At 42.0% G+C, this 72,089-nt stretch overlaps 2 pseudogenes; both read left to right on the top strand.

Moving 5' to 3' along the window:
• Window positions 1-37,996: 37,996 nt before the first annotated feature.
• On the top strand, window positions 37,997-40,377 carry LOC148014831 (histidinol-phosphate aminotransferase, chloroplastic pseudogene; annotated as a pseudogene).
• Window positions 40,378-47,581: 7,204 nt separating this feature from the next.
• LOC148014830 (histidinol-phosphate aminotransferase, chloroplastic pseudogene) lies at window positions 47,582-48,634 on the top strand (annotated as a pseudogene).
• The last annotated feature ends 23,455 nt before the right edge of the window (window positions 48,635-72,089 follow it).

Here is a 72,089-nt window from a genome sequence, read left to right as displayed (position 1 = left end):
CAAAAGGACTTCATAGCCTTGTCCTCCATCCCTCAAGCTTTCAATGGAATGGTGGAACGACACCTGGATCCCCAAGAGGAGCACCAAGGAAAAGGGGATTCTACTGCAAGAAAATCTATCTTGTAACATCAACAAGCTTTTATTTCATTCTTTTGATGACCAAAACAAAGAAAATAGCAAATCTTCACGTAGCATCATAGTAGATATCTCCCACGGATTTGATAGAATCAACCATAATCTTCAACATCTTCATAGAATCCTTCAATAAAACAATGAATATAAAAGAATACACCATTTTTTAATCAAAATAAATCACATAGTATTCATCTTCAATGTCTTCATAGTTTTCTCTCAATGTCTCATATACAGATACACTATTTTGATAGAATCGGCTATCTTTGGCTCTCTCTCTCTCTCTTTCTCAATAGTACATCATCTCCTCACTACAATACTCTAATAATGACTCTCAATAATCCTTCCTAGGTCGTGGATGCACCTCCCAAGAGGTATGTCTGGTGTGAAGAGGCACTAGAGCCACTACAGTGTCTCTTCATAGATCACTACTGTCATTGTCACTTCAGCCTTCTCTTCAGTCTTCAGTAGTTGCTTCTTCCATTTGTTTTAGCTCTTTTGAACTTAGATTCATCCTTTCCAAAAGTTAGAAAAATTTTCCAAAGTCACACATATATTCTAAAGAACACTTACAGAAGATCTACAAAACAAAACAGAACAAGAACAGAGCAGAGACAGAACATATACAATGGCTCTACAGAAGGTTTACAGAGGGTTACAGAAGGTCATCAGAGAACATCAAATCCTCATAACTCATACTAAAACCATTATAAACTATCAAAAACTATTCAATAATCTTCCAAAATATTTCAACCTTCATCAATCATCAATCCATGCTTCATACAGAAGAAAATCAGAACAAAACAGAAGCTATACATAAGGTATCATAACTAATTAGAACCTTAATAGAACCTATCAGAATATCACAGAGCTTCATATTTCTACTAAGAATCATCATGAGCTTCCAAAACATAATCAATATTATCCAAAACACTCTCAAAAACCTCCATTAATAATCATACATCACTCTAAATCCATCAAAAATCATTCATGCAGACCTCAAAAACAACAAAAATCAATAAAAAAATTAGTCTTTTTCCACTCTTAACATATCCCCACACTTAGAAAGGATGCATCCTCACGACCTAAGGAAAAGAATAATATAAGTTCACTAAAGAGCTCAATTTAATCTTATGTAGTATCTTCAATAATCACTCCACCACGACCCCAACTTATCACCTGTATCTGATAGAAAACAATACTACTAAAGGAAAACTTCGTTATTCATTAACACATCTGATAATCAATAAAAATGAGGACAAATTTGTAAAGGATATAAGAGGTTCTTTAGCTTTCCATCATAGGCTTGACATCCACCATCACTATCAATAGTTGAAAAGAGAGCTCTCAAAAAAATTATTCAACCAGCACAAACTCATCACATACAAATTAATACAACACACACACAAAACACAACCATCTGAATGACACCTCCAAAAAGAGAGATATATATCATTAAGAATCGTCCAAAATACATTGCAAAGACATCAATGAAGGTGATCCATTTTGAAGGCTTGGTGATTACGAAACTAATCCATGGATAAGGGCTCATCCACAAATGTCTTGGGAGGATTTTGAAAGAACTGAAGGCAGTACATCCTTTCTAGCAAAACAAGGTATCTGCTAGGTAGACAAAGAGCATGAAAATATAGGACATCCAACTGTTGGGAATCAATGTTCACATTGACATTCATACAAAGCTTTGGAATGGCATTTTGATTGTTATGGGAATGCCTATGCATATATACTAGATACCAAGCAAAATGAGCTGTCAATCTCACTAAAGGATCTAGAGATTGTGAATATTGGTGAGAAAAATGGAGGTAGTTTTGGTATGCTTGACTAGTACTTGTTGAGTCCCCTGGAATTAATGGCCAATTAATCTTTGGTCCCATGAGAGAATCATTTGAGCTCCATCCTCTTCTTCTCGAAATCTGCTGATCAAATCCTTCTGCCCACTAACCAACTGAGGGGGTTGAGAAATAAAAGTGGCAGGAAATGAAAGTGGAATAAGTAAAAGGGGATGAAGAGATGAGTAGAAAAATTTATAAAATGAGGAATAAGTTAAAGAAGGAGTGGTTGAAAATTTAAGCGAATCAATTAGGAAAGCTGTCAATTGATAAGCTGGAAAAGTAGAAGGTATATGGATAGATGGAGAAGGGTATGGCAGAGAAGGGGAAAATACTCGATCTTCTATGAAAGAACAATAGGTAAATATTGGAATTTGAGGAAAACCCTGAGGTTGGAAAAGGAGAGGTAAGATAGCTGCTGAGTTGGATTTATAAAGGGAAAAATAAGCATCATAGAGATGGGCCATTTGTTGATAGTATAATAGACTAGGAACAGAGGGACCTAAAACAGATCATCCATGGTAGGCATCAAAGAAGGATGAATCAAATGGATGGTTCTTGAAAATATAAGCTAGGAGATCCACCCTCATTTGGTTAGTGCTCTACACATAAGTAGAAGTTGTATTCTAGCGTTGGTTCAGGACTATAGAATCAATCATTGAATACCATGAAGTATCAGGGCAAGTAGCCACTTTAGAAGAATAGCACTGGAACATGTCATCTATCCTCAACTCCAAATAGTTGACATATAAGGCAACTTATAAGACCACATCCCCCACATACCAAGCCAGATCTACATCATTTGAAATTAACAAATCACCTCGTAGATACATACAAGACAACAACATGGTATCCATCGTCATAGAATCTTCAAAGACTATACAGACAACTTTTGTCAGCAAATCAGAAGACCAAGCCCCACTCCAAGCATCCTCTAGAAGAGGGAGATCCATCGTTGAAAGCTTCATATAGAAGGCCAACTTCTGCAAACTGATAGTGGAAAAAAAAGGAATGGTACGGAGGAACATACTCCTGAAAGTGCTCAAATGTAAACCATAACAAATCCATCTCGGACTACAATCTTTCCACTTTATCTTGAAACAACAGATATAATGTGGCCTTTCTTTGGAGAACTGCTAGGTCCTGCTGAGATATAGAAGGAATCGTAGGAACATTGGGACTTAGAGGAATGGACTGTAATTGTGCCAGCTGGTCTTGCAACTGCTTAATCTGGGAAGCTTGGGATTCCAATGTATTATGAGCAGTCTGCAAAGATGACAGTTTCATATCTAAAAGAGTCTTAAACTCTTGAGCTTCTTTGGACATTTTCTCTTTCTCCTCTGAAACTCTAGTTACCTCTAACTGAGCTTCTGCTAACTAAATTTTCAAAGAAGATATTTCTTCTCTCTGGATCTCAATCATTTGTATCTTTTGGCCCATCTACTTAAACAGATCGGCAAGAGTGTCTTTAGCAGAGGCCAACTCTGTGCTTGCCTTATGTAATTGGTCTTTGGATTGCATCAATTCTTCATAGAAAGAAGCATTTAACTATTGAACACAAGCTGTCACTGAGAGTTCAATAGAACTCTGGATGTCATTACAAAGGAAAGGAATGGCATCCCCTGACACTAAACTGTTCAGCAAAGGAACTGATATGTCCAAAGAACCCTCTCGATGTGCTTGAATAAGTTGTTGCATGTGAGGTAGGCAGGGAGGTCACTTCTAGAGGTAGCAGGAATTGTTACTGAAGGAATGACTGGGGGAGTTTTCTTTGCTACACGCTTCAAGCACTTCTGCTGAATAACCAATGGAGGAGGGGAATCAAGATCCTCTATGTCAATAGGCTTTGAATCCTCTGAAGGTGGAGGGGGAGGAACTGAATCAGATGGAGGAGGGGGTAGCACATCCTTCTCAAGGCCTGAATATGTCAAGAAAGCATATAAATAGGAACCATAAGTGACATTTGTAACATTCCCTCTGGTCACTTTAACAAAATGTTGGTCCATATTCGTAAGCAGATAAGTACTCCAATCAATAGCAACCCCTTTTAACACCATTCTAGAAGCTGTGAAGAGCTCCTTGGACAAATAGTGGGATGGTGTCTTGGCAGGCATGAACCTTTCTTGGAGAAATTGGCAGACTAGCTTCTAGAGAGGATCAGTGATCATTGAAAAAGACACTCCTGAAGTGTTAATCACCTTCTTGACATCGAGGACCTCTTTGATCTGCTTCTGTAACAGCTTGAAAATCTCATCATTGGAGAATAATTGTCTGGTTGTAACAAAGGGTTCTCCTTTGTAGGGAAGAGACAAAGCCTTCCCTAACCCTCTAGGTGTCAATACCATGGAAGTACCATGAACCAAGCCTGATTTCTTACTGTATGACGCAAGAAACTCATCACATAGGGCTGGATCGTCTGGAATCAGAGGGAGTGAAGCAGTGACGAAAGTTGCAAGGCGTGCTTTTGCTATAGGCTCAAAAGTCAATAGGGAAGAATAATCCCTATTGATCAATGGGACATACTGAATAGGAGGAGGAGCTTGAGGCGCCATTCAGATGAAATACACATACACCAAAAAACACAGAGAATGCCTGCAAAATAACAAAATAGCGATAAAAAAAACACATACATAGACGTAACTAACCAATTGACTACCCCAAGCAACCCACATCCTAGAAAAAATTCGACATGATCTCTGCACATATGCGATCGAAAGCTTCATGCTATGTAACAAGCAGTCACCCAAGACCCCGTATCAGGCAAAAAAGAAAAGAAAACTACAAACTGCACCTGTAATCGTATCACACAAGCAAACCATTAGACCTTAAAAAGCTAATAAGGACCTAACCATAACTTTGATAAAAAATATTAGCCTAAAGGACTGGACATGCCCATCCCACAAAGCGTGTTTATTAAAAAGGGAAAAAAGTGCACTGAGAGGAATGACTTTAATGAAGGGTTCATTTTAATAAATTATTAACAATGGTTGAAATTTTATTAGGTTATAAACCTTAATAATAAAATGGTGGTTCCTTCTTAAAATTTTAATTACAAATTATTAGGGTGAAGTAGTGCTTAAACGAAACGTGGACTTCGATACCCAGACTAGGGTCTCTAAATAAATATTCATTCATTAGAAATTAATGGTGATGTGGAGCAACTTTTTGCCAATGCGTGCTTTTTTGTGACGGCTGGTTTATTTTTTATTAAAAATTAAGGTGCTTTTGAGGTGCACGTAGCGCATGCAAAGTGAATGGTGGGTTGATTTTAAGTTATTAGAAAAATGTGTGTTTAGCGCGAGCGCACGTGCCATGGTGGTGTTTAGGATTTATTTTAAGAATTAATCATGAATTTTGGGATAGCGAAAAATAAAAATAGGAAGAAAAAAAGAAAAATACCTGAAAGTGGATATATGTATATGTAATGAAATGGAATACGCATGTCTCAATCCCAAGATAATGAAAATGAGTCCCAAAAATAAAATGCCAATAACTGAAAAGTTTTGATAGAATAAGCTTTTCAACAACAAAACTAATATATTATAAAAATGTTAATAAAGTTGGTGTGTTTTGATTGTGTGATTTGGTGAATTTTCAGTTTTTTATGATTGGTGGTGTTGTTTTTTCTTTTTTCTTTTTGTTTAATGATTAAAATGGGATATAGGACACATGAACATGTTGCGAAGTGTAATGGTTGGATTTCAACAATCCAACAAGTTTCAACAATGTGTCCATGATTTTTCAGCTTATTTTTGGAATTTAAAATGAAATTTCATGAGGTGAGGTATTAAAATTAGGGTGGTGGCTTCAAATAATACTTTGACCATTTATGGAAGCATTTTCAATTGAAAAATTATTGGCAAAAGGGGCAAGGTGTTTATGAAATTTTTTGAACTTTTTCTGGAAGTATTCTTGAATTTTTACTAATTTTTAATGAAATTTTCTCATTTTGCATGTATTTTTGAAAGAATTTTGAAGTTTTGAATTTTTTGCAATTTATTTTCTTAAATTCTCACTTTGGAAAATAGTGCAAATGATTTCAGCAATGTTGAAATTTTTTAAGGAATTTATTCTGCAATTTATTTGGATTTTAAATGAATTTTAATGAATTTTTGAAGTTTTTGTTTTTTGTGTTATTTTTTTAATGTGTTTTTAGGGGTTTTTGGGTTTTGAAATTAAAAGTCGGTACCCAAGCTGTGTGTGAACAGTTGATAATGACTGCATGTGAACGGTTGATTGCAACATACCACTGCACAGACAAGTCCAAGCGTGCGTCCTCGCATGTGAACACCTGCTAGCCACACGCGTACGCGCACCCGCGCTGCGTGTGAACAGGTGAGGTAGAGGGGAAACGGGCAGGAACAGGGGCTAACACGGGGGGAAACTATGGTTAGGGGAGGGTAGTGAATTAGGTGAGTTAAGGAAATTAAGTTAAGTTAATTAGGTTAGGATGGTATTTAAGTTAATTAAGGCAGGTAGGTTAATTAGGTGGATTAAGTGAACTACGCTAATTAGGTGAACTAGGTTGAGTAAGTTAGGTAAGTTAATTAAGTTGATTAAGTTAGGGGGAGTAAGTTGATTAAGTGAGGGTGATTAATGTGATTAAGAAAGTTAAGTAAGTTGATTAAGAAAATTAATAAATTTAATTAACCAAAGAAGCAAACAAGGAGGAAGAGGGGGAAAACGGCGGCCCGTGGCGGCGGGGGAGGAGGAGAAAGGAGGTCATGGCGGCCCGTGGCGACGGGGCCGCGCGAGGCAAGTGATGAGAGAGGGGAGAGGCTTGGGGGGAGAGCCCTCATCACGGTGAGTGAGGAGAGAGAACCCACAGGTGGAAGAAGCAGCCGCAGGAGACGGGAGAGAAAATCTAAGCGTAAGCTAGTTCTGTTGGTCGGAATATCTTCTTGGCCTCTTCTTGAATTTCGTGGAGGCAGCCCTACTGCACAAAAGATCATTGATACTGGCAACGGGCTGGGGCGTCGTTACGGACTGCCGAGGTCTCTGCTTAGGGTTGAGCACCTTGGAAGGAGAGAGATGAGGCCGGATGGTGGTAGCTGGGCTGTTCTGCATGGGCGAGATGCGGGTCGGGAGCTTCAGATGCTTGAGTTGGAAATTCTTGAACGAGGAAAGCTTGGCACGGTCCGCGACGATGGCAGTTGCGAATTGCGGCATGAATGCCGAATTTGGAAATGGGACCACCGGGCAGGACTCATGGAGTGGTGATTTGATCCTGGGAGGAAGCAGGTCGAGGCGAGGAGGGGGAGGTTGCAAGTCCAGGCAACGACAGGTAAGTCATTTTGTTTGCTGTTTTTTTTTTCTTTTGTTGTTCATTTTTTTTTCGGTTTTTTTCTTTTTTTTTTCTCGTTTTTAACTTTCGTTTTTTTTAATGATTAGGGATTTTTTGTTTTTTTGTTTTTTTGGTCTTTTTTTTGTTCTTGTGTTTTTGTTTTTGTGTTTGTGTTGTTTTTTTCTTGGTTAGTTAGTTAGTTTGTGTGTTTTTTTTTTTTCATTTTCTTTTTTTTTGAAAATTTATTATGGTTGTTAAAAATAAGCGCACCCCCGTCCCGCGCGCATGCGTGCGGCCGGAGTAAAAAATTTGCATCGACGGGATCAGCCGAGGCGGGACAATGACAGGCCAGTTACAGAGGCCACGGGGGCGTCCCTCTCAAGGCGCTTAAAACCAAAAACAGGCGCGTTCACGTGCGACATGAGAGATGTGACCACACGGCAAAAAGGAAGAAAAATTAATAAAACCCAAATCGCACATTGGATCAAAAAACCGTAAAAAGAAAAAATGTGCTGGGAGACGAGGGGAAGATGATAGAAAAATATGACACGGGTTCCGGGGCATAATCAGGGTGTTCACATGGGAGAAACTCAAAAAATAGACCTAAATACACAAACATATGTTAATATCGGAAAATCCGCTCAGTGAAACGAAGTGCAAAAAAAGGAAAAATGTGCAGAGTAATAGGCCCAACAACGCTATCACAGCAAAGCACAGTTCGGATCAAGATAGGATGCGTTCACATGGGAAAAACCCCAAAAACAGACTCGAAAATGGACTAAAAATTTAATATGAGAAGAACCAATTGTTGGAACTAAGTGCGATTGTTAACCCCAAGTCGAGATGGCGCAAAAAGGAAGGAAAAAGCAGAAAAAAACACGAAAAAAGAGCAAAGACATGCAAGTGATCTCCAAAGCTAAGTCGGGGCAAAAAGCGCAATTTTAAATGAAAGGCACCTCAAAAAACTTGAAAAGCTCTTGTAAAAGAGCGCTAGGCTCCCTCCTATGCCAATTGTAAAATATTACATGGGTGTAGGCTAGAGGCATAAGGCTAGAAGAGGGAAATGGAAAAAGGACCTTGCCACAATGGCCGATCATGTAAAAAAGAGATGGGTGCCCATGGGATTTAAGGGTTTGTATATATAAAGTTCAAAAAGTGAATGGAAGCTCATTCTTGTGTGTGGCCAAAAGTAGCTCTCCTCTTCTTCTTCTTCATCTTCTTGTTCTTGCTTGCTTGAGCTTGTACTTGAGAGAGGGAGTGTGAGAGTGTTGAGGGAGTGAGTGTGAGGGTGAGGGACCATGGGGTGAAGAAGCTCTCCATCTTCTCCTCTCTTCTTCTCTTCTCTTCTCTTCTCTTATCTTGCTCATGGCGATGGAGCTTGGAGCTTAGAGTGGGAGGATCGAGCTTGCGTGAATCTTGCACTTGGATCGTGGAGCTATCAGAGTGTGTGGGAGAGGAGGCAACTTGATCGGCATGAAGGTAAGCTCACTACACTCATAGGATCGACGATGCGTCGGCTAGGTGAGAGATAGCCATTAGAGATTGCTTGAAACGCTTGAAGCAATAAGCGGTCTGTGGGTCTTGGCGGTTGAGCATGAGCGCCCGCTACATTTTGGTTCCATTGCTGGGACCAACGGATTCAAGCTTGAGCACTTGCGCGCCTCATATCGAGCATCGAAGTGAGGGATTCATCCCCGAAACAGAGCTTGAGATAGGTAGGAAGTTGGGGTGTTTTTGATCTTCAAAACAAGTAAGTATTTTGGGATATTTTATTTGTTTGATGATTGGGAAACATGGAGAAATTATTTCAGTTTTTTGCTTTCGATTCTTGTTGCATTTGGCGTAGGTTAGGATTAGGAAATCGCACCGGAGAAGGGTAGGGTTTATTGTTGCAAAACAGGGCAAAACAGGGCAAAAATCATGAAAAAAATGGTAGAAAGCTTGCTTGTGATGCCTAAGATCCACAACTGAGTGATTGGGGGCATCAACACCATACCCGGGAAGGGGTATAAGAGCCAAGAGGCCAAGGGAGAGCTCATTTGTAACCATTTCAGTGAGAGAGAGAGAGAGAGAGAGAGAGAGAGAGAGAGAGAGAGCTATCGCACAATTCGATCCGATCGCACCATCGACAAGCCTACCGCTCTATTCAGGTATATAAATCCCTCCCCCTATCCCCCTAGATAGGATCTGGAGGTTTATGCTTGCTATGATTGATTAAATCACAAGAATCGAGCAAAATTGACCCTCGTTGTCGTCGTCGTGCCGCGTTCGGCCAGTCTGAGCGGTCACTTCTGGGCCGAGTCCTAGAATTGGCCCTCGGTCCTCTTTCGTTTGGCCCACTGGGCCCGAAATCCTAATCGGCCCTTGGCTCGGTCCGAGCCATAGCATTGCCTCGGCCCGTCCGAGTGACCTCGTCCGAATTGACCATTTGGCCCATCCAAGCCAACCTGTCCGAGCGACTTTGTCCGAGTCTACCCTGTCCGAGTCACGAATTCGGCCCTCGACCCATGTACCTCGGCCCATCCGAGTGACCCACTCAAACCGTGCAATTCGGACCAGCTGGGCCGAGTGTAAATTTTTATCAAATTATCAGAAATTTGACCTGACCCGGCTAGAGCTTGTCGGCAACGCAAACTGTCGAAAGTCCTTCTGATGCTCAGAATTGATTCTGGCACATGGAATAGACGAAATTGTAGGGAGCAGCCGCTTAGCAGCTTGAAGTAGGCAGCAGAAAGACCTAGAGACCTAGACGCAAAGCGCTGAGCAGATAAAACATGATTGGCCAAAAACAAACGAGGCAACATATTAGAAAAACCCTAAACCGTGTCAAGGCGGCCAGAAAATTGACCAAAAAGCCTATCAGGCCCAAAACCAAGCAAGAGTGCGTAAGACGCTTCGAGATTGTTTGCTGCACTCACCTTGAATTTCCGCACTTGAATGCAGTTAAGAAAATTGAAAGCCTGATTGAGCACAAGTGCACGAGAAGCGACATGCACACTGAGTGACCATAAATTGATGATTGTATTCAATAACTGAAGGAACTCACTCAGATAAACCACTCAAGGAACCCATCGGTAAGAGAGGACCCAAGACATAGACAAATCATCAACGCGCAAAGTAGGACCAAGCAGGTGGTATCAACGACGTGGATTTGACAAATCTACTCAACCTAATCGACAGCTTGGTGGAGCACGACAAGATGACTATGGCAGAAGGAGGCTCAGACCATAGGTCTAATGAGGAACTCGACTTGAACATCTTCCCGGAGGCTATTCAGCAGGCTGGTCAGCAACTACGATGCACACGCCCGGTATGAGCACCGCGGCAGGACGACATACGATATCATCGCAGACCTAGAGGAAGAGAGAAAACTAGCCCACAAGGCTTTACAAAGCATAGTCAAATACAATAGGAACCAATAGGCTAGGAGCCAAAGGCAAAGCATGGAGTTGCGTGAGAGAGGTACAATGAGTGCTGAACTTAGCAGGTAGAAACTGAATAGATCATGAGAGAGCCCTAGAAGGAGACTTAACTTTGAGCGAGCTTCTCATGAAGCGACTGCTAGATAATACGATAGCAGAGCAAAGTGTCGCGGCACTAGCGACATCGCTACTCGTAGGATTAGGAGCGAACCAAGGCTCAAAGAGCCAGTCTAAAATCCCTATTTTTTCCAAGCAACTCGAAAAATACCAACCCCACGACAATCCGTACAGCTTTGTAGACCAGTTTGAGCAAGTCTGCGAAGCCAACGGCCTCAACGACCTGACTCAACGCTCTCAAGCGTTCGGGCTCTGCTTAGGTGACAAGGGAAGGACTTGGTATACAAGCCTAGATGCCACAGAATGAGCCAACTTCAGTGGCCTCAAGGATCTCTTCATTAAGAGATTTACCGAGCTTGGATACTCCGATAATCTGCTAGTATGCTTGATGAACGTCAACTAGAAAGAGAAGGAGGACATTCGCCACTACGTAACCCACGTGAGGAGTCTCTTCAAGAGAATCCCTATGGGCGAGCGACGGACTGAAAGGCCAGTTTCCACTATATTCATCAATGAAATTAGAGATGAGGAGTTATATAAGGCTTTGGTAGGCTTTTCGAGCTTGTAGCAAGACGCGCTAGCTAGAGTGTTTGAGGAAGCCATCAGAGTCGATGATCAGCTAAAAGAGCGGAGCTCCAGGAGCTCGAACCTAGAAGAGACCAACTCGCAAAGCTCAAAGAGAGCGTCAGCCTCTAGTGAGCGATCAGTTTCATCATCCCAAGATAAGGGGAAGGCCACCAAGACGATTGGCTGATGTAAAGATGGAGTTAGCCAAGTTGCAAGACATGATGAGATGACCAATACACCTACACGTCCAATGCGTGTATTGTGGCGGAAACCACTTGCCAGTCGAGTGTCAAGACACTAGGTCAAGACCTTGTGCTAACTGTGGTAGGTTCGGTCATGATGTCGCACATTTTAGATTACCAAGAAGACTTCCGTACTTGCAACCCTACGTCCAGCCTCACCTAGCGAACAAGCCGTAGCCATTCTTCAGAAGGGAGCCCCATTGGCCCTTCTTGCGCTTAATGACATTAAGCCAACTGTTTCTGGGATGGACATAAACCCTACTAGCATACCCATACCACCTGGTCCTTACGTGACCCATCCACCGAGCGATGCTCCAGTCCACTACGTGGAAGAACCAAATGAGGAAGAAACTTACATATGCCCTTACGTCTCGCATGACGATGAGGGCAACGCTATCCTTATGGATTACCTTCCCGTGCCGGTGATGGCGTTAGGAAGAGGATGAGGTAGAGGCCTAGGAGAGCAGACGCAGGATCCAATCACCTGTTGGACTTGTGGTCACCCAGGTCATGTCTCATCACGCTGCCCTAAAAGGGAGCAGCAAAACAGAGACAAGGCTGATCAAAGGTGTGCTGAGTGTGGGATCACTCATCTCTTTATTGATTGCCCAAAGTGAAATCCGTCTTCTAACTCAACCAATGTACCATCTATCCCATTGGGGCTGTTTGGTATCGAGAACCTCGATGGGGAGGCTACACCTATCCCATTGCGGGTCATGACCCATGCCCAGACAAAGCAAGCCGGCATATCACTGCCAAGACCTAGCAACCTTGATGCAGCTTCGATAAGAAGAGGTTGGAAGCTAAAATCGCACTAAAAACGAAGAGTGCTACAACTCTGCCTGCTGGAAAGAAGGTCTCTGATGCAGAGGCAGAGATTTCAGCCCCTAAGATGGCCAAAAAGGGAAGTGCTAAGGTAGAGGAATACTGACATCCGAAGCGACAGTTAGAGGCCATAGAAAAAGTGAAGGAATGGGTGAAGGAGGCTTGAGAGCATCTAAAAGACGCTGAGCCCATCATAGAGGACGAGATCGATGATCTCTCCAGCAGAAGCACACCAATCTCACCCCCTCAACCAAGGTTGGGAGAAGCAACTGCACCACAAGCAGTGCCATTAAGGCCAAGCCTTCTTGATGCTATAGGGCCACAGATCAGTCATGGCCATTGGCCAAGACAATCCAGGTTAGGAGAAAGAAAAGCACCCAACGATCTCTTGACCACATTGGTGACTACCCCTGTAACACTTAGCCTGGGAGATCTGCTTAGGCAGCATCCCATCCTATGGCAAGATCTTAAGCAGTGGGTTGAAGGGCCACGAGAGTAGGTCATGGTAGACCCTCAAGGCCATGATGCAGAGACGCAAATACCGAGTTTGACATTGCACTCTATGCCTAAATCCTTACACGTCAATGCCTTCTGGGAAGGTTCCGAGATGCATGCGGTCTTATTAGTTCTAGCCCTAGGTGATACAACGAGAAAGGGAATCATGGACATGGGAGCTGGGGTAAGTGTGCTTAGCCACGCGGTGCTTCAGACTTGGGAAAACCCGCCTATTGAAACTGCTAGGTTTAATGTCACATTAGCAAACGGTATGAGAGTCAAGCCATTCGGGGGGCTTAAGAATTGGCCAGTGAAGATCGCAGGTGTCCAATTCTCTGTGGATTTTATAGTCATGAAGAGAGTGGACTACGATATCCTATTAGGCCGACCCTGGATGTGCAACGCTAGAGTCATCGAAGATTGGGGTAACGGCTTGATCTTCCTTGGCAATAGAACTGATGCCGTGAGAATAGAGATGGACACTTGGAAGACCTCACCAGTCAACTTAGATGCCATCTCTGCTATGCTCAAGGGTAACATCCAGGTCAAGTAGTCCTATGGCCCTTGACCAAGTATATCCCATGCCCAGAGGACGAGTGGGATTGGATGCATGTCCTTGCTACAATCGACCTGCCGTTCTCAGATCATGAGGCTTATGAGAAAGCCATCAAAACAATCGGCAAGTCTAACGACACACCCTCCATACCAGTTTGCATGATGGCAGGATCCCTTTGTGGGAAACCTAAGCCTGTCAACTTCCAAGTCCCAACCAACAAAAGGGAACTCTAGGAGATACTGGAATACTTAACGGACAAGCTGGCTGGCAATCCAGCTGTAAACTTCAAACCACTCCAGGACCTCTTAGATGAATCCAAGTGGCAATGGACCAGAGTGCATGACTTAAACCTCATGTATAACTGGGCCCTAGTTCCTGACCAACGACAAGAGATATACCAAGCCCTACGAGATGACGAGCAATCTGGCAAAGAGGATTCTAATGACGAATACGAAGATTGCGACATGGGTACGTTGTCATCTTCTTCGTCATGGGTATAATTGTATTCTTCTTCATCGTCTTCGTATTCGTCTTCGTATTCTTTGTATTCTTCATCGTCTTCGTATTCTTTCTTGTCCTCAGAAGAGCTTAAGGGGGTAGACCCAAGTGTTGTGACTCACAACATACCCATGACACCAGACGCAACGCCAGTCAAGCAGCGACCGTATCTTGTGAATCCAAAACATGCTCATGCTGTCAAAGAGGAGATTAATAAGCTGATGAGAGTGGGATTCATTTACGAAATTGAACACACAGACTGGGTATCACCCATAGTCATCGTGATGAAGAAGAATGGAAAAATTTGAGTGTGCGTCAATTACAAGAAGGTAAATGCTGCTACTAAGAGGGATAACTATCCATTTCCGTACACCGAGCACATGCTAGAGAGAGTGGCAGGCAAGGAAGCCTACAGTTTTTTAGACGACTTCTCAGGGTACAACTAGGTGCAAGTGCATCCTCTGTGGACGGGCACAAGACTACCTTCACCACTGAGTGGGGCGTCTTTGCTTACATAGTCATGCCCTTCGGATTTGACTAATGCCCTTGCCACCTTCTAACACCTCATGTGCACCATCTTTAAAGACATGCTTCGCAAGGAGTTGGAAGTCTTTGTCGATGATCTCTGTGAACACTTAGACAAACTCTGCACAGTCTTGGAGCGATGTCGCTTATATCGTCTCTCCTTGAACCCCTTAAAGTGCCAGTTTTCTGTAAAGCATGGATGCATCTTAGGACATGTGGTGATGAAGAACGGCATTGCCACTGACTTCTCGAAAGTCAAGGTTATTGTTGACCTTCCACCCCCAATCAACTACAAGGGAGTTCACTGCTTTCTAGGCCATACGGGGTACTATTCAAGGCTGATCTAACGCCATATTGGGCGGATGACATAGTCAAAGTGCTTGAACACAGACTGCGAGATCGACTGATAGAAAAAGCCCAACTTAGGAGATTAATCCTTAAGATCCAGCCCTATCAGCTGATTGCAGGACAACTCTATAGACTGAGGCAAGAAGGATTGCTGCGCAGATGCGTATGCAAACATGAGATGCATGATGCACTCTCAGAGGCATACAACGGCATTACTGGAGGGCACTTAAGCGGAGATGCGACACTACGAAAAGTGTTGCCATCTCAATTGTGGTGGCCCCATGATTTTTTGTGATGCAGCACGATTTGTCAAGCATTGTGACGAGTGCCAAGAACGGACAAAAGTCCCGATTCTCAAGGATCAGATGGAGTTGACCCCAGTTATTGCATGACAATCCTTCAAAAAATGGGGAATTGACTTCATAGGACCCATCAGTCATGCGGCACAGTATTCACAGGCCAAGTATATCATTGTGGCCATGGACTACCTCATGAAATGGGCAGAGGCAAGAGCCACATGAAAAAATGATGCTAGGACGACTGCCAAGCTCTTATAGGAGCACGTGATCTTGCGATTCGGCTGCCCCATCAATTGGTCAGTGACCAAGGCACGCACTTCATCAACGAAGTGATAGCACATCTCCTGTCCACCTTTCTCATCATCCATCACAAATCCTCACCATATTACCCTCAGACAAATGGTCAGGCAGAATCCATGAATAAGATTCTTGTCAATGTCCTGACCAAGGTGGTCTCAGCCTCATGCAACGACTGGGACAACAAGCTGATGGCAGCTTTGTGGGCTTACCACACAGCTTATAAACGGCTGTTGGTCAAAGCCCCTTCAGGCTGACCTATGGAATTGAAGCGGTTCTACCATTAGAGTTCTTTGTTCCTAGCCTGAGAATAGCACTTCAAGAACGATGGGAAGGGAAGGAGGCATGACACAACGCCTGGTTGAACTTGAATGCCTCTCAGAGACTCGCCTTCTAGCCACCCATGCGCTTATATGTGAGAAGGCCGCAAGAGTTGGTTTGACAAGCATGTCAAGCAGCACGACTTTGAATAGGGCGAATTAGTGCTCCTCTACTCAGTTAAGGGGCATAAGCAAAAAATGAAATTTAGAGGTCTTGGACCTTTCAAAGTTCGTACGATCAGCAGCATAGGCAATGTTGAGCTTGAGACCCTAGACGGTGAGGGCATAGGCTTCTTCAATGGCAGTCGTGTCAAGACGTACTACCCTCCCACCCATCCTTTGCACGAGCTCCCGATGTTAGAACTGCCTGTCAAGTTACAAGTGGCCACAATCACTAAGATTGATGATGAGGATGAGGAAGCCGTAGAGCCCGCATAACTCCATATCACGGTCACTGCAAAATAAACATGTGATTTCAACGCTTTGATCGATGAGGGAGCAGACTTCAATGTCTTAACTCACGATCATTGGACTCAACTTGGCAGACCACCACTTCAACCCACTAATGCGAAATAAAGCCCATATAGGGCCCATTCCTACGCACTTCTTGGCAAGTGCAGAGCCGCTGTTTCTATCGAGTTTGAGACTGTCCCAATGATTTTTTACGTGTTGCCAAATGCTAAAAACGCAGGCAGGAGTTGCTACTGGGGCAAACTCTCAAAAAGAAAACTCATTACAATGTTGATTATGAGTTGCAGTGCATCCACTTCGCAATAGGCAACGTTCGCATTGTCACAACTTTTAGCAAGGGCTGCGGGACCCTATCACTGTCTGCAATGCCACCGGTAGAAATATCCATAACCAAGTCTAAGGAGGGGATAGTCTGCGGCGGCTGCCACCTCCCAGATTTCATGAATCACAGCCCACCATAGCAAAACCTAAGGCCCAACAGCCTAGATCTCAATGGCAGCCTAAGCAGCCATAACCGCCTCCTAGGAGTCGGTGCTCCTATCCTCATAAAACCAAAAACTCTAAACCTAGGAGGCCAAGATGAAATCACAGAAAGCGCCACATAATCAAGCAAAGATGGGTCCCTAAATCCCTCTTGCATGTGCAAGGCTACTACGTGGGCAACACCTGGCTGTGGATCCCTAAGGCCTACACAGCCAAAGATACTACTCGTACACTGCCCTCAAGCTTGATCAACCCAAGTCCCATAAACCCTCCAAACCACAGCCATCCAACTCATCCACGCCTAAACCCAAGAGAGCCACACATGCCTATCGGCCCAAACAATAGACTCTGTCACAAGAGTCATCACCTGACCAAGTCAATCTAACTTCCCAAATCCAACCTGAATGCAGCAATCCATCCATCGTGGCTGCTCCTAATCCACCCATAATCCAAGCAGCCCAACCACAGACTCAAGAACACTCCCAACCGCAATCCTTCATTGTCACAGGCTCTAGTTCTAGCAAACCTCGACCACCCGTCGGCCTTACATCCTCCTATGAACACAAATCCTTTTTAGCGCTGGCCACCGACCTCACTGAGGACATCGAGGATGATGTGGTGGAATGCATTAAACGACTAGACACCACCTTCATGTTGCTAGCACTAAGCTACGACTGCTTGGACTTAGGACTATTGGAGGAACCCTTTGCAACTAAAGTTAAAACGATGCCATGCTCTTGGGAGACCTTTGAATTCGCATTCGCAAAAGCTTCTCGCTCCGTTGTTGAATTGCTCAATAGCCAGATCTCCAAGGAGCAAGCCATCAAACAGTGCCTCATCACGTCATATGATCAGCGAACCACTTCTGCTATCACTGATCAAGAAATCACAGCGTTATCAAAGCTCACTGATACTGACTCCCTATTCTTGAGGCATTGGTACACTCTTAGGCTACAATGGGAAGTTGAAGGGTGCCGCACAATGATCAATGCTGAGCAGTGCCGTGCTATCAAAACAGCAGAATACGACCCCACATATGTCGCACCAACCTCATATAGAGTGTTAACCACTCTTCGGGGCCGACCCATGGAAGAACACATCAAAGGACACCCCTACCTCGACCGCTTGTTGACTAAGGAAGAGTTACACATTGCTAGCCATGTCAACTCTGGTGACTTCTTAACAGATGTTCTCACATACATTACGCAAGTGGGGATTCGACCCTTTGATCTGGACTGTGAAGCTAACTTAGAATATAACCCCTAGTTCTATGATTGGCTCCTTCACAAGTAACTCCTACACCACCATGCCGAACACCCTTGCCCTTTTGACCCTAAATCCTAGGAAGGGATTCTTCTCAAGCTAGAAGGGGAGGGGGTAAGGTGAATCAAATCAGGCCAATCAAATCAAAATTAGTGAAACACATAAACATATATTATGAAAAACGAATGGGGTAGGAAAAAGAGGCATGGAAACTTTAAAGTAAAGGGCAAAAAGTCAAAGTCTGAAAAGGAAAATCTACATTGGTTCTTAATGAATTCATTCAAAAAGCATAAAGTTTTTCTTTTTCAGCAATCAGCAAATTACTATGTGGAAAGCACTAATGAAAATTACGGTTTATGATAGGAATGAAAAATGTTGCAACAAGACCGTGCCCACCGGCTTCCATTCACGGAAGAGGAGAGAGCGCAATACAGCATCACCCTAGAGAGCCACGCCTACAACCAACTAAAATTTAGAACTATTCACAACATAGAAGGATTGGTGGCCAAGGAAGAGGTGGCCAGGAGAGTCGTTGAAAACTGCAACTTCACCAAGTACTTGGAAAGATTCGCACAAGAACCCGACCACACAAGGTGCGTGGAATTTCTCAGGTCTTACGACCCCGAAAACGAATGCGGCACCGTCACGATAGGAAGGGGACAAAATGCCAAGCAAGTGTTGGTTCGCTTAACCCCTGCCTTGGTGGAAAAGGCGCTGGGAATAAAACCGAAAATAGAAAAGAAGCAGAAGAGAAACGTGTACGCCATGTTGGGATGAGAAAGGAGGATGTGCTGACAAATGACGGCATCAACATTCAAGATATCCCTGATGCAGAAACCAGATTGCAGGAAAAATTGGTACACGCGCTCTTTTCCAGCCAGCACTACAACACATTGATGCACCAAATCAGTGTGCCGGTAGGTACTGGAGAATGTGGCAGCTCATATCCTGCATGAAGTCAATGGGAACGACTATGTGCGCAAAACCATAGACCACGCGGCTAAAGCACTGGTTTTGGGAAGTACGCCAGCAGGTGGAGAGTCTCCAGTCTCCAAGGCCACAGAAAGGAATAAGGCCTCGTCCAAGGCCTCATTTATCGGCTACGGAAGCATTTTGACTGTGCTCATCCAGGAGGCAGTAAAGGAGACACAGAATGCAGAAGAAGGGGAAGGAGAAACATCGGATAGGTCGCTCCCTCACCAGGACAAATAAGGGTCCACCGACAAAACCAAGATTGAGGAAGAAGGAGAAGAACAGAAAAGTAAGAAGACGACGAAGAAACCCAAGAAGAAAACAGCACAAAGGAAGAAAAATGATGACGAAGGCCGCAAGAAGGGGAAAGAGGACTTGGAAAGAGCCAAAAAAGAATCCCTTAAGGAGGCCAAGGAGAGGGAGAAGAAGAAGAAACAGGAAGAAGAAAAGGAAAATGAGGAATTACAGAAGGCAAAGAAGGTGTCAAAACAGGAGGCTGAGGAGAGAAAAAAGAAGGAAAAGGAAGAAAAAGACAAAAAGGAGGAAGAACGCCGAAAAATAGAAGTGGAAATGCAAAGAAAAGCCATGGAGGAAGACGAGGAACTAAGAAGAAAGGAGGAAGAAGACTTGGCTGAGGCTACACGCTGGTCTATTGAACAACAAAGCAGGGCAGATGAATCGGGGAATCTGAGCCCGCAAAGAGAAGAAGGGCCTAGTTCTAGCACATAGGCGCCAGAAATCGTGCCACCCGTTGTCATTGAGGGCAAGGGAAAAGCCCCAATTCACTCGATTTCTCCCCTCATGGTGCCTCCCACTGAACCAAACACCATCACCCCTAGCATCCCAACCAGTGCCGATGTTTTGAATTTCATGGCATGGATGCAATACTTCATTAACAAAGAAATGGCCCAGGGACAAAGCACCGAAACTATAGCCACGAGGCAAAAGAGGCCAACCACTGATGCAGAATCAAGGCAAGACCCTAAATGGCAGAAGGTGGAAGCCTCGACGTCACCAATCCACACAACGATGATGCCATAAGCTAACTACAACGAGTACGTCGCCGAGCTACTCTCCCAATTGGAGAAAGCTAAGGAGGAACGAAAGATAGCTGTGGCTAAGTTGGCGACGACTGAAAAGGAGTCAGTAGCTTCCTTCCAACTCGACAAAACTAGAATGATAGCCATGCAGCAAAGGGAGATCTCGGATCTCAAGCAAGAAGTGAAGGCTAAGGACGATAGGGAAGAGCACTGGAGGCAGCTACTAGACAATGAAACACAGGAACTTATGAAAATGTAGAGAGAACACAAGCTCCTAATCATGCAGTATGAGGAGCCATTACAAAACTGCCAAAGTCGAAGTGCTTATGGTTGAGTTCAATGCCATGGACGAGGAAAGAAAACAGAACATGGAGTAGCAGAGCAGAACGAGATCGAGTCCTTGACTGATTAGCTAAACTCCAAAAAAGAAGAGCAGGAGAAACTGGTCAGAGAACGGCAAGACCAAGAACAAAGGCTCATGACCCTGGCTCGAAGGCAAGGAGAGAGCCTAGAAGAGATGAACAAGAGAGCAGAGGAGTGGGCCACGCAGAATGAAAGAAGGGTGATGACACTGGAACGGCGCCTTGCTCTGGTGGAAAAAGAGAAGATCGTCGCAGAGAGCAAGGCAGAAGCCGCCCAGGTGGCCTTCGGTGCCCAACAAAAGGCCTTCCTCAACACAATCATGGACACCACCCGCCCAGAGGAGGGAGAATCGTTGGAGGTGGTACAAAAGAAGCTTAACATTGCACGCATAGCCCGGCATGCAAGACTGCAGATGCCACCCCAACCTGTGGAGGTTAGACTGAGCCTGGAAGAGAAAAGAAAATACGTATTGCTGGCCGGCCTAACCCCCCAGGAAATAAATGCCATAGGATTTGAAGAGGGAGCACAACAAGGAGACTGGAAGGGGGAGGAAGTACTTACCACCACGTAAAGCATGATTAGTGCACCTAGGGGTTCTCAAGTTAGGCGTGCCCGGTGGCTTTGGTCGGCCGACTCCACTCCTAACCCCCTAGCCCTTTTGCTCCCCTACTTCATGCTTAGGGCACATCAAGGGCAGGACATACCTAGGGAGGTAATACTCACCTATGGTTGGACCTTTCACCCTAAGCCACTTGCATCGCATCTCCCTTGGCACAAATGGGATCCTCAAGTGTGGGACATCACCCAGGCTTGCCTGCGGTTAGACCCACCTCCCCATTCCACTAGCACGAGCACAATGGACTAACACAATGAGGTAGGCAATCCCCTTAGGAACAACACTGCACCTTCTCCTTTCAAGCATCACAAAAAGCAACAAACCACCAACTTCGGAGGCCCCCGTCAACCCCACAATATCCATTTGGCTTCTCCGAAAAAAATCATTTCACAGCTTCCACAAGCACCTGAGTCTCCAAGTGGCCCTCACCTTTACACCACTTGGCCAATTGCCTGCCAACCTACAACAACACAGAAGTGCCATGGGACTGGCACTGGTCTAGGAGGGGGGTAATGTTAACCCCAAGTTGAGATGGCAGAAAAAAGAAGGAAAAAGCAAAAAAAAATGTGGAAAAAGAGAAAAGACACACAAGCGACCTCCAAAGCTAAGCTGGAGCAAAAAGCGCAATTTTAAATGAAAGACGCCTCAAAAAACTTGGAAAACTCTTGTAAAAGAGTGCCAGGCTCCCTCCTATGCCAATTGTAAAATATTAGACGAGTGTAGGCTAGAGGCATAAGGCTAGAAGAGGGAAATGGAAAAAGGACCTTGCCACAATGGGCCAGTCATGTAAAAAAGGGATGGGTGCCCATGGGATTTTAGGATTTGTATATATAAAGTTCAAAAAGTGAATGGAAGCTCATTCTTGTGTGTGGCCAAAAGTAGCTCTTCTCTTCTTCTTCTTCTTCTTCTTCTTCTTGTTCTTGCTTGCTTGAGCTTATGCTTGAGAGAGGGAGTGTAAGAGTGTGAGGGAGTGAGTGTGTGAGGGTGAGGGACCGTGGGATGGAGAAGCTCTCCATCTTCTCCTCTCTTCTTCTCTTCTCTTCTCTTCTCTTCTATTCTCTTCTCTTCTCTTCTCTTCTCTTATCTTATCTTACTCGCGGCGATGGAGCTTAGAGCTTGGAGCGGGAGGATCGAGCTTGTGTGAAGCTTGCACTTGGATGGTGGAGCTACCGGAGTGTGTGGGAGAGGAGGCAACTCGATCGGTATGAAGGTAAGCTCACTACACTCATAGGATCGACGGCGCGTCGGCTAGGTGAGAGATAGCCATTAGAGCTCGCTTGAAATGCTTGAAGCAATAAGCAGTCCGTGGGTCTTGGTGGTTGAGTGTGAGCATCCACTACACCGATAAACAAAAAAAATGTCAGAGGGAAAGGGATTCACAAGGTTAGTGCATCAAAACTCAGTTTGGGGGGAATGAGGAAGGGTTCACATGGGAAAAAACACAAAAAAGACACCTGAAAACACTTGGAAAAATTAAAAACTAAAAATCTAGTAGTTTGAAGAGGGGAAAGGAAAAAAGAGAAAGTGGGAGAAAGGCTGGTGGGACATGGTTGTCAAATGAAACTCGAATTTTGGTAAAAATAGAGCAGGTTCACATGGAAAAATGTGAAAAATAGGCACGAAAAGGGCTCAAAAACTCGTAAAAATTAATAGTGGACCAACCCTGCATCGGAAGGATAGGGTATAAAAAGGAAAAATATGAGGGGGAATGGGAAGGGCATGGCTAGTACATCAGATCTGTTGAGATATCGAGCTCCACTCGTGATACGCCAGGGTGACCGTTGTATATTTATGTCACCGACTTGTCAGTTGCAGACGCGGTTGGTACACCGCCCATGAATAATAGCTACATGATAGCTATCCTTATCTACTCTAGTTCGTGGCTCAGTTAGTATGCCACCTTAGTTAGTTGAGTTTGGTTTGAGACCCATATATAGGGTTCTTCTATTTCTTTGTACTTGAGTTCTTTTGGCTTACACAACTAAGAAGAGGAAAACTGTTTTCAGCCTCCACCCTTGTGTGTCTTCCCCCATTGTGCAAGCAAGAAAGCTTCAAGCGAGACTCCTTCCTTCTCTCCCACAATCTTGACATGGTATCAGAGCCTTGTTCGTGGTAAGGAGCTCAAGAAAGCAAGCCAAGCTCGCGGTGTTCTGGTAAGAGGAGCAGTGTTGCTTTCATTTTCTGTTTTGGGAGCAGATCTCTGCAGGTAGCACAGCCGGAAAGTACAGGAGTGCATTGTCTCAGGTTGAGACGCCCTTCGCGGTGAAGCAACAGGGCGGTATATGCTACGGGTGAGGGCTTTAGCCCTCGGCGACCTTGTTTTTTTGATTTGAGGCCATTTCGGGGCCTGTTTTGCAGACGGAAGTTTTCTGCACGCACTCAGGAAAAGGCTCAGTTTTATGCTGTGCGACCACTGTTCTACAGGTCGGTGAAAAGTTACTGTAGAAATTGCATCGTATGCTTGTGCGCAGAGACATTGGGAGTTTCAGAATCATCCTTGGTTCCTGTTTATGCAAAATCGTCACTAGGAAGTGACTGTGTGGTCAAATACCACTTTCGCCAGTTTTGCAGATTTGCCCTTGTGAGGGTGAAGCTGTGTTTTTTGCAGTAACAGAATTTCTTGCAGTATTCTGTAATGGCATCTGATTCTCTTTCACAGATTGTCACTGAAAAGCTTGACAAGAACAACTTCCAGGCATGGAAGTTTAGAATGACGAATTTCCTTATGGGAAAAGGATATTGGGAATTTGTTGCAGGAAATGAAGAAGAACCAGTTCTTCCTGATGTTCCCAATCAACAACAAATGCAGGCATTTAAAACATGGCATGAGAGAGCCAGGAAAGTTATGTATTGGCTGTCTATCAGTATTTCAGACTCTATGATTGTGCATATTCAGGATGCAAGTACGCCAAAGGAGGCATGGGATACTTTGTCAAAAATGTATAGCACAAATACGCAAGCCAGGAAAATGCAGCTCAAGCAAGAGTTGCATAATGTGCAAAGAGAAAGTATGAGCATCAACGACTACCACATGAAGGTGAAGAAGATTGCAGATGCACTTGCTTCCATTGGGTCGCCAGTGGAAGATGATGATTTAGTTTCCGTGACCTTGAATGGTCTAGGAAAGGATTATGCACAGTTTCGGACATCCATTTCAGTTCGTGAAAGATTTCCTGATTTTGAGGAGTTGATTGCTCTTCTAATTTCTGAGGAACAGAGAAATGGTGGTGCATCTTCTTCAGGAGGAACTTCAAAAGAAGCTGTCTTCTACTCAAATGCTGGAAGAGGTAGAGGCAGAGGTAGAGGAGGCCGATTTGGAGGCCGTGGTAGAAATCAGAATATGCAGCAAACACAAGAAAACCAGTCCTATGGAGGAGGACGTGGTAACTCTAGAGGCAGGGGGAGCCAAAGAGGTCGTGGTGGATGGCAAAGAGGCCAAAATGCAAACAGTAATGTTGAATGCTACTATTGTGGTAAAATGGGTCATATGGCTAAAGACTGCTATAAAAAGCAGAATGACATCATGAATGGAAAACTGCAACAAGGGAATTATGCATCTTCTAGCAGACAGGGTGATGACAGAAATGAGCATTTGTTCATGGTGCAGCACATGAACAATTCTGTGACAAGTGCAGAAGAAAGCAATGGTGTATGGTACGTTGACTCAGGTGCATCAAACCACATGACAGGTCATGCAGAATGGATGGAGGATGCAAGGAAAATGGAAAAACCAGGATTTGTGGAGACTGGTGATGATACTGCACATCCGATTGTGCAGATTGGAAAAATTCCTTTGTCTATGCAGGATGGGAAAAAGAAATACCTGTCCGATGTATTTCATGTCCCGAATATCACCAAGAATCTAGTTTCAGTTGGTCAAATGGTTGAACAGGGCTTGCAGGTCAGATTTAATCCTCATGGATGCTTTGTTGAGGATATGAAAAATAAAGGTCGCTTGATAGCAAAAGGAAAGAAGAAGGGCAGAATGTTTACATTGGATGCAGACATGTCTGAATTGAGTGCAGCAATGTTTGCACATGGGACCGGTGTAGTTGCAGATATTGATATCTGGCATAAACGCATTGGTCATGTTAATGTACAGCGACTTAAATCAATGCAGGCCCAAAATATTGTTGCAGGATTGCCCAAATTCAAGGTTGCAGAAATGCATAAGGTATGTGAAGCCTGTCAGTTTGGAAAACAGGCAAGGAAACCATTTCCTAGACATGTTCAAGAGAGTGAGAAGCCATTGGAATTAATTCACTCTGATGTGTGGACAACTAAAGCTGCATCTCTTGGAGGCTGTCATTATTTTGTCAGTTTTATTGATGACTATAGCAGAAAAATTTGGGTGTATTTTATGAAAAAGAAAAGTGAAGTTTTTGGGCATTTCAAAACTCTTAAAGCTATGGTTGAAAAAGAAACAGGCTTGCAGATAAAATGCCTAAGGTCAGATGGAGGGGGAGAGTACCTCTCAAATGAGTTTGCAAAGTTCCTGCAGGAGCATGGCATAAAGCAGCAATATTCATGCAGTTATACCCCACAACAAAATGGAATTGCAGAAAGGAAAAACAGGCATATTGGAGAGGTATCTCGTGCCATGCTCAATGAAAAAGACTTGCCAGATTTTTATTGGGCTGAAGCAGTTGCTACAGCAGTCTACATAATGAACAGGACTCCCACTGCAGCAATACATGGAATGACTCCAGAGGAGAGGTATACTGGTAGGAAACCAGATATTTCTCATTTGAAAATTTTTGGTTGCATTGCCTATGTACATGTGCCAGATGAGCTGAGATCCAAGTTGGATCCAAAAGCTGAGAAGTGCATCTTTATTGGTTACTCTCTGCAGCAAAAAGGGTATAGATGCTATAACCCTTCTACTCGTAAGTTTACAGTGAGCAGAGATGTTGTTTTTGATGAGATGAGTAGCTGGTATAAACCAGTAAATGTGATTGATGATGAAGATGCACAAAATGGTAATGCTACACAGAATTCACAGCAGCAGTCACAAAATATTAGTGGACCTGGAGCGTCCTCTAGCAGTGGTTCACATTCTTCGCCATGGACAGGCAGATTGAGATCAGGAGAATCTTCTCAAAGCAATGCAGATAGTGGTATGCAGGTATCACGAAAAGGAAAAGAGAAGGTTGATCAGCCCATGTTTGATGTGAATGCAGGTCACTCTTATGTGGATGGTGAATCCAGTGGCTCAGAACAGAGCATTGATGATGAGTTGGGTATTCCTTCTATTGTTACACCTGGAGTAAGGAAGACCAGGGATGTTTTGAGAGCACCTAGGAGTGAACCTACTTTGCGCAGGTCTACAAGAGCTAGGTATCCTGTGGATAGGCTGAAATATGATGGATTTACAGCCATTCACTATGCATATATGGTCAAAGTGATACAGGAACCAGAACCCACATCTTTTGAGCAAGCCATGGGAAAAGAAAAATGGGAGAAAGCCATGGATGAAGAAATGGATGCCTTGGAAGCAAATGCTACATGGGAGTTAGTACCTTTGCCTAAAGGTAAGAATGCAATTGGCTGTAAGTGGGTTTATAAGGTGAAGCACAATGCTGATGGTTCTGTGAACAGATACAAGGCAAGATTAGTAGTCAAGGGGTATGCACAAACATATGGCATTGACTATGAAGAAACATTTAGTCCGGTTGCAAGGATGGCAACCGTAAGAGCAGTCATTGCTATGGCTGCATCAAAGGGATGGTCTTTACATCAGATGGATGTAAAGAATGCCTTCTTGCATGGTGATTTGCAAGAAGAGGTCTATATGGAGCAGCCACCAGGTTATGTGCATGCTTTTCATCCTGAGTTTGTTTGCAGGTTGAAGAAAGCCTTGTATGGCTTGAAGCAAGCACCTAGAGCATGGTCTGACAAGATAGGACAGTATCTTGTCACTATTGTCTTTCAGATTTCCAAGGCAGATTTCTCACTTTATGTGAGAAAAACAGAGAAAGGTATTATGCTGCTTGTCATTTATGTTGATGATTTGATTATGACAGGTGACAGTGATGAAGATATCCTTCATGTGAAAATGCTATTGAAGCAGAAGTTTGAGATGAAGGATTTGGGAGAGCTGCGTTATTTCTTGGGCATTGAGGTGATTAGATCACCAAGTGGGATACAGCTCTTGCAGAGGCAGTATGGATTGGACATGCTGTCCAAATATGGGATGACAGGCTGTAAGCCTATTTCAGTTCCTTTGGAGCAAAATGTGAAGCTGAGCACAGATGCAGGTGAGCTTCTAGAAGACCCTACTATGTACAGACGCATAGTAGGAAGTTTGATTTATATGACTATTACCAGGCCAGATTTGAGCTATGCTGTTGGATTGGTAAGTCAGTTTATGCAGGCTCCAAGGAAACCACATTTGGATGCGGCTAGACGCATACTCAGGTATGTGAAGTCCACATTGCAGTATGGACTATTTTATGAGACTGGGGTTCAAATACAGTTGCATGGATACACTGATGCTGATTGGGCTGGTAGTATTTCTGATAGACGATCTACCAGTGGATATGTGTTCTCTTTTGGGAGTGCTGCAGTCACTTGGAGCAGCAAGAAACAGCCTACAGTTGCCTTGTCGAGCACAGAGGCTGAGTACAGGGGTGCAGCAATGGCTGCATGTGAGGTAGCTTGGTTGCATAAGCTACTTTATGATATGCATCAGTCTACAGATGGGCCAGTTGTCATTTATTGTGACAACATGAGTAGTATACACTTGGCAAATAACCCAGTCTATCATGCTAGAACAAAGCACATTGAGGTGCATTATCACTATGTGCGAGAGAGGGTTTTACTAGGTCTTATTGATCTAGTTTATGTCAGCACAGAGGATCAGGTAGCTGACATATTCACGAAGGCATTGGGCGCAGAGAAGCTGCGCAAGTTCAGAGACCTGCTTGGTGTGCAGGAATTGGGATTGAGCTCGAGGGGGAGTGTTGAGATATCGAGCTCCACTCGTGATACGCCAGGGTGACCGTTGTATATTTATGTCACCGACTTGTCAGTTGCAGACGCGGTTGGTACACCGCCCATGAATAATAGCTACATGATAGCTATCCTTATCTACTCTAGTTCGTGGCTCAGTTAGTATGCCACCTTAGTTAGTTGAGTTTGGTTTGAGACCCATATATAGGGTTCTTCTATTTCTTTGTACTTGAGTTCTTTTGGCTTACACAACTAAGAAGAGGAAAACTGTTTTCAGCCTCCACCCTTGTGTGTCTTCCCCCATTGTGCAAGCAAGAAAGCTTCAAGCGAGACTCCTTCCTTCTCTCCCACAATCTTGACAAGATCAGTGTTCCGATGCAATAAAGAGACGTTTACATGGAAAACCGTCCAATTTATGAAAATTGCTTCAAAAATTAATAACTTTAGAACCATCTATCCGAACAGGGGTTGGTAAAAAAGAAAAATGGGCAGTTTGAAGGGATGAACAGGGTTGTAAGGCTGGATGTGAGTCTCAGTGAACGTAGGATGCATTCACATGGAAAATTTGCAAAATAAAGGAGAAAGGCGAACAGACAAGAAACAACCCTGGGGACAGGGTGATATAGAACGGAGGAGTGGGGAAGGGATCCCATTAGAGCATAAAAAATGAATTTCACATTTGGAGGTGGATAGATATATTTCCATGATGAGATGCAGAACTAATGCGCAAGGACGCATCCCCACACTTAAGACCTTACCAGAAAGGGTAAACCGAACGTCAAGGTCCTAGTACCATACATCAGACCAACCACGAATGTCCCCACACTTAAGACATGACCGTCACTGAGAAACAGAAGGTGTAGGGTTAGAAAAACTTGGCCCATATTGCCGAGGAGTAATGTTGACTATCGAGGTTGCGTCTTGTATCGTTGTCGGTTGCAGGAGGTACCAAGGTGTCTTCACATCACACGTCCTTCGTGGCAGCAACCATGCGGCAGCACCCAAGGAGGTAGCTGGTTGAAGGAATCATAAGAAATTCGTTGATGACAAGGGATATTGCACTCAACTCACGATCACTCAAATGGAATGAAAGAACAATCACTCGCCCTATTACTAACATCACTCGAGTGAATAATGATGAAACCCAGAGCTCACACCCGGTTTAGGAATCGACAAGGGAATGGTGCAAAGAGAGTATGCCAGGGTGCATAGTTAATGGTGTGGGAGTGCGTCAAACCTGTCTGGCATAGGTGCAAGCAAGAAGGCTAGGGAGCCTTGCAGTGTAGTGTACAGAACTGAGTGACATGTCCTGTGCTGATAGGAGAGACCCATGCCGTGGGTGCATAGGGAAACGAAAATGTACCTGACTCCAATGGTCGTAACGTCCCTCAATCCTCACCTCTCAATAATTGATTGAAGAAACACTAGTCACACTCAGCCCACCCTCTGTCTCACACTCAGTTGAAAGATACAGAGGGCAGCCCATTCCTGAAACCCATTGATGTAATCCTCACTGTCACTTGTGCAGAGGTTGTATGCCTTGTGCGCATTTGATGGTGCAACAGTGCATCCTGACCGGTGCCGACATACAGTGCAAGAAGGAAGGCCAAGGAGCCTTATGGTGCAGTGCACAAGAATATATCGTGCGTTGTGCATTGAGAGACCCATCCCATGCATGCAACACTCCGTTCACACATCCCACCTCATTTGATTTGAAGGGAAAGACTGGTCACTCACCCCACCCTCTATCTCATACTCACTGATAGATACAAAGGGCAGTCCATACTCACATCCCCATCCTGTTAGGATGAGAGCTTACATCACTCAAGGGGTTGGTGATGAAGATCATGTTGGTTGTTGTTATCATCAGGATCTTGAAGATGAGGTGTACCCAGGGAGGCAGCCAACAAGTCTTGCACTTGAATGATTTGTAAGAAAGATCGTATGTTAAAAAGGATAGACAGACTGATATTGCAGAGACTGCGTACCAAGGGAGGTGGCTTCAAATTACTTGGTGAAAAGGTTCTACTGGTGAGTCAGCTATCTTGAACTATGGGGTGTTACCACCTTTTCCACAGTCAGCTTCCCGTCCAAGGGTGTTTCTACCTTTTCTTGGAACGAGGCTTGTTATGATAGGGAATTGTTTCCTTTTCTCCCATAACAGTTTTGTCTGTTTTTTTTGTGTTTTTTTTCTTTTCGTTAAGAAAGAGAATGGTAGAAATACCATGTATCAGGACCCACCTCGCCACCGTTGTTGGATCAGACGAGAAGAGAACAAGGTCGGGTTGAGAGGTATCTGTGAGGGGCTAGCAAAATGAGACCACCTCATGAGGAGAATCATAAGGGCTATTAGAAGCACGAAGAGAAAGATAGTGCGACACCCAAAAGAGAGAGGGTAGGTTGATTGTGATTGTCAAGATCCCCAGGGAGGGAAGTACTTCTTCAAACGATAGCCGTTGATCAGGAAAGGATCATTAGAGGCATCAACGGTCTGCACCACCTGAACAAAGCCATTAGGATTGATAGCAAGTACCTAATATGGGCCCATCCACCATTGTTGAAGATTGCTAGGAAACTTGCCAAATGTTGAATCATAGGCTAGGACAAGATCACCTTCTTTGAACTCCTTGTGCTTGATGAAACTATCATGATAGGCCTTGTGTCCCTCTTGAGTGGTTTCCATACACTGTAGAGTTATCTGTTGTATCTCATCCAAACATTCGAAGTGCAGGAGGCGGAATTGCAGTGACTCATCATCTCCCAAGCGTTCTTTAACTACCACTCGCAAGAGGGCAATTGCACTTCAATAAGGAAGATGGCTTTTGTAACATACACTAGTTGGAAAGGGATATGTCTTGTAGCTGCCTTATGGAAGGTTCTGTATGTCCAAAGGGCCTCTATAAGTCTATTATCCTAGTCGCGACGATATGTGGCAATCATTCTCGTCAGAATCGAGCAAAGGATGCGATTGGTGACTTCAACTTGGCCATTAACTCTAGGATAATAGGAAGTGGACTTGCGATGGGGCAGATCTTATACAGCTCTATCAGCTTCTCCATGATTTTGTTAAGGAAATGAGTACCTCTGTCACTTACCAGCTCGAGGGGACTACCAAAACGGGTGATAATATTCTCGTACATGAACAGGGCTGCGCTGTTACCATCGTCCCGCTTCAGAGCTTTAGCTTCACACCACGTTGTGACATAATCTGTACATACTAAGATGTATTTGTTCTGCCTCTGTCTGGTGGGTGGATCAATGGGACCCAAAAATCAATTCCTCACTTCTCGAACGGCTTTAGGGGAAGAATGGGTTGTAGTGGCATGGCACTTGTTTTGGTGGATTTTCCCATTCGTTGACAAGCATCACATCTCTTGCAGTAGTCATATGCATCCTTGTGGAGGGTCGGCCAACACCAGTATCCTACTAACAGAGCCTTCCTAGCTGTCGCTTCTCCTGCAAAGTGTCCACCACATGGTTCATCATGGCATGCTTTCAATACTATGCCGATTTCATCCCCTACAACACATCTTTCTAGCACTTCATCTTTGCCTCTCTTATATAGTGCACCACCTAGCAAGGTGTAAGGGGCTGATTCTAACAGAAGCTTCTTCCTCTCATGGCTTGAGATGCCAGGAGGATACTGTTGAGTTGCTACAAGGTTGGCTATGTCTACATACCAGGGAGTAACTGTTTCAACTAGAAACAAGGAAGCATCAGGAAGGTCTGGATCATCTTGTTCCTCTTTTGTAGTTTTTGAGGGATTCGTGCGGCTAGGACATGGGAACAGCCGGGCTTAGTGACCACTTCAAAATCAAACTCCTGGAGTAGGAGCAACCATCTCATCAGTCATCCTTTAACATTTGCTTTGTTCATCAGGAAGAACAGGGCTTCATGATCCACGTAGAACTTAAAATGCATTGACAGTAGATAGTGTCTAAACTTCTCTAGTGCAAACACCATTACCAAGCACTCAAGCTCTATCACTGTGTAGTTCCGTTCCCTATCAGTGACCTTCCGGCTTGCATAATATATTGGCTAATCTAATTTAGAGGGACCCTTTTTGACATAGGACAGCACCTAACCCTTCAACTGATGCATATGTGTGCACATGGAACTCCTTCATCCAGTCAGGAAATTGTAAGATAGATGCTTTGATAAGGCATTGTTTTAGGGTATTAAAGGCTTCTTCATAGTCATCAGTTCAGAAAATCTGCATCTTTCCTTAGGAGCTTGTGTAGAGGGGCTGCCTTGGTTGCAAATTGTGCAATAAATCTTTTGTAGTAGCCCACATGGCCAAGAAATCCTCTCAATTGCTTGAGGTTTGTTGGTGCTTTCAAGGCAACAATCTTCTCAATCTTCATCGGGGTCTGTTGCAATCCCTTGTGTAGAGACAATATGGCCCAAAAGAACTCCTGAGGAGATGCCAAAGACAAATTTGTTGGGGTTGAGAGAAATCCCATACTCTCGGCATCTGTCAAAACATTGCTCTAGATGTCCCAAGTGCTCATGGATCAAACTATAGACACAAAAGTCATCAAGATACACCTCAAGGAAATCATGAAGATGATTCAGGAAGGCATCCATCATTACTCGTTGGAAGGTGGTAGGAGCATTACAGAGCCCAAACAACATCACTCTATAGGCACAAGTCCCCCATTCTGTGGTGAAGGTTGTTTTGGATTGGTCTTCTTCTGCGATTTGGACTTAGTTATATCCGCTGAATCCATCCAAGAGGGAATAGAGCTCATGGCTTGCCACTGTGTCCAAAAATTGGTCTGTAAAAGGGATAGGGAAATGATCCTTCTTTGTCTTCGAATTGAGCTTTCGAAAGTCCACACATATTCGAAGTTTCGCGTTCTTCTTGGGTACAACCACAATGGGCGAAGCTCATTCATTGTTAGCCACGAGATAAATGAACTTAGCTTCAAGAAGTTTCAATAATTCAACCTTCACCAGAGTAGAATAATTAGGATTCATACGCCTTTGTCTTTGCCTTACAGGTTTGGCATCGTGCTCTAGGTCAATGTGATGTTGGCATACTGTGGGATCCATCTCCTTTAGATCTTTATATGACCAAGAAAACACATCTATCTTTGAGTAAGTCTCGCAAGACCACCAGTTCTTCTTCTAGAAGACTGAGGCCCACTTTCAGGTAACGTTCAATATCGTCAATATCCAAGAATATTACTTATCTTTCACCTTTCACTTCACATATAAATGTCCCACGGATTGCTTCTGGATAGAGGTCTTGACTCTTTCCAGGAGTAGTCTCATCGTCTGATGTTCCACTAGAACGAGTGTCCTCCTTCTGAATAGATGACTCATTTGTCTGTTGAGATTGCTAGAAGGGTATCACAGCTTTGTTTGTGTCTATGTGAGTGGTGATTTCTTTTGGACTTAGGGATTCATCTTCAGAGGATGCGTCTACGAATGTCACATAACATGGACCTTCTAGAAGCTGAGGATTTGATGGCTTTGGCTTCTGTTGGCAGGGGACATCATCATCATCTTTTCTCTGGACTGAACAGTCAGGGCGACAAGAGCCACTGATGAACCTAATTTTTATGCCTTTAATCCATTGCTTATGCAAATTCTGCATACTTTGTGGTCCACTAGTCAACCAAAATGGAACCATGGTTATTCCATCCAACACCCTGAGATCTTTGGCCTCTGAGGTCTCTATAGGGACATCAACAAGATTGTCCGCTATCAAAGGATCTTCTTCATCTGCACTTTCATATCTTGCTTCATTTTCTTCCTCATCATTTTCATTCTCTTCCTCTGGGGGTTCTGTCTCTGCTTCTGTAGAGGCTCTGTAGGAGAAGAACTCATCTTTTGTCTCTGCATCTCCTTCTGCTTCTGTCTCTGTTATTATTTCTGTTACTGTCTGTATTACTCTCTGTTACTGTCTCTGTGACTGACATGTAGCAGGGAGAACAGTACATCCATGCTTCTATTTCATTGTCAGATGTGATTTCAGAAGTCAATTCAAGTTGAGATAGGAGGTATTCTCCCATGGACAAGGACTTTTCTTCCATTGGCAATTGGCTTACAGTGTCCACTATTAGGAACTATGCCTCTGTTTTCTTGGGAAATATTTGTTTAACATCCTCTTCATCTCCTGATATACCATCTGTTACCTCGTTGGAGGAGTCAGTTATGACTTCAATGGATGTGGATCCATTGCCATTTTGCGATCCATACAACTTCAACACCACTTTGTTTGGTCCGTTGCCTAGGGTTAGGGTTCCTTTGAACCAGTCCATTCTGGCTCTCGCTTCAAAAAGCCAAGGTCTTTCCAACAGCAAAGGTTATGAGGTCCCATAAGAATTTTGTTTGATCACCAAATATATCAGCCAATAGTCTCTTCCTGCAAGGGTTGTTTTTACATATGGGAGGATGCCCAATGGTTTAATTCTTCTTTGGTCTACCAATCTGATAAGCCTCTATGTAGGTTGAATTCCTTGCAACCCTAAGTCCTTCATTGTCACATCTGTCATTATGTTTACTGATGAGCCTCCATCAATCACTGCATCTGAGATAAAGCATCCTTCAATCCATACACTAATCTCTGAGCCACATATACTTCCTTTACAGGCTCCAGGGCCTTATTGGTCTTGGTCACTGTTGAAGGAACAATCCTTAATCCACATCTTCTTGTCAAGATGCTTTTAAATTTCTTTCGACACAACTGGGAGATAGCATCAGCAACTACCAAAATGTTAGATTCGGTTTAAAGGTGTCTAGGTCTTTGGCCAAGTCATAATCTTTGATAGGATCTACGGTCTTCTCCAGCTAGCCTGCTGGGGAATGGGGCTACACCCATTTTCATCTTTCCTTTTTCTTCTAACAATGGCAGCATCGGCACTTCCTCTATTTCTGGAGGTGCTTTTGTATCATCTATCTCCTGGACCTCTGGTCTTGTTTCTGACACTGTCTATGTAGCTCTTTGTGGCATTGCAATGCTCTGTACTGCACTGTTATGTCCTGTACTGCTCTGTCCCTCTATTGGTAGGTTGAACTTCATAGTCTTGGCAGGGGAGTTATTTTCATTCTGAACAACTGGTTCCTTCTTCTTGGCACGCATGACAGTGGCAACTTCCAACTCTACCAAATTGGAGGTAGACTCTTGTACCTTCTGTTAGCTATCAGTGCCATTGGCCTTGACAGGGCTTGGACTTGGACAGTCCTTTGTAGCGTGGCCTTCTCCTTTGCATCGGCTGCATAAGGATTTGTAATCCATAGATCATCTAGGGTTTGGACAATTCAAGGAAATATGACCCTTTTCTCCACACCTATAACATTCCACTTCTGATATCTGACCACCGCCAGACAGTCGTCCTTTGTAACTTTGAGAGGGAAACCTCCTTGGACCAAAATTAGGACCAAACTCCCTAGGCTTTTGTCCAATATCCTGTGTTGTCATTTTGGATTCTAGCAAGTTGAATCTTGCATTTTCATCTTTCTGTCTTCGTTCGTGCATCTCTTTCAGAGAGAAAATATCCTCTGTATGATTCTTTTGCAAACAATAGGAACAGAAGGCTCCAGGAATGGTTGGTTTTGGGGTATATTCAGTGGCTCCCCTCTTGATGATACTTTCCGCACCATGTATTAGAGTGCATGACATCTCTCCCAACTCCCGTAGGGGTGGACATATTGGCTGTATTCACCGTCAGCGTCTGTAGCTGCTCTGTAATCATATCCATAAGCTCTTTCTTGATACTTGCAACTGAGTTGGATAAGTTGTCCTCTAGATTTTCACCTCCTGAAGTACTTATAGTAGGGTTTTAGGAAGCTTCTGTAATTACTACATACACTGGTTGGGTTGATTGAGAAGGTCCTCTATTCTGGTTCTAGTTCAGAGCTCCTATTGAGACTTGGGATTGTTGATTCCAATTCGTAGGGCTCCATGTTATTGAGTTGCCATTGGAGGAATTGTTTGAGGCCACTGTTGTTGTGGTTGAATCATCATTTCAGGCACTATCGTTTGAGGCTACCATAGTGAATTAGGTGCATTATACTACGGCACTGTTTGCATTTGGGGATATGGGTAGCGAATTGTCCCCAGGATTGCATTTGGTGGGTATACCATTCCTAGCATGGGAGGAGGTAAGACTCCTCTTCCTGGAGTCATTGACAACCTTGCTTCAACTTCATCATACAATCTTGCACCTTCCACTGCAGCTTGCAGATTGACTGGTCTTCTCAATTCCACGAACTTGCAAACTTCTGGTTGTAGGCCTCTAAGGAACACTCCTTCCTGGATACCTTTGTCCAAATGATGGTTAGCCCATCTCTTCAGGATGGATTCCATTCACAAGACATAAGCTTCTACTCTTTCTCCAGAGGACTAACTTAGGTTCATGAACTCTTCTCTCATCCGCTCTTCAAAACCTTCATGCCTTTAGTGAGGAAGGCCAACTTCAGGTCCCTCCATGTGCCAAAAGTTCTTGCTGCTTGTTTCTCATACCACTGAAACGCCGCACCCTTGAAAGTGGCAAGGAATATTGCTTACCAATGCTCACGGGTTCTGACATTGTTAGCCACACATGCTACCATAAATTCTGCTACATGGAGATCGGGGTCTTCATTGTACTCTCTCTTAAAAACTGGCAATGGGACTACATTTGCTGGCCTGTCATCAATATTTCCAGGACGAATCTGACTGGGAAGGGGTCCTTGAGTCACCATGGAGACTTTTGTAAAGAGTTCGTTTAGGGCATCAAAGGAGGCTTCTGCTGCGAGCTTGTTCTGAGCTTTGATTTTTGCCTTCTCTCTTCTCATGTACCTCTGGACTCGTTCTAACGCTTGCCTCTTGATTGTGTCATTCATGAGGGGCTTGGCTCCAACCAGTTGGTCAGTACTCAATAGAATAGTATCAGAGAGGGCTTCAGTCTCTAGGGGATTCTCTAGCCAACACTCTTCTACTTCCTTCTTTTCAACATCTTTGAATTCCGCTTTCAAACCATTACAAAGGGGGAGATATTCCGTTCTGAAAGTATCAAAACTCATTCTTCTTAGGACCGTTGTTGTGCCATTATAATAATGCCAGCTTCTGAGGGTTTCCACATTGTATGTTGTGAAAAACACTCTGTCTACCAACTTCCAATGGGTTGCTAATTGGACAAACAAAAGATTGTGAGTGCACCAAGCATCCCACGCATCTTGCTATTGAGCATCCACGAACAAATTCCAACTCTTTTCCTTCTTGTTTTCGTGAACCTCCATAGACCAAAATGACTCCTGAAGCTTCTTCACAATCTCCCACTTGACGATGTCTGGAAACTTCTCAATGAATACCAAATCTTCCATGGATAGTCCTTCTCTCTGCTTCTGTCCTTCAGCTTGTTCCCAAACAATTTTCCACCAAGATGCAAGTTTCTGTTGCCTCAATAGGAAGAGGAAATAGTCCACCAGGTAGAGCTTGCATCATAATGGTAATATGTTTTCGCCATTGTGGGATAAACTTCTTGTGGAAAGTGGCTTTGATAATAAGAATCTCCAACTCTTCAGTGGAAGAAGGAACTTTGCAAACATCCATTGAATTCTTCTCCTTGGCAATGCCATTGCCTTCATTTTCAACCTCTTTTGATGCTTGTTGATGGCAAGCTTCCCCGGGCTGCGCACCAAAAATGTGGAGCCCCAAGAGAAACACCAAGGAAAAGGTGATTCTACTGCAAAAAAATCTATCTTGTAACATCAACAAGCTTTTATTTCATTCTTTTGATGACCAAAATAAAGAAAACAATAGATCTTCACGTAGCATCATAGTAGATATCTCCCATGGATTTGATAGAATCAACCATAATCTTCAACATCTTTATAGAATCCTTTAATAGAACAATGAACATAAAAGTATACACCATTTTTGAATGGACATCAATCACATAGTATTCATCTTCAATGTCTTTATAGTTTTCTCTCAGTCTCTCATATACAGATACACTGTTTTGATAGAATTGGCTATCTTTGGCTCTCTCTCTCTCTCTTTCTCAATAGTACATCATCTCCTCAATACAATACTCTAATAATGACTCTCGATAATCCTTCTTAGGTCATGGATGCACCTCCCGAGAGGTATGCCTGATGTGAAGAAGCACCAGAGCCACTATAGTGTCTCTTCATAGCTCACAACTGTCACTATTACTTCAGTCTTCTCTTTAGTCTTCAACAGTTGATTCTTCCATTTGTTTTAGCTCTTTTGAACTTAGATTCATCCTTTCCAAAAGTTAGAAAACTTTTCCAAAGTCACACATATATTCTAGAGAACACTTACAAAAGATCTACAGAACAGAACAGAACAGGAACAAAGCAGATACAAAGCAGAGACAGAACAGATACAGTGGCTCTATAGAAGGTTTACAGAGGGTTATAGAAGGTCATCAGAGAACATCAAATCCTCATAACTCATACTAAAACCATTCTAAACTATAAAAAAATATTCAATAAGCTTCGAAAATATTTCAACCTTCATCAATCATCAATCCATGCTTCATACAGAAGAAAATCAGAAGAACAAAACAGAAGCTATACAGAAGGTATCAGAACCAATCAGAACCTCAACAGAACCTATGAGAGTATCACAGAGCTTCATATTTCCACTAAGAATCATCATGCGCTTCCAAAACATAATCAATATCATCCAAAACACTCTCAAACACTTCCATTAACAATCATACATCACTCTAAATCCATCAAAAATAAATCATTCAGACCTCAAAAACAACAAAAATCGGTATAAAATTGAGTCTTTTTCCACTCTCAACAACACCATATGCTTCATTTCTGTCCAGGAGCACAGTAGTAGGCAACAGCGTTGTCGTGCTGCTGCGCATCCGAGTCGTATACACCTCCATTTCTTTTGTTGTGCATTTGTGTTATTTTCTGCATGTGATTCATTTTGTGTGAGATGCATTACGATAATCCACATCTAATGTATATATTCCGTTAGTGTGTGTATGATTTTGTTTGGATGCATGATGTGTGTGTGTGTTAGAAAAATATGAAAAATTGATGCCAAAGGACATTATCAAGCTGATAATTTCAATGATAATCTCTAAGAAAAGTGCAGGGAATTGTGGAATCAAAGGAAGGTTTGTGGAAGCGATCATCTAAGTTCAAAAGTTCCCATGACATAGAGTTGAAGGAAGTCTCTCAAAAGCTGCTTAAGTGAGCAAAGCACTAGTGAAGCACCGAGGGAGTATTTTGCCACCCAATTCTCAAGGCCGAAGTGGAAGTTTATGTGCAGATCACTCATCGTAAAGCTGACTGTCAAAGGGGCAATGCATGACTCCAAAGATAATACTCAAGGTCAAAATCAATGTTGGTGCATAGATCTCGTAAGGGTGTAAAGAAACTATCTTGTCAAAGAGGAGGTTTTTTTTTATCCCCGCTCAACTAAAAGAGGAGAAGGGGAGACTAATTGGTTTAAAAACCATTTTTGGAGGGAAAAAGCATCCTCTGTAAAAAAGCAAGGGGTTTTTTTTGGAAAGACGAGTTCATCCAGGGAGAAAAGAGAGGGTTCTCGGGCGCCTTTGTGGGGGATCTCTCCCTGAAGGGATTGAACAGAATGACTCGACAAAGAAGACAATGTGTACTCTGATCCACACAGAAGAGAACGGAAGGAAACGACATGCTGAAGATGATGATAAGGAAGATACGCTAAATACAGAGACATAAGAAAGCCCCACGTAGCTCCAGCACTCCCATACTGGAATGGTTATTCTCGATTTCCCCAACAACAAACGTCGCAGTTTCCTATCTGGAGATTTGTTAACAGCTGCGGCTCAAAATTTGTACATGTACTGGTTGTGTTGGACGAAGCATACATTGAGTTTTCTGGAGAGCCTTCACGAATTACCTGGGTAAAGGAGCATGAAAATCTTATTGTGCTTCGCACTTTCAGCAAACGTGCAGGCTTGTAGGTCTGTGTGTTGGTTATGGTGGCTTCCCGTTGAGCATTATCAATTACTTGTGGAGAGCCAAGCAGGCATATAATGTCTCTGTACTGCTGAGTTGGTTGCATGTGCTGATTTAAGCAATCCAGACTACCTCAAGAATGTGAAAGAGGCTCTAGTTGCTGAAAGAGAGCGGTTATTTAAGATGCTTCAGACTTTTCCTGTTTTCACACCTTATCCAAGTCATGCAAACTTCATCCTCTGTGGAGTTAAAGGTGGTCGTAGTGCAGGACAATTGAAGGCGGATCTTGCTAAGGAGGGTGTAATGGTACGCCACTATGATAAAAAAGAGCTTAAGGGATTTATTCGTATATCAGTGGGAAAGCCAGAACATACAGACGGATTAATGAGAGCTCTTAGAAAGGTACTGCAATGAATGTGCCTCCAGACTGCTTTCAAGGTTTACTGGAACTACAACTGTGAAGTTTGTAATACAGCAAGTCCTCAAGGTTGTGCTAATGAATCAAAATCGGAGTCATGATCAGCTAAAGGATAACTGTTGATATTCCTGGCAATTGTTGGGAAACTAAAGTTTGTTAGCTGTTCTAGCAAACTAGGATGGAAACATTTGTACTCTGATGCATTTTACTCATGTTAAAACATTTTATCAACAAATAGTTCTCTGCACTGAAGGACATGCTTGAGTGGATTATTATTTAATGCCCATTGTTCTGTTCAATTTAGCTGTCATCATACACCTGAATGTAAACAGTTTATGAGATACTTCAGATTTTTTTGAACATGAACTTCATGTAACTCACTTGACAAGGAATATAGTGAACTTTGGCATCAAAAATTCAATTTCTTCTTGTTAGTCTCTTCACTTGTTGCAACTTGAACCCCGTGTTCAGCAGCCCTTACAGGAAATCTACGACATTTCTGGTGAACCCGACGTGAAAGTGATGCGTCACTTTTCAGCAAGATGGGAGACTCGCAAGAAGAGATGACAGATGACAATGTCATGAAGAACCTGTTTCAGTCATTTACCACTTATATGCAGCAGCAAGCTCACGTGAAGCGTGATAGTGATGCCATGGATGCCTTGAAATCTGTCCACCAGGAGATGAAGCAGTTCAATGGCCAACAAGTGTCAACTTACCTGCATTTGTATGAAGAAAAGATGAAGTTTTTTGGGGTTTCTCAAGATGTTTGGAGCCGCTACTTCTTGCGGATCGTGGTGCGTGCTCTTGAAGTCCGAATTTCACAAAATCAAGAAACAAATGCAGGTTGGGCTGAGTTTAAGAAGGCATTAAAAGATGAATATTTCCTGGAAGATACAGGTCTTATGAACCGCAGGAATTTCTTAGCATGGGTTTCTATGCCTAATAAGGGACTTTCAGTTACCGCCCTTCTGCGAGAGTTTGAGAGCCGCTATGATCAGTTGGATGGAACTGAGCAGCAAGCTTTGGAGATGTAGAAAGTGGAATTATTTTTACAAGCTGCTGATGCTGATTTACAGGAAAAGTTGGATGATCTTTTGGAATATCAAGCTACTGATTTAGGTTTAAAGACCGAGTGGAGACATGTCATTGATGCTGTGAATGCTCTTGTTAAGAAGCAGCGTAGGAGAGTACGATTGCATCGTAATACAGGATCAATTTCTGAAAAATCCTTGGAGACTTCTTCTTCTACCCCTGCTGCAAGTTCTATGCCTAAGCCTACTCCTCCTGTTGTAAATCCACTAGTTCCTGCTACTCCAGTGCCCTTATCTGTAGATGATGTTATTAAAGGCTTGGCAGATTTGACGATTGAAGTAGTCAAAGTTGAAGTTGGTAAGTTAAAGGAGCAACTTATGTCAGTACCAGCTGTAGCACCTGCTCCAACGACTGATTTTCCAGCTGGTCAAAGAAAAGGGAGACGATGTATTTGGTGCGATAGTACAAAGCACCAACACTGCAGAGATTGTGATGCTTTTCAGGAAGCGCGAAAGAAGAATGTAGTGTTCTGGGGACAAGATGGGAAGATATGGCTGACTGAGACTGGTGCTCCTCTTGACACGAACTTTGGTAAGGGAGGCATGAAGAAGCTTGTTGATGATATGGCTACGCGATCAGCTTATGTGAGTGTTAGAGGAGATGCTTCAGCTTATGGAGTCCAACTTGAGCAAAAATCAGATGGAGACTCTACTTTATGGTCCTCTGCCTTGGAGATAGCGAGAAGAGGGAAAGTTCAGGCATCTACTATGACTTGTGTGGGCTCCAGCATCCGATGAGAAACGGGATAGGATTCTCTTGTTGATAGGTATTCTATTTTTGTTTATATGGCTAAAACACAGGGTTTAGATGCCATGGTTGAGGAAAAGAGAAGAAGAGATGAGGAGGGTCCGAGCACCTCCAAAAAAACTAGAGGGGGTGACTTTGTTTCACCACCTGTTATTACAGCTCCACCTATGTCAAGTTCTCCAACTCAATCAGGTCCTGAACAACCTATGGGAGACAAGCAGATGAAAGAGAAGAGGCAACCGAGAAAGGAGCCACGATTCAAGATCTTGTCAGACCTTGATATGCATACGGATATGAGTAAGATTTTTCATGAAAGAATTTTGAATAGTGAAGTCACTTTTACTGTTGGAGAAGCTCTTGGGATTGCTAGAAGAGAAATACAGGATCAGATGCAGGATCTTTTGCGGAGGAAACGACATGCGATGGAAGGACCTGTTTTACAGGGATTATGGCATGGAGCTCTTGGGGAAGAGCATGATGATGCAGTGATGGTTGAGAATGATTTTGTCAATCCGCAATTGGAGAAAATAGTTCAGCCTATGCAGTATGAAGATGATGATACCCCTATTCTCATTCCTCGCAGCCATTTTTCACGCAGTCATTGGGCTAGAGCAACCACTGAGACGGTGGTAAGGATTGGAGAGAAACAGATTCCTTTGGTCGCTTTAGTTGATCATGGTTCCAAGATTAATCTTATTGCTCGAGGTGTTTATAAGAGTGGCAAGTGGCCTATGGATGCAGAGTATGGCTGGCGCATGAGAGTCGCCAATAATACTTCTGGTGATATGTATGTTGCTTGTCCGAGCATCAGAATTTCTATTGGTAATGTTGAAGAGGATTATCATTGCTTTGTTCACGATTCTTGCTCTTATCCGATTATTCTTGGACAGCCTTTCATTATAGAAGTAAGAATGGAGACAAAAGTGATGGATGACGGCTCAGCTTATGCACGGATACGCAGTAAGGATGGTATGCGAGCTGTTCAGTTTATGACTGTTGGGGTAAATCATCCGAGAAACATGGACTCCTTGCGTGAGGTACCACTACCTACGAAGGAGTTGGATTTTCATTAGGTACCACTGTCTTGCGAGATGCCAGTGGTACGGAGCGGAGAAAAGAGGAGATCTCGCCTCCTGGCAGCCAGTTTTTCTCCAATAATTTTGTTGGTTTTTCTTTAGATAGTTCAGTGAGTTATCAGAAAATTTCATATTTTCCTAGAGCTGCCAGGAAGTACATTGGTCGTAAGGAGAAAGAGTTGAAGATTGCAAGTATTTTGCAAGCAGAAGAGCATGTAGATGGATTGTATGAAGGGATGTCTTATGCAGATACATTGTTTGAGATGGGATCAATGCTAAAAACTGATGTATGTAAGGGTTCAAAGATCATATCTGTGCAAACCTTGGATATGTTTCAGGAAATTTCTGATTTTATGCTGAAAACAGAGTTAGAGGCTGAGAAAACTCAGCAAACTGAATTTATGGCTAATCTTGATCAGCTTACAGAGTTGCAGAGGGCTGAAACCTTTCAGCCAACAGAGTTAAATGCTGGAAAAATTCAGCATATGGAGTATGAGGCTGCACCCATGCAATCCATAGAGCCGAGGGTTGAATCCATTCAGCCAACAGAGTTGAATGCTGAAAAATTTCAACATACAGAGTTTCAGGCTGCACCCATGCAGTCCATAGAGCAAAGGGCTGAAATCTTTCAGCCAACAGAGTTGAGAGTTGCTGAAAATTTGCAGAAATTGCGGCAAAGAAAAGAGTGCTTAACTCATGCCAAGGTTGACACGAAGTATAAAACAGTTGATAAGAAGGTTAAGCCGGTTGCAGGGCCGCTTCCTCCTGATAGTGATGAGCAGATAGAAAAAGCTATGAAGCAGCCTACGTTGAGAGATCCTGCAAATATTGGACATAAATTTACAGTTGAAATTCTTGCAGAATTGAAGATTGGAAATGATGATTTCTTGCTTCCAGTGGAAAAAGAATGTTTTAGAGAGATGCTTGGATGTCATGGTAAGGCATTTGCTTTCTTTCCTCATGAAATTGGCTGCATTAGTCTCGAATTGGTTGCACCTATGGTCATCTTCACTGTTCCTCATGTACCATGGAATATACGTCCTATACCTGTGCCTAAAGCACACTTGCCAAAGATGATAGAGTTGTTGAATGAGAAGATTAAGATGAGGATTTTGGAACCCTCTTCTGCACCCTATTCTAATAGGTGGTTTACTGTACCAAAGAAGAATGGTACTTTGAGATTTATTCAGGATCTGCAGCCCTGAACAAAGTGACAATCAGGAATGTGGGAACAGGTCCAGTTATGGATAAATTTGCTGAGGCTTTTGTAGGACGAGCCATCTATTCTCTAGGTGACTTGTATTCTGGTTATGTGATCAGTTTCAGCTTGCCTTGGAAAGCAGGGATATTACTACTATGCGGACACCTATTGGTCTTGTGAGGATGTGTATCTTGCCTCAAGGTGCCACCAACTCAGTTGCTCATATGATGAATGCTATGCATAGAGTTCTACAAGACTATATTCCACAGTATACCATGCCTTTCCTAGATGATGTGCCTATTAAAGGTTGTGCAGAAGAAGAAAAGAATGAAAGTCTTGATTTACGAGGATGTAGACAATTTGTGGCTGAACATTTGGTTGCTTGTGAGCAAATATTGACACGATTAGAGGAGGTAAACTTGACTCTTTCAGGGCTGAAATCTGTCTTTGGTGTTAATGAAGTTATCATAGTTGGGCATATGGTTGGATATTATGGCAGGAAGCCTTCACTTGCAAAGGTGGATGCCATAAGCAGGATTGCAAAGTATTGCTCGACTACTTCAGAGGTGCGGAGATTTGTAGAAGCTTGTGTATTTTACATGATTTGGATTCCTCATTTTTCTCACATAGCAGATGTTCTCTATCAGCTGCTTCGAAAGGGGCAGGAATTTCATTGGGATGAGAAGCATTCGAAAGCCATGCGTAAACTCAAGAAGCTGTTGCAATCAGCTCCTACTCTTCGCAAGGCGGATTATCAGTGTGGACGGCCAATCATGTTGACAGTTGATACTAGCCCTATTGGCATAGGTTGGGCGGTGGGACAGGATGATGCTGATGGAAATAGATATGCAATCCGCTTTGGAGCTAAAGTTCTTAATGAGCGGCAGAGGAGATATCCGCAGATTAAAAGAGAGTTGTGGGGAGTAGTCACTGCACTGAAGTGTGATAAAGGGTATTTTATTGGAGCTTCAGTTGTTGTGGAAACAGATTGTTTGCCTTTGCTTGGCATGATTACTAGCTGTTTGACTCCAGATATAGCGATGCTTCGGTGGATTGCCTATATCAAATCATTGAATCCAGAATTTCGACACATAGCAGGGAAAGATAATCCAGTTGCTGACATGCTATCTAGAGCGAGATATGAGGATGAGGAGTCAATGCTTGCAGAAGATGATGAGACAAAGTTTGCAGCTTCTGTCCTTGTTCATGATTGTCATGTATCTACTGTTGAGGCCTTTATTGAAGAACTTTATATTGATGAGTGGCTGCAAATTGGACAATATCTAAGTTCATTGACTCAAAGAGCTGATTGGACAGATGATGAAATCAAGAAAATCAGAAGGAAGGCTTATGGGTATTTCTTGAAAGATGGTTTTCTTTGGAAGCATCCAAAGAAGAGAGGCGGCTTGCCCTTGAGAGTAGTTTGTGATGTAGCGATGCAGATACAGATTATGCGAGAGTTTCATGAGAGCTCATGGGCTGGACATAGAGGTGTGTGGGCTACCTATGAGAAAATCAAAGACAGATACTGGTGGAAAGGGATGTATAAAGATATTTCTCACTTTGTGGAGACTTGCAGGGACTGCCATCTTTACTCTTTAGTCAGGCATCCTGATGAGTTGCATCCGACCTATCCACTATGTATGCATTATAAGTGGGTGGTAGACTTGGTTACTTTGCCAGTGGGACTTTGGCAGATGAGATATCTTGTCTTGGCTAGGGAGGGTCTTACAAACTATGTTGAAGGCAGATCTTTGCAGACAAAGACCACCACTACAGTATGTAAATTCTTGTTGGAAGAAATATTTTGCAGGTATGGATGTATAGGCAAGATTACAGCTGATCGTGGAGAGCTAGATGCAGATGAAGCTAGAGAACTTTTCTCACGGCTTGGGATTAAATTGGCTCGTACTACTGCCTATAATCCAGAGGGAAATGGCAAGAGTGAAAGAGGACATCCGCCGATAGTTAAAGCATTGGCAAAAGCTTGTAGAGGTCGGATTGGGGATTGGCCAAGATTACTACCTTTTGCATTGTGGGCTGATCGCTCTACACATAGCGTGACTACTGGATACATGCCTGCAGAGTTGATGTATGGGCAAAAACCTGTCATGCCTACAGAAATTTGTGCTCTCACTTGGAGTGTTCTTCCGTGGCATGAGAATTTATCAAGGGAGGAGCTTCTAGCTCTTCGGATTCGTCAACTAGAGAGAAGAACAGAAGATGTGCTGCTAGCAGTTGAACATTTGAAGCCAGCTCGACTCAGAAACAAGGACAGGTTTGATTTGAGGCATCGCTTGAGGCCTAGAGCCATAAAAGAAGGAGATTGGGTTCTAGTCTACGACAGTAGTCTAGAGAATCAGCATAGTAGCATGAGAAAAATGGTTCAAAGATGGTTTGGACCGTATGAGGTGAAACAGGTTTTTGACAATGGTACCTATGAGTTGGCTGAATTAGATGGAACAGTATTGAGGGTGCCCATTGCTGGAAAACGAGTCAAGATTTTCAAGAGAAGAGAAGATGAAGAATATTCACTTGAAGCATTTACAGAAGAAGAGTAGGTAGAAGAAAGTCAAGCAGAAGAAGCAGAGAATATGGATGATGAAGCTGATGGAGAAACAGGTCTACTAGAAACTGAAGAAGGACTCGACCTGTTTGTGGACTTGAATTATCCTGGATAGTTGGCTCATCCGGAGGATGCGCAGGTTTAGAGGGGGTGGATGTCGTGCTGCTGCGCATCCGAGCCGTATACACCTCCATTTCTTTTGTTGTGCATTTGTGTTATTTTCTGTGTGTGATTCATTGTGTGTGAGATGCATTACGATAATCCACATCCAATGTATATATTCCGTTAGTGTGTGCCTATGATTTTGTTTGGATGCATGATGTGTGTGTGTTAGAAAAATATGAAAAACTGATGCCAAAGGACATTATCAAGCTGATAATTTCAATGATGATCTCTAAGAAAAGTGCAGGGAATTGTGGAATCAAAGGAAGGTTTGTGGAAGCGATCATCTAAGTTCAAAAGTTCCCATGACATAGAGTTGAAGGAAGTCTCTCAAAAGCTGCTTAAGCGAGCAAAGCACTAGTGAAGCACCGAGGGAGTATTTTGCCACCCAATTCTCAAGGCCGAAGTGGAAGTTTATGCGCAGATCACTCATCGTAAAGCTGACTATCAAAGGGGCAATGCATGACTCCAAAGATAATCCTCAAGGTCAAAATCAATGTTGGTGCATAGATCTCGTAAGGGTGTAAAGAAACTATCTTGTCAAAGAGGAGGTTTTTTTTTATCCCCGCTCAACTAAAAGAGGAGAAGGGGAGACTAATTTGGTTTAAAAACCGTTTTTGGAGGGAAAAAGCATCCTCTGTAAAAAGGCAAGGGGTTTTTTTTGGAAAGACGAGTTCATCCAGGAAGAAAAGAGAGGGTTCTCGGGCGCCTTTGTGGGGGATCTCTCCGTAAAGGGATTGAACAAAATGACTCGACAAAGAAGACAATGTGTACTCTGATTCACACAGAAGAGAACGGAAGGAAACGACATGCTGAAGATGATGATAAGGAAGATAAGCTAAATATAGAGACATAAGAAAGCCCACGTAGCTCCAGCACTCCCATACTGGAATGGTTATTCTCGATTTCCCCAACAACAAACATCGCAATTTCCTGTCTGGAGATTTGTTAACAGCTGCGGCTCAAAATTTGTACCTGTACTGGTGGTGTTGGACGAAGCATACATTGAGTTTTCTGGAGAGCCTTCATGAATTACCTGGGTAAAGGAGCATGAAAATCTTATTGTGCTTCGCACTTTCAGCAAACGTGCAGGCTTGGCAGGCCTGCGTGTTGGTTATGGTGGCTTCTCGTTGAGCATTATCAATTACTTGTGGAGAGCCAAGCAGCCATATAATGTCTCTGTAGCTGCTGAGTCGGTTGCATGCGCTGCTTTAAGCAATCCAGACTACCTCAAGAATGTGAAAGAGGCTCTAGTTGCTGAAAGAGAGCAGTTATTTAAGCTGCTTCAGACTTTTCCTGTTTCCACACCTTATCCAAGTCATGCAAACTTCATCCTCTGTGGAGTTAAAGGTGGTCGCAGTGCAGGACAATTGAAGGTGAATCTTGCTAAGGAGGGTGTAATGGTACGCCACTATGATAAAAAAGAGCTTAAGGGATTTATTCGTATATCAGTGGGAAAGCCAGAACATACAGACGGATTAATGAGAGCTCTTAGAAAGGTATTGCAATGAATGTGCCTCCAGACTGCTTTCAAGGTTTACTGGAACTACAACTGTGAAGTTTGTAATACAGCAAGTCCTCAAGGTTGTGCTAATGAATCAAAATCGGAGTCATGATCAGCTGAAGGATAACTGTTGATATTCCTGGCAATTGCTGGGAAACTAAAGTTTGTTAGCTGTTCTAGCAAACTAGGATGGAAACATTTGTACTCTGATGCATTTTACTCATGTTAAAACATTTTATCAACAAATAGTTCTCTGCACTGAAGGACATGCTTGACTGGATTATTATCTAATGCCCATTGTTCTGTTCAATTTAGCTGTCATCATACACCTGAATGTAAACAGTTTATGAGATACTTCAGATTTTTTTGAACATGAACTTCATGTAACTCACTTGACAAGGAATATAGTGAACTTTGGCATCAAAAATTCAATTTCTTCTTGTTAGTCTCTTCACTTGTTGCAACTTGAACCCCGTGTTCAGCAGCCCTTACACGAAATCTACGACAGCGTGAATTGCGCTTGCTGTATATTCTTGCCTATTTCTTGCTAAAGATGAGCTATGGAGCTCAAATTGCTTATGATTCATGCTCTATAGCACTTGACAAGTGATCTCCTTCAAGCTTTGGTAAAATTTCTCTCTATTGTGGACTCTTCTCTCTCCCATGGAACCCTGTTATTGACAGTTTTGGTTCTTATCAAGATCATGGAATTTTTAGTCAATTTCACTTCTTGAAGACTCTACACAAAGGATAGTACCCACATTGTATGGATTTTCCACCATTGTGGAAGAATGGATTGGATCCTTGAAGGATTCATGGAAGGGGAAGCAAATGTCATTTGAAGGAAGGGAATTATTGGATTCTCTTTCAAATTTTGAAGTTTCTTTGAAGCCTACTTCATACAATGAAGAGTAATCAGTATCTTCAACTCAAGTGGCATCTCTATTGAAGACTTCTTCATCAAATTTTGGGTCCAATGGTAATGGGAGCACTCTTCATGAAGATTCTTGATCAACAAGCTATATATTAGCATTGGAAAGCTAAGATGGGGATTTATTGGATTAATAGAAGCTGAATTCAAGCTCTATTTGCTAAATCCAAGTTCTATTTGTGGGAGATTCCTTCATCAACAACAACATTCTTCTCCTACCAACTTGAGAGATACTCTAATCATTTTTAATCTCTATTTAAATTCTCTTGCTCAGCTAAGTCCAATTGAGGAAAGAGGGATTAAAATGATAAAGAATCCAATCCATTCTATCAAATGCATTTCATGGGAAATCCATAGAGCTATTTTAGTGATTGCTCATTGCATAATCACTCTCATTCACTGAAATAGTCACTTCCAAGTGCCTAAATTCTCATTTCATTTACCTAACCCTCATATTGAATAGTTTTCTCTTTTGTTCATTGACATAAGTAAAATTTTACCCAATGGTAAGTGGAATAAGAATTGTTAAGCAGTGAGTCACTGCTAAGATTATCCCTTACCTATCCCCATTTCAATTTTAGCCTATTCCATTCAACTTCTTGCATATCATAAAAGGGGCAATCAAATTCTTTTCATTCCATGCAATTCATGCTGATTTTTAGAGCCTAGCATTGAACTGCTATGTATATACCCACGAGGAAAAGTTGATGCCGGGTGAGTTGGTAGGACAAAAGAGAGGTGACCCTCCCCTACTGACAAGGGCCTTGAAGAGGAGCATAAACCGACTTGAGAGGGAAATTTGCACACCCCTCAAGTCTCGGATCCCACACATTTAAATTTCTTATCCTCACCTCTCAACTCTCATAAAAAAGATATAACATACTACGCTCCTCCCATCCAATTCTCACAATCACTCTAGAAAATGATGGTACTCAAGATGTTGACCAGATATGAACAACCCATCTCAGAATTGATAGCATCCTTCACACGACCCTCAAACTCTCCCAACCACCTTACACGCTCAACTAGAGGTTCCTAAATTTGTGATGAACATCCCAAATATCATGCGTACAAGAAATGCACATGCTCAATGATATGTGCTCTCTCATGTGCGCGTGCATTCAAAAGTTACTGCATATAGCTGCAGCGGACCTCATGCTATGCAAGTGCTCAATGATGGTGCAAAAAACGTGCTTCATTTCAACCCATGGCATGGAAGTATTTGATAAGAACAGGAGATGACCCTGAGTGCAGTGCATCAACAAGTGCAACGTGAAGTGCTCATGAACCCATAATCCATGTGATGTGCAAGAGTCTTCAACTAAAAAACAAACCTTGTTCCACAATATTCGATCCCTACTAGCAAACTCCAACTTCAACCTATCCAAAAAAATACCAAGCTCGACCAAGGCTTTCAAGTTTCACACTCAACAAATCAAACAAAATGATAGAAACAAATCCTAAGCTAGATAAACACAAAAAATCCAATTACAAAACAACAAAACAAACAGTCACGCAAACAACTAAGCAAGCGAAAATCAAGCCTAAATACAATTTGACTAGGGCCTTTCAGTTTTCAAAAAAACACTTGACAACGAGTTTTATGACCCAATGGATGGCTTTCCTTTTGATCCGAGTAGTCATTATATGGATGATTCTTGGACTGATTTACATCCCTTGCTCTTTTCCATATCAAATGACGCATGGAGTGGTTCAAGAGGAGACAATACCCTACACCTCAAAGGCCAAATCAATGGAAGGATCGCTTAGATACTCATTGATACAGGCAGCACACATAGCTTTATTAATTCCAAATCACTCAATGGGTTTAAATTGAGTACATATGATATGCCTTCTTCCCTAAAGATCCCCTAAAGATCCAAGTGGCAAATGTAGACTTTGAAAATAATAATCAATGCTGCCCAAATGTTCCTGTTACTCTATCTCCATTGTGCACTACATCAGTGAGTCTGATTGCATTAGAAATGGGTCCCATTGACATTATGTCAAGAATCACATGGTGGGGGGATTTGCTTGAGGTGTTGCATCAAACACACACTATATACACAAGAGGAAGCTCACTCAAGAATACACAAGAAGAGAGATGGAGGCCAAAATGTTTTTTTGCTGATTTTTTCTTCCTCTTCACCCACTATACAATACACATAAAGTATAGATAAGATACAACATAAAGGAACGTGACCTTCTAAGTCAAATAGTGCATAACCGACTACACTAATCGACTAGCGTTATATCTTTGCCAGCTGTAGGTAGGTGTAACAAACTAAATATAATAAGTCATAAGTCAATGGCCATGTGAGTATCATAATGATCACCAACGTGCTAAGTGTAGATGTGCGGACTCATCTAGCCAGGCAGTCCATCATCAATGTCTGCCTGTGTTGAGCTTGCCATCTCAACACTCCCCCTCAAGCTCAATTCTATCTCTGCAACTCCAAGTAAGCTTCATAACTTTCGAAGCTTCTCTACACCCAATGCCTTTGTGAAAATGTTATCTATCTAATCCTGGGTGCTGACATATACCAAGTCAATCTCTCCTGTAAGTACCTTCTCTCTCACAAAGTGGTAGTGCATCTCAATGTGTTTTGTCCTAGCATGGAACACTAGATTCCTAGCTAGCTGTATGCTGCTCATGTTGTCACAATGAATGAAAAATAGACCATCTCCTTGCATATCCAAATCACCTAATAGCTTTTGCAGCTATACCACCTCACATGCTGCCATAGTAGCACCTCCATACTCAGCTTTTGTACTCGATAAAGCAACTATAGGTTACTTTTTTCTGCTCCATGTAACTGCTGCACTACCAAGGGAAAACATGAATCCACTTGTAGATCTTCTATCTAACATGCTACGAGCCCAATCTGCATCCTCGAGGAAGTAACTATATGTATGTTCTCTACATCCTGTGCGTTCAAGGCCTATTTATAAATATGCTTATCTGTGAATTTTTTCTAAATAAAACATAACCCTTTTCTATTAAATCTGTAAATAACCCCTTTATATTACACCCTTCTGTATGTAAAAAATGTATTAAAATGGTATTTTAAAAATACATTATTTTGAACCCACGTGATGCACACATATATTCATGAGTAACTTATCCGATTCTACATCTATGTACCCAAAGACATGTACGTCCTTACCTGCCTTATAAAAAGTCCATAATGTAAAGTGGACTTCATAAACCTTAATATACGTCTAGCTGCATCCAAATGAGGCTTTCTAGGCATCTGCATAAACTGACTGACAAGGCCAACAACATAGCTCAAGTATGGCCTTGTGATAGTCATGTAAATCAAACTCCCCACTATCCTCCTAAGCATAGTAGGGTCTTCTATCTCATCGCCAACGTCAGCACTCAACTTCACATTTTGCTCCAATGAAACTGAAAGAGGCTTACATGCTGTCATACCATACTTGGATAACATATCCAAGCCATACTGCCTTTGGGACAGTCATATACCATCATCACATCTGATCACCTCAATACCAAGAAAGTATCTCAGCTCACCCAAATCTTTCATCTCAAACTTCTTCTTCAAGAAGTCCTTAACTTCAGCAATCCCATTGTCACTGTCACCTGTAATAATCAAGTCATCCACATAGATGACTATGATGACCAAACATGCATCTCCCTTTCTCATATAAAGTGAGTGATCAGCATCAAAAATATAAAATCTAATATTGACAAGATACTCTCCAATCTTGTCAGACCATGCTCTAGGTGCTAGCTAAAGCCCATAGAGCGCCTTCTTTAACTTGCACACATATGTGGGATGCTCTAAATCCTCATAACCTACTGGCTACTCCATATACACTTCTTCTTGCAATTCACCATGTAAGAAGGAATTCTTAACATCTATTTGCTGCAAACTCCAACCTTTGGCTATTGCCAAGGCAATCACACAACTAACAGTTGCCATTCTATCTACTGGATTGAATGTCTCTTCATAATCTATGCCATATGTTTGAGCATAGCCTTTTGCAATCAGCCTAGCATTATACCTACTAACTAAACCGTATGCATTATGCTTGACTTTGTAAACTCACTTACAGCTAATAGCTTTCTTACCCTTAGGTAAGGGCACCAAATCCTAAGTCTTATTTGCTTCTAATGTAGCCATCTCCTCATCCATTGCTACATCCCAATGAGCATGACCAACATCATCCTCAAAACAAGTGGGCTCAACATCCTCAACTAGTTTCACCATATAAGCATAATGGTGGGCTGCATAACCTTCAAAATCAAATCTTTTTACAGGATATCTGACCGTGCTAGATCTACGTACCACTAGATCACTTAGTGGAGCCTTTACATTACTATGAGCTCTATGTACACCTAGTGTCATAACTGAGGGAATGCCAAGCTCATTATCCAAACTCTCCAAACCACTAGAATCTCCATCAAATCCCAAATGATGGGTAGATGCATCATTACCATCCAACACTTTCTTCTTTCCTTTCTCCTTCCCTGCAACACCTATAGATCCACCTGACGATGTGGGGCTACTCCTTAGTCTCCCAGATCAAGGGCTCACTGTAGGTGTAGTACCAGATGATATTTTTGGTCCACTAAGACTCCGTGATTCTTGTTTATCTTTCTGCATATAGCTATCTTGATCATTATCATAATCCAAAACATCACCACCAGGTGTATACCAACTTCCCATCTCATCAAAGATAACATCCCTACTCACTCTAAACTCACCTACGACAAGGTTATAACAGCGATACCCTTTCTGCTCTAAAGAGTATCCAATAAAAACACATTTTTCTCCCTTTGGATCAAGCTTCTTCCGTAGCTCATCTCGCACATGAACGTATGTAACACAGCCAAATACCTTCAAGTGTGATACATCAGGCCTCTTGCCAGTAATGGAACCTAATTCACTTGAGTTACAATTCCTTATTCTGATAATATATCGTGTGTTTGACTTGCGTCCACCGCCATAGCGATCTAGTTCTAGGTCTGTGTTTCTCAATAGTAATACTCTATTCTCCTATGGCTCTTCTTTCCAATTGAGGCTACATCTAAGTTGCTGGGCCTTGGCAATGATATGCCAACCTGCTTTGTCTATGCGTAGGCCATGACATGCAACAGGATAGGCATGGCCTCCCCATCGAGTGTCTTGAGACACCGAACAACCCCCATGGGGCTAATGGCTCATTTGCTAGATTATAGGATGGATTCCTACTAGGGCAATCAAAAAAGAGATGTGTGATTCTGCATTCAGCGCATCTCAGATCAGTCTTATCTTGATTTTCTTGCTCCTTTTTTGAGGCAGCATGAAGAGACATGTTTTGGGTGATCGCAACTCCAACACGTGATTGGCTCTTGAGTTTGTCCTCCTTATAAGCCTCTACCTCTTCCTCTACCTAATGCCATCACTAATACTGGTTGGTAGTCCATAAGGACTGCATTTCCCTCTTCGTCATATGAGACATAGGGGTGCACTTAAGGCTCTTTGTCATTCAGCTCCTCCACACGTAGTGGACTAGAGCATCACTTAGTGGATGGATCACATAGGGTCGAGCTAGGTATGTCCGTAGGTTATCAAACTATCTTGGCTTGGAGAATATCTCAATGAAGAGATTTTTAAGGCTATTGAAGTTGGCTCACTCGACAGCATCTAAACTTATGTACCAAGTCCTTCCCTTATCACCTAAGCATAGACCGAATGCTTGTGAGCATTGACTAAGGTCAGTGAGGCTGTTGTTCTTGCAAACCTCCTCAAATTGCTCCACAAAGTTGTAAGAGTCATCATTTGGCTGGTATTTATCCAACTGTTTCACGACAATGGGAATTTTTGATTGGCTCTTGGAGCTCTAGTTAACTCCTAGTCCTGTGAATAGCGACATTGAGCATGACCCAACACTTTGCTCTATTTTCATGTTATTTATCGATCGCTTCGTGAGAATATCACTCACTGTGAGGTATCATTCTCTCTCTCTCTCTCTCTCTCTCTGTGTGTGCGTTTAGTCTCGTTTGATTTCTACTTGCTAGAGCTAGCACTCACTGGATCTCTTGCATTTTCATGTTCTAGTGTAAGCTCCTGGCCTATTGATCCTGGTTATAAGCCACGATGCCCTACAGAGCCTTGCATGCGAGCTTTCTTTCCTCTTCCATATCTATTATGATAACCTCCACAGGTCTGCCATGGTGGTCTAGTTGAGTTTGAGTGTCATATTTGTTCACTATTTGCTAGATCTTCTATGGGAAACATCCTAAATCAAGCTCCTCATTGCATCTACAATCTTAGCTAGTCTCTACCATATCCACAGTCTCATACTCCACCAAGTCATCAATGAGACTGATTAGGTTAAGTAGATCTACTTCTTTGGTGGTGTTTGTCCTTGTTGCACATGGCTTCTCTATTGTAGTGTCAGCTTGATCCTATTCTTGGGGTTTCAATCACTCGACTATGTCTCAGGGTCCTCTCCTACTGGTGGAGTCCTTTATGTTATTGTATCTCAGTGAGTTCCTTGTTAATTACAAGCAATTCATAATTTATAGTCACTCAATGTGTGTGTGTCTATACTCTTTTCTGTGCATTATGTGCAATCAAGCTTTTACCTTTCACTAAGTATACTTCAAGTGTTGGAAAATAGTACGAGTGCAAAGACATGATGACCATTTAGCTTCTGCACTCCCACTTGAGTTCATGGCCTAACATGGCTCTAAGCTTGGTTCTTGGCCTTTCTTGCTGCTTGTTAGGGTCTGCCTCATGTTGTTCAATTCGTTCAGGGTCAAGTTGGGGTCTACCGGTCAAGCTTCAGCTCTAAGAGTGTCAAATTTGCTGCTAAGTGCATCAACATTTTTGCACTCGTATTTTCCATTTTTCCCCTATTTATGCCTTGTTTGGTTTGTTTTACAGCAGCAAACCCTAAGCTTTCCACTCCAATTTCTCAATCTTAACCTACTCTAAATGTAACAAAAATCAAAATCAAAGTACTAAAACGATTTTTCCCACTCAACTAATTATGAAAAACCAACAAAACTTACTTGTAGCACATATTAAGAACCCAAAACCTACTATCTAACTCCAGCTTCAGTACATACAGGGATGAAACCCTCACTTCAATACTCAATTTGAGGAATGGAAGTGCTCAAACATGAATCTGTTGGTGCCAAAAATGGAACCAGAATGTAGAGGGAGCTCACAACTATTGCTTCATCTTCATCAATATTATTTTTAAGAGATGCAAGCTGAGTTTTTAAACTCTTAAACTTATTAATATGTATGGTCATAGAAGCACTATCTTTGATATCCAATTTATAAAATTGCATGAGAAGTTTTACCTTTGAATTCTTTGCTTGAGTACCAAACATTCTATCAAGTTCCTCCCAGGCGATTCTAGCATTTCTAATGCCAGATATATGATGTAGCACATCATCACTTAATCCCTAGGCAATGATGCCTAGTGCCTTATTATTCATCTTCTTCCATTCTTTGGATTTGAACTAGTTTTCTTCAACAAACCCATCTTCATCATCTTCCTTCTTGTTATCTGCATCATCTTCAAACAAGTCCCACAAGTCTTTCTGCATAAGATGGTACATGGTCTTCTCCTTCCAGGCATGGAAGCCTTCACCATTAAATTTTGCTATATGTTCTACTTCAGTCATCTTGGTAGGAGGTCTTACCACGATAACTCTCGGGCAGTGTCTATCCCTTTACAAGAAGATTGAGATTTACAAGTGATTTGATAATTTTAAAACCATTACATAACTGGAGAATGTTCTTCGTTCCCAAGATTTCTAAGTTCTTGGCTATGGCTTCCACTGTTTAGGGTTTCATACAGCCCTGTTTTTTTTTGCTGTAGCAGGAGCTTGGCGCAGCCATTCGAGCTAAAAATTGGATGGGGGATAGCCTATAGTATAGGCTTTAAATGCCCCATCCAAGCAGGGCGAATCACAGCCTCCAAACGTCGCGCAGGCTGTATGACTGCCACAGGGCGCAGCAGAGACAGCGAAGGCCGATTTCTATAATGCTGGGCTCTGCGATGGACAATGTCGTGCTCTGATGCGACAGGGAGCTACGCTGGGAGCAGAGGAAGAGTTTCTCAGTAGACACCTTAAGCTGAGATTGCCTGTATGATGAGATTTGAGAGCTCCACTGAGGATAGGTACAATCTAGCTATGGTGGCCAAGAAGAAGTGTGTGAAGATAGAGTAGGAGATTAACTCAACCAGTTGTCCTGAGCTGGGGTTGAGCTATGATAAGCTAGAGAAGTTGGAGAAAGGGATAAATTGAGCTCACCATAGCTCTGATACCATGTTAAGAAACATGGATCTTGAACTCAGTTTAGCTATGGAGGCTTGAACTCGTAAGCAAGAGACATGAAGAAGACTGATGATTAGATACAAACTTTTACTCAAGTGAATTAGGTTCCAAGATAGATTAGCTTGGACTCATAAACACAATCTTGAGTGGATAGAGTTACAGATTCTAAGTACAAAGTACAATAGCATTCATTCAAAAAAAAAAAGTGAACCAAGTACATGCTTTTATAGCTTTCCAACTTCTCCACTATCCTCACTGTGCATATGGGATTCAAGATAGCTCTTCTTGGAGCCTACATCATTTGTCTATTTCTCAACAGTTGGTAAGCTTGAGCTTAGAAATCATAGCCTAGTTTATAGGTGTTGTTCTTGCCGATTCAATCCATACTTTGGCATCAGCCTCAATGAACTTCCCTTTTCCATCAAATTTTGGTGGTTTAATTTGTTTGAGAAGAAACCTCTTCTCTTGTGCCTCTGTCAGGCTTAGTATAGTAACAAGATTCTGGTTTTGCGCTTGGGGTTGTATCTAGCTACCAATTTAAACTTTCCATGTTAGGATTGCATTTACACATGCCTACACAACTTACATCAAGACACATATTATTTTCCATCGCTACTATGCAACAAATCAAATGAACATAAAATTCTTATTTATCCATAGAGAAGCATAAGCCTCAAGTACAATTATTCAGGAATAGATAGAGATTGACTGTGATGATTTTTTTTCAAGTGATACATCAGCATCAGGTTAATAATTCCCTGTTGGATTCAACTATACAGGGACAAAATAGTAATATTGATTAGGGAAATGAATTCTCAAGAAGCGATAAGTCATCGAAAGCTCAAGATATCCCTTTTTTTGATAGCCATGATATTCGTTTCACCCCATAACTTTAGTTATGTATGTTGGCAAGACTTTGACCACCTCCTCATAGATATAGTGGTTTTATTCTACTTGTTGGCGTCCGATGTGTAGGATCTAGTTCACACGAGCCTCATGGAAGATGAATAACTTGATAATCTTCAAGTCCTCCAACCACTTTAGCCTCTTTAGATTGTTTTGAACATAGGTGAGTTGGTTGGCATCTATGTAGCAGTATCCCACGCTCCAAGTCCAACACCTTTCCACATATCTATCTTTAAGATGAATCCCTAGCATGTAGTGTAACTAAAACTGTCCATGGATGCCACACAAAACAAGATGCGAGTCCTTCCTAAGTTGATGATGTAATGCGGCTCTTCTATTCCTAGGAATTCATTTCAATGCACTCATGCAAATCACAAATAGTGATTGTATTTTATTATTATTTTTTGCGCTAGAACATGAAATCATCATGCCTAATGCAAATGCGAGTCGCATCTCTTTAAGGGTTTACAAGATGCCATCGTCTTGCACGGTCTTGCATATTTTCAAATTTTGTGATACAAAAGCATGATTTCTTCCTAATCATGACTATGCTTTGTCATCGCGATAACCCATTTTTAAGTTTTTCTTTTACCTCTCAAGCATGCCAATGCTAGTGCATAAATCTAATGCTCTACAAACACAATCAATAAAGTCATTGATTTCAGTGTGTGCACCAATGCATAATCTTTTGTGCAAGTTGTTTGTTCTAAAACATGCCAAAGTGCAATAAAATGTAATGCCGAAGATGATTTTATAATATAGCCTAGTTGTTGGTTAGCTATCATAGATTTTCACATGGATACTCCTCCTAATGTAGTTGATCTACATTTTTCAAAGATTCCTACTAGAGTAAGATTTATGGAATGCACATGGTTACCAAGTGTCGCAGTTCCTTGACCCACGACTCCATTGTGGCTGACATGGGATTCATGCTTGATTGGACCTTACTTTGCTTGGGAGAGGCATCATATAATTCGGCTTTTTCTTCACGGCTATGCAGTTGAGATACAAGAGAGTTGACTCCTCCATCGTGAAAACCCTCTCAAAGAGGGGGGAAAGAGGAAGCTTGAAAGCTTCTAAGGGAATTTCCCCTTTCTCTCTCTCCTCTCTCTCTCTCTCCCTTTTTTCTCTCATTTTCTCTCTCTCTCCCTCTAGTCCAAACAGTAGGGGAGGGTAATGATAGTAATCCCCCCTCCTTCTCTCGCCTAAGGGGAATTTTGTAGTGGTATTGGGGGGGGGGGATATTATGCTATGGAGCCCCCCCTTATCCCCATCAAGTTGTCCAGGTGGACGTCATCATGCGGAGTATGGTAGAGGGAATAGTCATTGCTTCACTGCTCCACCTCAACCCATCCTTCCTTGGAGTCATCGGCCACCACCCCAGCTCCCCTGCCACCCGTTGTGTTTCCTCCACTTGGAGTCATATCTCTCCCTCCCTCCACCAGATGTCCTCCTCACGCATGTTCTCTATAATGTCATTCTACAATGGGCTATAGAGGAAATTCAACTAATACTTAATACTCCTCTCAGCATATAGCTACTGGAAATACTTAGAGACATACTCACTCCCATTGTGAAATCATAGGAATTTTGGCCTATACCCAAAATAATTCTCAACCATGGTGAGAAAGTGCTAAAATGTAGACAAAACATATGATTTTTATTGAATGGGATAGGCCCAAATCTTATGTAGAAAATCATCTATGAACATAACAAAATACTTCTTGCAACCCAAGGACTTGGGGACACAAACATTCAAATGCATAAGAGCCAAATACTCACTCACACATGTAGAACTAGACTTTTTATGCGAATTACGAGTTTTCTTGCCATAAAGACAATGTTCACATGAATCAAAACAAGATTAATCCAAGGATGGGTGATATTGAAAATGGGTCAAGATTATTGTTCCATTCAAAGAAATGTGCCCGAGGCAATGATGCCACAGAGATACATGTGAAAGGTCAATCACATCCAATTCATGGTCAACAGACCCACAAACAAGCAAAGGGTAGAGGCTACCAACCTTGGTACCTCTAGCAAAAACCAAAGTGTCATGGGTTGTCAAGAATCGCATGGTGGGGGGACTTGCTTGAGTTGCTGCGCCAAACACACACTATGTACACAAGAGGAAGCTCACTCAAGAACACAAGAAGAGAGATGGAGGCCAAAACGTTTTCTTGTTGATTTATTCTTCTTTTTCCACACACTATACAATGTACACAAAGTATAGATTAGATACAACATAAAGGAAAGTGGCCTTCTAAGTCCAACAATGCATAACCGACTACACTAATCGACTCGTGTTATACCTTTGCCAGCTATAGGTAGGTGTAACAAACTAAATATAATAAGTGATAAGTCAATGGCCATGTGAGTATCATAATGACCACCAATGTGCTAAGTGTAGACGTGCGGACTTATCTAGCCAGGCGGTCCATCATCAATGTCCACATGTGTTGAACTTGCCATCTCAACACTCCCCCTCAAGCTCAACTCTATCTCTGCAACTCCAAGTAAGCTTCAGAGATTTTGAAGCTTCCCTTTGTCAAAATGTCAGCTATCTTATCCTGTGTGCTGACATATACCAAGTCAATCTCTCCTGCAAGTACCTTCTCTCTCACAAAGTGGTAGTGCGCCTCAATGTGTGTTATCCTAGCATGGAACACTGGATTCCTAGCTAGTTGTATGCTGCTCATGTTGTCACAATGAATGACAATTGGACTATCTCCCTGCATGTCCAAATCACCTAATAACTTTTGCAGCCATACCACCTCACATGCTGCCATAGCAGCACCTCTATACTCAACCTTTGTACGCAATAAAGCGACTGTAGGTTGCTTTTTGATGCTCCATGTAACTGCTGCACAACCAAGGGAAAAAATGAATCCACTAGTAGATCTTCTATCTCGCATGCTACCAGCCCAATCTACATCTGTGTATCCAAAAACCTGTACGTCCTTACCTGCCTCATAAAAAAGTCCATAATGTAAAGTGGACTTCACATACCTCAATATACATCTAACTGCATCCAAATGAGGCTTTCTAGGCATTTGCATAAACTGATTGACAAGACCCACATCATAGCTCAAGTCTAGCCTTGTGATAATCATCTTAATCAAACTCCCTACTATTCTTCTGAACATGTAGTGTCTTCTATCTCATCCCCAATGTTGACACTCAAATTCACATTTTGCTCCAATGGTACTGAAAGAGGCTTACATCTTGTCATACCCATTGTCACTGTCAAACTTCTTCTTCAAGAAGTCCATAACTTTACCAATCCCATTGTCACTGTCACCTGTAATAATCAAGTCATCCACATAGATGACTATGATGACCAAACCTACATCTCCCTTTCTCACATAAAGTGAGTGATCAACATTAGAAATACAAAATCCAATATTGATAAGATACTCTCCTGTCTTGTTAGAACATGTGCTAGGTGCTTGCTTTAGCCCATAGAACGCCTTCTTTAACCTGCACACATATGTGGGATGCTCTAAATCCTCATAACCTGCTCGCTACTCCATATACACTTCTTCTTGCAATTCACCATGTAAGAAGGCATTATCAACATCCATTTGCTGCAAACTCCAACCTTTCGCTGCTACCAAGGCAATCACACACCTAATAGTTGCCATCCTAGCAATTAGATTGAACATCTCTTCATAATCTATGCCATATGTTTGAGCATAGCCTTTTGCAACCAGCCTAGCCTTATACGTGCTAACTGAACTGTCTAGATTATGCTTGACTTTGTAAACCCACTTACAACCAATAGCTTTATTACCCTTAGGTAAGGGTACCAAATCCCAGGTCTTATTGGCGTCTAATGCAGCCATCTTCTCATCCATTGTTGCATCCGAATGAGCATGACCAACAACATCCTCAAAACAAGTGGGCTCAATATCCTCAATTAGTTTCACCATATAAGCATAATGGTGAGCTGCATAACCTTCAAAACCAAAACTTTCGACAGGGTATTTCACCTTGCTAGATTTGCATACCACTGGATCACTCAATGGAGCCTTTATATTACTATGAGCTCTCTGTACACCTGGTGTCCTGACTGAAGGAATACCAAGCTCATCTTCCAAACTCTTAGAACCAGTGGAATCTCCGTCGAATCCCAAATGACTGGTAGATGCATCATTACCATCCAACACTTTCTTCTTTCCTTTGTCCTTCCCTGCAACACTTATAGATCCACCTGAAGATGTGGGGCTACTCCTTAATCTCCCAGACCAAGAGCTCACTCTAGGTATAGTAGCAGATGATGTTTCTAGTCCACTAAGACTCCGTGATTCTTGTTTTTCTTTCTGTACATAACTGTCTTGATTATTATCATCATCTAATACATCACCAGTAGGTGCACATCAGCTGCACATCTCATCAAAGATAACATCCCTGCTCACTTTGAACTCACCTGTGGACAGGGTTATAACAGCGATACCCTTTATGCTCTAAAGAGTATCCAATAAAAATACATTTTTCTGTCTTTGGATCAAGCTTCTTCCGTAGCTCATCTGGCACATGAACATATGCAACACATCCAAGTACTTTCAACAAGTGTGATACATCGGGCTTCTTGCTAGTAAAGCAGTCTTTAGGAGTCATCCCATGAACTGCAGTTGTGGGGGATCTGTTCCTAATATAGATAATAGTATGGACAGCCTCAAACCAAAAATGTTTGGGTATATTATTTTCAGCCATTAATGCCTGTGCGACTTCTGCAATATGCCTATTTTTTCTTTCTGCAACCCCATTTTGCTGTGGGCTATACCTGTAAGTAAATTGCCTCTTTATCCCATGAGTCCTCAAGAAGCTAGTAAACTCATTAGAGAGGTTCTCTCCCCCTCCATTTGATCTCAAGCACTTCACTTTTAAGCCTGTTTCTGTCTCAACACCTACTTTAAAATATTTGAAGTGCTCAAACACATCACTATTTTCCTTCATGAAGTATATCCATAACTTCCTTGAACAGCCACATCAATAAATGTGACAAAGTATTTGCTGCCACCAAGAGATACATTCTATGTAGGTCCCCAAACATCTGTATGCACTACATTAAGTATTTTTTTACTCACTTCTCTATCATGCGAGAAGGGTTGTCTTGCCTGCTTACCAAAGTGGCATGCTTCACAGACTTTATGCAATTCTGCAACTCTAAAAGAAGGAAACCCTGTAACTAATCCTCTGAACTGCATTAATTTCAACCTTTGTATATTTGCATGCCCAATACGTTTATGCCCTATTTCAATATCTGTAACTACTCCTTTTCCTTTAGCATACATATCAGCATCCATTGCAGGAATTCTATCATCTAAAGTGAACATTTGGCCAACTCTACTTCCGTTTGTGACCAACCTGCACTTATCATTAAAGTTTTCTACAAAACAACCTTTTGCATTGAATCAGACCTGCAACCCCTGCTCTACCATTTGGCCAACAAACACTAGATTCTTTGTGATTGATGACACATGCAATACATATGTCAGACTCTTTGTCTAGGGCCATCATACAAGGACAAGGGAATCTTTCCAATGTGTAAAATTGGGTGGCATGAATCATCACCCGTCTACACATAACCTAGATTTTGTAAGTCTTGCATCTCTCCAAACCATTCAACATGACTGGCCATATGATTATATACACCTGAATCAACATACCATACATCATCATGTGTGCCCTTTCTTGTAATTGCATTCATCATATGCTGTATAACAACCAGACGCTCATTTTTATCTTCATTCTGTCATGAAGACGATGCATAGTTTCCTTGCTGCAATTTATCACTGCGAACATCATCCTTCTTTGCATAGTAATGGGCTGCAATATGGCCTGTTTTGCCACAATAATGGTAAACAATAGCAGAATTTCTAGAACCTCTATTCTGCCATCCACCTCTTCCTCTAGAGCTCCCTTGCCTCTAAAGTTTCCTCGGTCTCGTGAAACCTGTATTTCACCAAATTGTTGATTGAACCTGTTTTGTTGGTTATTGCCAGCATGTCCCATACCATGACCTCTCGAAGAAGATCTACCACGTCCCCTTCCTGAACTTGAGTAAAATTCTTAAACCTTTTCACCATTTTTTTCAGATGAGTCACCCTGCATATTGATCTCTTCAGTAATCATGAGAGAGATCAACTCATCGAAATCTGGAAATGGCTTCTGTACATATACTGAAGTAACAAATGATTTCCATGCCTTCTCATTGTTAAGGCCACTCTAAGTGGATGAAACCAAATCATCATCATCAAGCATTGCATCAATCACTACTAAAGCATCTGCAATGCTCATCACCTTCAACACATACTCATTGAAAGACATTTTGCCTTTCTTCAAGGCATTCAACTCTTACTTGAGTTGAATATTTCATGCCTTTGTATTTACTGAAAGCATGTTCTCAAAAATTGTCCAAGCTGCATGTGAAGTTTTTGCATTCCTGATATGTCCCAACATCGTATTATCAATGGCTGCAGATAACCAATATATCACCTTTTTGTCTTTCGCATTCCATTCTTTCCATGCTTTTAATTCACGGAGAGATACCCAGCTATGGCTTCTTTTCTTCACCTAAAACAAACTCATTAATGCCATTTCCAATGAGGAAGTTCGTTAGACGGAACTTCCATGAAGGGTTCTTGTTTTTGTTGAGCTTCTCAATAATGGGATTTCCATTGTTCTCTGCCATTATCACAAACAAGGATACAGTGCAGCAAGCTAGTCTTCTACAATCTTTCACAACATGTGCACAACAATACACCAAGCAACCTTTTTCACTAATTGCTCAATAGTACATGTAATATGCAACCTCGTTGCAGATAAACCTTATGTTTTCTTCCTGCAAACATCTAAAAATTTACAGATTCCGAATCTATAACATGTGCACCCACTTTTGGTCAATACAACCGAAATCACAGTGTACCCTGAAACTGTTGTCTGCAACCTTGCAGCTCTGAAACGGGGCCTAAAATGGCCTCAGATGCCCAAAATAACTTTGGTCTGCATGCACACCAAATCTCACAGTAATCTGATATTTTTGCTCTACCCTGCTTCCGGTGCCTCCACATGCACTATCAAAGAGAGAGTGGAAGAATGGTAGAGCTTCTTACCCGTTGCTTGCTTGCTCAAACCTTGCTTCTTCTCCTTCACTTTAGCCTTCAAGATCAGCCTCTCTCAGTGGCGCGGCTTTGATACCATGTCAAGAATCACGTGGTGGGGGGACTTGCTTGAGCTGCTGTGCCAACACACACTGTGTACACAAGAGGAAGCTCACTCAAGAATACAAGAAGAGAGATGGAGGCCAAAACGTTTTCTTGTTGATTTCTTCTTCTTCTTCCACACACTATACAATGTACAAAAAGTATAGATAATGACCACCAACATGCTAAGTGTAGACGTGCGGACTCATCTAGCCAGGCGGTCCATCATCAATGCCCACATGTGTTGAACTTGCCATCTCAACATGGGTGATCTTTCATGAAAAAACACTAAAGAATACATGGTACCTCACATTATCCAAGTACCTAGTGGAGATAAGGCTCTTCATCAAAGTTGGAACATGGCATACATCATGAAGTATAAACAAAGTACTAGTACCAAATTGCAATCTAATATCACCTATGTGCCAATGATATCCAATGTAGTGTCACCTCTCGGTCTAGCTAAACCCATAACAATATGGCAATTGTAAAAACCAATGGCAATGCAGGATTACATGGAAGCAAGCACTCAAATCAAGGAGCCAACATTGAGAGAAATCAAACAATACATCAGCTAAATGAGGAGCATCAAGAGATGAAGCTACAAGAATATGATCATTAGAACTGTACTATAATGCATTTATCTCCACTATCTTCATACTAGATTTGAGTAAAATATCAAAGGACTTTGCATTTTTCTATATTTTCCCTTTCCTTTCTCATTACACCTATTATTGTGCATTTTATAGCACTAGATCCTCATATAAACCTATCGTAGTGACATGTCAAAGAGGACTTACGTCCATGAGACTTATTGCAAGATTTCCTAGAAGATTGAGACTTGCCCCTTTGGGTTGTGAGTCTTTACCCTAGTTGTTATTGCTAGTTTTACATAATCCTCTGCATCATAAAGCTTATGTTTTATACCCTCTAAACTCAATGGCTTGATCTGCCACTTCTACACAAATACTTGCCATATCTACCCCTTCACATATTGGAAGTTATTGCCATCAAGCTTTTCAACGTAAAAAATATAACTATCAGCTAATGAACTTGCATAATCACTACAAATGTCTACAAATGCTACGAATATGGGCTGTTGTAGTTACAACAAAATAGCCCTTTAAAAAAAAGGAGGGCAAGCGATAGGGCAGAATCAAAGGGAGGTACAGGCACTATCCACAAAGTGCAATCAAAAGAGTGTCAAAATAAATTTTCTACTCTCAACAATAATGCTGAAAACTTTAATTATAGCAACGTTGAAATAAAAAAAATAGTGTATGTCAATCCAAATATGGGAAAATAGCCAAGAAAGCAAGCTCCCACTACTAGGGATATCTAGGTAACAAATAGGATATAAAGAATGTAACTAGTAGTGAATGAGTATAGACCACCAGTACCAAAGACAGTCATCAGAATTCAAAGTGTCAATAATCTGTACATCCCATGCATGTAGAAGATCTCAAGAGTGATTATAGAGAGCTCTCAAATGCACAAGTGACTAAGTAAAGAGCAATAATGCTTAGTAATGACCAAGATACAAGTATATATCATTAACAAACTAATGGTAGAAGTAAGTGTTGGAATCCAAAGCATATGAAATTCAATGAGCCCATAAGTGGAAGTAACTACATCCAATAGCATACAAGAGACCATATACATGAATCAAGAGTCCTACTATCTTAAGGATGAACCAAGATCTACCAAGTAGGTACAAGCATCTTCCACTAGAATCAAATAAGGAATGAAAATTGAGTAGGAAAATATCAAGATGTATACATCAAAGCATCGAGGAAGCCCAATTTCATCACAAATACATCCAAGAGCATAGATGTCCAGAATGACTTCAATACCTATAAGTGAGTAAGCAGAATAACTCAAAGCAACTAACCACAACCCAATTACATCAAATGTAGCTCAAATCAAAGTTGCAAATTATTTCATAAGCATATTCGAGTGAATACACCAATGCTAGACATCAGCATATTCTCAATAAAACCCGTCTATCCAAACTACTATCACATTAATAAAACCATTTAAAATTGAGCTATTAGAGATCCAAACAATCCAATTATCATCCCAAAGCATTACTGTGACATCTGGGCATCAAAATAGCATTATTGAAGCATCAAACATGCATTATGAAGCTCATTGTCTGTTGTGTCCACTAGGTATACAACAGGTTTGTATAAATCAGTAGAGCAATGAATGATCAATAACACTTCTAACAATTCTTGGGATCAATCCAAACAATATCCAAATGATTTTCAAGGTACCGACCAAGTGTTGGAAGCTCCACGAGAAATAAGAAAAATGTAGAGGATCATCGAAATGGGACAACACATTAGGTGCAAGTCACGCTGACTACTACTACCCATTGCCTACCCTTGCTAAGCGCAAACCTCACTTAAGATGCTTTGAGGGGTCTTGGAAAAGCTCCATGATAAGTGGGAGAAAGCTAGAACAAGCCATGAAAAGGAAATGATGAATGTTAACCTAGGGAAGAAGTAATGATTGCCATAAAACTTGAGTTGAAGCTTTAAATCCAAGCTAAAGCAAATGATGAAGAAGCAACTGGAAAAGAGAGAAACAAAATTATAATGTGATAAGCCATCAATTGAGAGAGATAAAAGTACCCTTATTGTCTCCCTTATTCCATATCACTTAGTGTAACATCCATTCACCTAGTCATGCATAATAGATAGGAGAGATAGGTCACTAACTGACCATATTAACTAGCTATGGTTGATTCACTGACTCACTTATTGTATCACACTTGATGTTAATGGACGAAAGTTGTATAGCTAAGCTATAGCTGTGTTGAAGAGTCAATAGAGTGTGATTCTCAACACTCCCCCTCAAGCTCAAGAAGGACAATGTACTCTAAGGAGCTCTCTAAAGTGATTGATACCTAATGACATGGTAAAGATATCAACAACTTGGTCTTCTATTTTGACTTACAGGAGATTTATCTTCCTTACAAGTACCATCACTTGTATGAGATGATAGTATACCTCAATATGTTTCGTTCTAGCATGATATACAAGATTTGTAGCTAGAAGTACATTGCTCATTTGTCACAATGAAATGTGACTAGAGCATCTATTTGCACACCCAAATCTATCAATAACTTCAACAACCAAGCAATCTCATGAGCTGCTAATGCAACATCTCTATACTCTACCTCAGTATTAGAGAGATGCAATTGTTGGTTGCTTCTTATTGCTCTAGCTGATCATCCCACTACCAAGGCTAAAAGTATATCTACTAGTAGACCTTCTCTCATAGGGACAACCTACTCAATCTATATCAATATACCCCTTGAGCTTTAAGTACTTATCACTCTCATAAGAGTTCATAGTTTACTATAGCCTTGACATACCTCATAATTCGTCTCACTGCATCTAAGTGAGATTTTCTAGGCTTTTGCATAAATTGACTGATAAGTCTAACTGAGTAGAAAAGATCAGGCCTAGTAATGGTAAGGTAGATGAGACTTTGTACTATCAACCTATATATAGTAATATATGAAATTTCAACTCTAGTGTTAACATCCAATTTAGTATTTTGATTCAATGGAGTATTTGAAGGTTTGCAATCTATTATACCATATTTCTTCAACATCTAAAGTGCATATAATCTTTGCACTAGCCAAAGTCCATGAGCCAAATTCACAACCTCAATGTGTAGAAAGAACTTCAACTCCCCCAAATCCTTTATATCAAATTTAGTATTTAGCATGGCCATAACATTCTGTGTCTCAATGTTATCATTGCCTATAATGATTAGATCATCTAAATAAATGAGTAGTACCACAAGACCTGTATCTATTTTCTTAGCTAATAGAATATGATTAGCCTTTCCAAATGCAAATCCAAGGCCCTACAAGTAAGTACTTATCCGTGCATGCTAGGACCTTAGAGCGTATTTCAGCCCATAAAATTTATTTTTCAGTTTGCATACATAGTGTAGATATTGAGGGTGCACATATCCTTTCGAGTGATCCATAAACACCTCTTTTTCCAAGTCTCCATTTAGAAATACATTCTTAACCTCCATTTTCTATAATTTTCAGCTCTTTGCAATAACTATCTTAATGGTTGCCAATTTGGCAACGGGGTTGAATGTCTCTTCATAATCTAGACCATACTATTATGCATATCCTTTTGCCACTAACCTAGCTATATATATTTCAATGGTACCAAACTGACTTATACTTAACCTTATAGACCCATTTATAACCTATTGACTGTCAAGATTGTGGGAGAGAAGGAAGGAGTCTCACTTGTAGCTTTCTTGCTTGCACAATGGGGGAATACACACAAAGGTGGAGGCTGAAAACAGTTTTCCTCTTCTTAGTTGTGTAAGCCAAAAGAACTCACATACAAAGAAATAGAAGAACCCTATATATGGATCTCAAACCAAACTAAACTAACTAAGGTCGCATACTAACTGAGCCACGAACTAGAGTAGATAAGGATAGCTGTCATCTAGCTATTATTCATGGGCGGTGTACCAATCGCATCTGCAACTAACAAATCGGTAACATAAATGCACAACGGTCACCCTGGCATATCACAAGTGGAGCTCGATATCTCAACACTCCCCCTCAAGCTCAATCCCAAATCCTGCACACCAAGCAGGTCTCTGAACTTGCGCAGCTTCTCTGCGCCCAATGCCTTTGTAAATATGTCAGCTACCTGATCCTCTATGCCGACATAAACTAGATCAATAAGACCTAACAAAACCCTCTCCCACACATAGTGATAATGTACCTCAATGTGCTTTGTTCTAGCATGATAGACTGGGCTATTTGCCAAGCGTATACTACTCATGTTGTCACAATAAATGACAACTGGCCCATCTATAGGCTGATGCATATCATAAAGTAGCTTATGCAACCAAGCTACCTCACATGTAGCCATTGCTGTGCCCCTATACTCAGCCTCTGTGCTCGACAAGGCAACTGTAGACTGTTTCTTGCTGCTCCAAGTGACTGCAGCACTTCCAAAAGAGAACACATATCCACTGGTAGATCGTCTATCAGAAATAGTACCAGCCCAATCAACATCAGTGTATCCATGCAACTGTATCTAAACCCCAATCTCATAAAGTAGTCCATACTGCAATGTGGACTTCACATACCTGAGTATGCGTCTAGCTGCATCCAAATGTGGTTTCCTTGGAACCTGCATAAACTGACTTACCAATCCAACAGCATAGCTCAAATCTGGCCTGGTAATAGTCATATAAATCAAACTTCCTACTATGTGTCTGTACATAGTAGGGTCTTCCAAAAGCTCACATGCATCTGTGCTCAGCTTCACATTCTGCTCCAAAGGAACTGAAATAGGCTTAAAGCCTATCATCCCATATTTGGACAGCATGTCCAATCCATACTGCCTCTGTAAGAGCCATATCCCACTTGGTGATCTAATCACCTCAATGCCCAAAAAATAACGCAGCTGTCCCAAATCCTTCATCTCAAACTTCTGCTTCAATAGCATTTTCACATGAAGGATATCTTCATCACTGTCACCTATGATAATCAAATCATCAACATAAATGACAAGCAGCATAATACATTTCTTTGTTTTTCTCACATATAGTGAGAAATCTGCCTTGGAAATCTAAAAGCCAATAGTGACAAGATATTGTCCTCTCTTGTCAGACCATGCTCTAGGTGCTTGCTTCAAGCCATACAAGGCTTTTTTCAACCTATAAACAAACTTAAGATGAATAGCATGCACATAACCTAGTGGCTGCTCCATATACACCTCTTCTTGCAAATCACTATGCAAGAAGGCATTCTTTACATCCATCTGATGTAAAGACCATCCCTTTGATGCAGCCATAGCAATGACTGCTCTTACGGTTGCCATCCTTGCAACCGGACTAAATGTTTCTTCATAATCAATGCCATATATTTGTGCATACCCCTTGACTACTAATCTTGCCTTGTATCTGTTTTCACAGAACCATCTGCATTATGCTTCACCTTATAAACCCACTTACAGCCAATTGCATTCTTACCTTTAGGCAAAGGTACCAATTTCCATGTAGCATTTGCTTCCAAGGCATCCATTTCTTCATCCATGGCTTTCTCCCA

The sequence above is a fragment of the Lygodium microphyllum genome, chromosome 24 (genome assembly GCF_053477565.2).
Source record: "Lygodium microphyllum isolate KBCC chromosome 24, Lygodium_microphyllum_v1.1.10, whole genome shotgun sequence".
Classification (NCBI taxonomy): Eukaryota; Viridiplantae; Streptophyta; class Polypodiopsida; order Schizaeales; family Lygodiaceae; genus Lygodium; species Lygodium microphyllum.
Note: the sequence above shows the minus strand (reverse complement) of the source record. Positions and strands in the feature narration are given on the sequence as shown.